This window comes from Orcinus orca, chromosome 19 (genome assembly GCF_937001465.1).
Source record: "Orcinus orca chromosome 19, mOrcOrc1.1, whole genome shotgun sequence".
In the NCBI taxonomy this organism is placed as follows: domain Eukaryota; kingdom Metazoa; phylum Chordata; class Mammalia; order Artiodactyla; family Delphinidae; genus Orcinus; species Orcinus orca.
The window spans coordinates 20,639,141-20,710,025 of record NC_064577.1 but is presented as its reverse complement, the minus strand read 5'-3'; the positions used below and the strand labels follow the sequence as shown (position 1 = coordinate 20,710,025).

General features: G+C 55.5%; 1 protein-coding gene across 2 annotated transcripts; it reads right to left on the bottom strand.

The window, feature by feature from the left end:
• Nucleotides 1-32,517: 32,517 nt before the first annotated feature.
• KCNJ12 (potassium inwardly rectifying channel subfamily J member 12) lies at nt 32,518-69,540 on the bottom strand. Of its 2 annotated transcripts, none has more exons than XM_004266761.3 (3): nt 68,942-69,540; nt 43,906-44,027; nt 32,518-37,429 (listed from the first exon to the last, which is right to left on the bottom strand). In XM_004266761.3, exon 3 carries the CDS (start codon nt 37,365-37,367, stop codon nt 36,084-36,086), a length of 1,284 nt encoding a protein of 427 aa, XP_004266809.1. In that variant the 5' UTR covers nt 37,368-37,429; nt 43,906-44,027; nt 68,942-69,540; the 3' UTR covers nt 32,518-36,083. The 2 variants fall into 2 exon arrangements, with proteins under 2 accessions (XP_004266809.1, XP_049558089.1); XM_049702132.1 differs by lacking the exon at nt 68,942-69,540 and adding an exon at nt 45,087-45,301.
• Between the last annotated feature and the right edge of the window lie 1,345 nt (nt 69,541-70,885).

The following is a 70,885-nucleotide window of genomic DNA, read 5'->3' as shown; positions in this document are numbered from 1 at the left end:
GCCTCAAAGATACCTAAAACATAAATCAAAATGACACATATTTCCATGTATGCTAAGACCTACAATGCCTTACTAGGGCAGTATTTATTTCCTTTGGAGTTATAGACTTTACTAATAGTAACTAAACTACACATTTTATTTTCAATACACACAATGTAGGGTCTTGGAATATCATTCAATAGAACCATCATGTCCCTGATAGGTCCTAGACAGATGTTTGATATTAGAAACATAATGCTCTTCTCAAATAATTCCTTTCCAAATTCAAGTCTGACTCATAATCCCCTGAATGTTTCTCTCCCTTTCCCCATGGCTTGATTTATTTTTTAATATATTTTACTATCTTTCCCCCATATCCTTCCCTAAACTATCATGACACATCCTTTCCCCCATATCCTTCCCCCAAAAGGGTTGGACACCAGATCTAGGGCACATACTCTCCTGGAAGCACTAACCATAACCTCCTACAGGGCAGGTGGCTCATTTGATACAGGACCCTATATGTCCACAAACAACAACAATACCAGAGACTGGTCAAGCACAGCTCACATCATCCTGATGATTGCTGATCTACTTAGTAACGGTCTAGTTGTTTTCAGTAAATTATAATTGGAAGCCCACTCTGCCAGAGACGCTGCTTCAAACAACCATGGCAAATGCTGAGACCCACATCCACTGCAACAGGAACTCACTTGGAGGTTCTCCAGTCCACATCCCGGATGATACCTGTCCAACTCAAGACCTTCCCATTGGTGATGACTTCATCCTGGATGCTAAATCCTGAGCCCCAGTAAAGCCTGTGGACGTTCCCTCTTAAAACACAAATGATGAACACAGAACCTTTACTGCTTTTCTTCTTTTGATATTGGGATTTCTATTATGTGTCTGGGCTCACTCTCTGCTTAGACCACAACCCTGGTATGATCCTTGCTCTCTGACACAATGTACACCCCCATTTTCCCAAGATTAAAGCAAAGTCTGGAAGACGTTACTCCTATCTGTGCCATTCTGAAAATTAATGGGGATTTTTAGCAAATGGAACAACTGGACATCCATATGCAAAAAAGTGAATCTTGGCAAAGACCTTATAGTCTTCACAGAACTTTACTGAAAATGGTTCACAGAGCTGAATGTAAAATGGTTCACAGAGCTGAATGTAAAATTCAAAACTCTAAAACCTCCATGAGATAACACAGGAGAAAAACTAGATGATTTGGGGTAGAATGAATGATGACTTTTTAGGATCCATAAAATACATCTTTGATAAGCTAGATTCTAATAAATTTAAAATCTTCTGCTCTGTGGAAGACAATGTCAAGACAATGAGAATACAAGCCACAGCCTAGGATAAATTATCTGTAACAGATTCATCTGGTAAAGTACTGTTACCCAATTATACAAAGAACGCTTGAAACTCAACAATATGAAAACAGAAAACCTGATTAAAAAGTGGACCAAAGGGACTTCCCGGGTGGCGCAGTGGTTAAGAACCCGCCTGCCAATGCAGGGGACACGGGTTCGAGCCCTGGTGCCACGGAGCAACTAAGCCCATGCGCCACAACTACTAAGCCTGCGCTCTAGAGCTCTCGTGCCACAACTAATGAGCTCGTGTGCCACAACTACTGAAGCCCATACACCTAGAACCTGTGCTCTGCAACGAGAGAAGCCACTGCAGTGAGATGCCTGCGCACCGCAACAAAGAGTAGCCCCACTCACCGCAACCAGAGAAAGCCCGCACACAGCAACAAAGACCCAACGCAGCCAAAAATAAAAAAAAATTAAAAATTTATTTTAAAAAAATGGGCCAAAGACCTGAATAGAAACTTCACTAATGGAGATAAACAGATAGCAAATGAGCATATGAGAAGAAGCTCTGCTTCACATGTGATCAGGGAAATGCAAAGTAAAACCATGATGTGATGACTATACACAATTATTCAAACAGCCAAAATCTGGAACATGGACCACACTACATGCCGGCAGGGCTGATAAACTGTCATGACACATCGCAATTACCTGCCACATGCCGGCAAGGCTGTAGAAGGAAAGGAACTCATTCACCGCTGGTTGTAACGCAAGACGGTGCATCCACTTTGGGAGACGTTTTAGCAGTTTCTATGAAAGGAAACATGCTCTTACCATATGACCAAGCAATCGTACACCTTGGTATTTACCCAAAGACATAGAAAACATAGGTCCACGTGACAACCTGCACACAAATGTTTATATCAGCTTTATTCATGGTTGACAAAACTTGGAAGCAACCAAGATGTCCTACAGTAAGTGAACAGATAAATAAACTGTGGTGCATCCAAACAATAGAATATTACTTGGCAATAAAAGAATGAAAAGACATGGAAGAGGCATGCATACTACTAAGGAAAAGAAGCCAATCCGAAAAGGCTTCATATTGTATGCCTTTAACTTTGTGAGATTCTGGAAAACACAAAACTATGGAGACAGTAAAAAGATCAGTGACTGTGTAGAGTTCGGGAAGAGGAAGATGGATGAACAGGTGAAGTCAGAGGACTTTTAGGGCAGGGAAATACTCCTTATCATTCCTTAATACTGGACACATGTCATACATTTCTAAAGTCACGCGAAATGTACAAGAGTGAACCCTAAGGTAAGCTATTGCCATGTGTCGTGACAGTTTATCGGCTATAACAAATGTGCCATCTGAGGGTAGTGATGATGGTGGAGGTTGTGCATGTGGGGGGTCAGTACGTATATGGGATAGCTCTGTACTGCCCCCCCATTATGCTGTAAACCTAAAACTGCTCTCAAAAAAAATAAAGTCTTTAAAGAAAATAATGGATGAGGCTGCGCTCTAGAGCCCACGAGCCACAAGTACTGAAGCCCGCACACCTAGAGCCCGTGCTCTGCAACAAGAGAAGCCACCGCAATGAGAAGCCTGCACACCACAGCGAAGAGTAGCCCCCGCTCACCGCAACTAGAGAAAGCCCGTGCGCAGCAACGAAGACAAAAAAATAAATAAATAAATAAATGAATGACTGCAGGGAGCAGAAGTTTAAAAAAGAAAGAAAATAATGGACATAAATGTTGCCTCCAGGAAGCACCGGCCTCCTTGCAGTCTACACCTTGACCCCTATGGAGTAGGACCACCTGCTCCTACTACAGCCTTGGCTGTACACAAACACTACTACCTTTGCATAAACTTACTTACAGTTCATACTCTCAAAGGGCATAACTTCTGGACCCGTCTCCTTGACCTGAGCATATTCTAATACTCTTCACAACTCCGCCCAGGTACTGTTAGAGAGCCCCAAAACTTCAAATCTATTTTCCTGGCTAATGCCATACAAATGGGGACTTGGTGATGAGCCAGTTTACAAGGAATCTTTATATTTTTACTTGTGTTTGTTCTTCCTACTCTCATAGTAAAAGGTTTTATTCCATTTAGAGTGACTTCTGCCATATTCTCTGAAAGTCACTCACCCAAAGTTCCCTTAATTTGAAGCCAGAGCACCGCAGGGACAACTGTAGCAACTATATTTTCCTATTTCTGTATTCTCAATGTTCTGATTTGGGGGGCCTTGATCTTGCACAGACTGCCCCTTCCTGGGCTGCAAACTCCTGCAGGTATCAGACACCTTCCTGCAGGTGTACCTCTGATATACAAGCCACCAATCCAGAGCACATCTCTATTTCCTATCTCTCTTACAAGCTCTCACACACCTTTCCACATTCCTCCTGACCTGGATCACCCCAGGGCCAGGTCTCAGACAACCAGGGACCGCACATGCCCAAGAGCCTGACAAAATTATTCAAGCTATCCAGTGCTAATTTTACTCAGCATACCTACCCTGCCTCATCCATTCCAAAACCCCAATCAGGTCTCTGGTGCACGTCCCGCCCCCTCTTCTGTCTCCTGACCAACCTCAGTGCCTCCCTGAGTGGCCCCTGTGTGGTGTGTGCCCCCTGTTTCTAGGGATCTGTGAGTGTAAACTGACAATCACTTCCACGTCCGTGTGTCTCACCATACCTGATGAAAACAAATCTGGCTACATTTTAACACACACACACATACACACACAGGTTTTTACGTATATTTTAGCAGAAAACATACTTTGACAAGTTAAAAAAATAACAGATGAATAATGTTTCATTTTCTTTTTGAAAGAGAATTTCTGATACTGTTTATATTTATTAAATGCCTTTCCTTCGTTTAAGTTTTTTAAGTATTCATGAGTCACATATCTCTATTTTCTTTCTCCCTAAAATTAGGAAACATTTTTGTGCAACTAATAAGGTCAAGCTCCCTGGTCATAATTTTTTGTGAATCAGGTGGGTAATCAGAAGGGAACCAGTCCCACCCTAACACCACCACAGAAACCCTGTGAGAATCACAGATTAGAGGCACGGGATAACTGCCTCACTGAGATTTAATCATAAGAATATATAAGACCCCTCTCCCCCAGATGACTAGCACAGTGCTGAGGCTCCAGGATAACACTAGTGGATGAAAGCTGTAAGTGCTACAAGACACAGACCCTCCAAGGAGGAGAACTTAGGGATGCCCAGAGACCACAGTGAGACAAAGTCCAGAACAGGAGATCAGGTTGAAGCCTCTGACACCTGCAGCTTACAGACCAAACTCAGGATCCTCGCTCGTCAGCCTCAGTCTGTTCTTCTCTCTTTCCTTAGTGTTCTGCGACAAAGTTTCCCTCCTCCTCCAGGAGTTTTTGGTGGACCCAGGTGTAATCACAATCCGGGTTCCACCGGAGATGTAGAAGACGACGCAGGTCTCCCACAGTTGGCGCAGTTGTGGGTGATTAAGCAGTGGGTCTGTGTACCTGTCAGATGCTGGGGTCTTAGATCCACAGGGCAGGCGGTCAAGAGGAAAGATGGCCAGCAGGATTGAGCCCGAGGATGGAGAAACTTCTGGTGATGAGGTGTCCTGCAAAAGCCAGGGCATCCCTCACAGAGCTGACCTAGCTCATCTTCCTGCTACTGTCCCACCCACCTGGTGACCCAGTAGAACAGCATCACGTGAGTCAGCTGACAACAACGCTGCCTCTTCCTCCTCAGACTTCTCAGGGTCCTCCTTCCTGCAGGTAGGGTCTCTGGGGTCCCTCAGGTGCAGCACTATGAGTGAGAAATGTTGTGACTGTGCCCCACTTCTGACAGTGTGGGGCAAGCCTGTACCCTTCCCATGGGGCAACTGCAGTGTCCAGATTCTTCAAGAACAGGCAAACCCAAAGTGCATGCACACTCCAGTCTCCACTTTACTGTGTTTGCTTTTGTTTGTCAAAGCAAGTCACACACTCAAGCCTAGGGTCAGTGTGTGTGAGGGCACGGAGGGCACTGCCCGTGTGCTAGGTATAGAAAAGAAGAAAGTTCAAGTGCATTACTATGATAATTAGCCACTGTGTGTTTTTGTTGTGTGTGCATGTGTGTCTGTATTATTGGAATATTAGATGTTATGTGTGCATTGAGATCCATGGCTTCTATGTGCAGGTGTTCTCTGACATAATATTAAACCAGAGGAGCCCAAAGGCAATGAGAGGAACCCCCAAAGCCCCTGATTGACTCACACGGCTGTCAACTGTATCAATGCATCTGGCACCTCCAGGGAAAGGGCTCCCTTGTGGTTTCATAAAATTCTTGCTTGGGGTCTCCCTGTAAAGTATGTGGGTTTAGTAAGGCCGATTCACTATTTCAAGAGATGATGTAGAAAGAATATGGTGTCACTGTAAAAGGATTCTGAAGGCAGGGCACAGCCATTGAATACTGGACTAGAGATACTGAGGTAAATACAGTGTGAGACCAGGCAGGACCCTTCCCTGCAGGGTGGTACTGGGGGTGCTCAGGACCCACCCAGCACAGGATTGCAGTCCCAGGAGAAGATGCAGAAGGAACTGAGGAGTGGTTTCCTCTCAGGGACTGAGTCTTCTCTTTTCAGCTAAAACAAATCTAAATTAAGAGTTGTTAAGGACTGCTTACTCCTGTGTGATTAATATTGGATTCTATTGGGAACACATACCCAACTCAATAAGGCAATGAGAACTGTGCTTAACAGGTAAATTTGTAGGCCTTCTAGATATCCTAATTCTTAGAGGTGGAAAACAGGATTTTTTTAATCCAATCGTTGCATAGTTTGGGGAGACGGTCTGACCCTAGGAGTAACATTTAGTTATCAAAGCTCAGAACATGTTCAGGTTGTTTCCCTGTCATTCAAAGGTGGGCTCAGAAAGAGAAGCATGGGGCTTCCCTGGTGGCGCAGTGGTTGAGAGTCCTCCTGCCGATGCAGGGGATGCAGGTTCATGCCCCGGTCCGGGAAGATCCCACATGCCGCAGAGCGGCTGGGCCCGTGAGCCATGGCTGCTGAGCCAGCGCGTCCGGAGCCTGTGCTCCGCAACGGGAGAGGCCACAACAGTGAGAGGCCCGCGTACCGCAAAAAAGAAAAAAAAAAAAAGAGAGAGAGAGGCATGTCCTCTGGGGCTTCTTTCTCAGTTTGAAGAACTCTGTCTGCACAGAGGTCAAGGATGTGATGGGGGACACATATTCTCAACGAGGATTAGGACTTGGGCCTTTGGCATCCCACTGAGTATGGCCCATGGGATATCCATCTTTCCTTGGCTAGACAGGCACTGGATATGAAATATTCTGCCTCATCAATGGGCAAATAACTTGAGATATCCTAGGTTAAATATGGGTATGTCTTGCCCTGAGAGCATCATCCAACAACCATGCAGCATCCTCCACAGAAGTCTCTCAGCCCTCACCACAGGCTGGACTGGCAGGGTCCTCTTCTGGCACCAGCGGCTACGTGTAAGGAACTTCCCAGTCCCTGGGCTGAAACCTCCTCCTGAGTATGTCAGAAACCCCGAGGGAGAGGTTGGCTGTGCTGGGGCTGAGGACGTGACAGAGATGTTTAGGGTGAAGGTGCCTCAGAAAATGGGTTTATGTAATTAAAATTACCCAATAGATATGAGTATTCACTAATTATTTTGGAAATTTTCCATAAACCAATCACCATATGAGCAAAACTCAGAGACTGGAAAATGGTTCAAATAAATAAAGCTGATATAAGCATTCCCATGAAGGCATTTGTGTGAACATAAAAATTTTTTTTTTTATTGGCTATGATGGGTCTTCGTTGCTGTGCGTGGGCTTTCTCTAGTTGAGGCGAGTGAGGGCTACTCTTCGTTGTGGTGCATGAGCTCATTGCAGTGGCTTCTCTTGTTGTGGAGCATGGGCTCTAGGCACGCGGGCTTCACTAGTTGTGGCACGCGGGCTCAGCAGTTGTGGCTCGCGGGCTCTAGAGCGCAGGCTCAGTAGTTGTGGTGCATGGGCTTAGTTGCTCCACAGCACGTGGGATCCTCCCGGCCCAGGGCTCAAACCCGTGTCCCCTGCATTGTCAGGCAGATTCTTAACCACTGTGCCACCAGAGAAGTCCAAACATAAAATTTTAACTCAGTTGGGTAGGTACTTTGTAGCCCACTCCTCAGTCGCATGGTAAGTGTATGTTTAACCCCATAAGAAACTGTTAAAATGTCTTCCAAGTTCGTAATGCTCCACTTCCTGCCAGAATCTGATTCTCTGCATGGGTTTATTCAGAATCTACCCTCCTTATAACAGAACATACTTGGAAATAGTGGCCATGTAACCAAGGCTTTGACTGGACTGTCATATTTTAGAGTGATGTGTATAAAATCAGATGTGTCCTGAGAGTTCAAGACACTAAGGTTGATTTTTATTGCCAATGGTTACAAAGACATCTCAGGATAACTGGCCTGCATCCTGGCTCACGTGGTACCCAGCCTTACAAGAAAGTAAGGAAAGGCACTTCTTGATAGGACCAGGAACCTTAGAATATTTTATAGAAGAGATAATGATGACAGAAGAGAGGAATTCACCCAAATCTATAGCTACTGCATATGAGGTCTGGTGGTAAGGTCTTGGCATGTCTTCCTAACCTCAAGAGGCTTTTAAGACTACAACCTGAGATTCCTCAAGAAAAATTCAACCAAAACAAACTAAAATGTTCATGTGGTCAGTAATCATTCTTGCTGAACATGTGTGAATAATCAGGCCAAATCTAATTAGAACAGATGAATTTTGTAAAAAAGGATAACCTTACTTTGTTAAGGTTTGATCACAAGTAGGGTGACTATACGGAGAGATTTTATGTTTCAGTAGGAAACCACAGCCAGTCCTATTGGGTTATCAGATTCCAGCCCAGTTAATTCTCTGAGAAGGTATTTATCTACCTGTAAATTTGTCTTGATCCTGCCATTTCTCATATTTAGTTGGCCCTTAACAAATTCTCACCTCTTGTAGCTGCCTTCACTATCTGGCCACGTCTCTCCAAAGTAATGTTCCGAATTTTATCCCACCCTCCAGAATTCACATCATGAAGAACCAAAACGTGACTACCCAGATCCTCACTGTAACTCTAAGCTGTCTGTAGCTGATCTTCCCCCTGGTACCTAATGAAACCGTGTGAGCTGATGCAGGACAACTTGACAAAAACTTCAAAGAAACTTCAGAAGATGGTATGAGAATAACCTTGGTGCCTGGAGCTGCTGCTGTGTAGGCTCCTCAGGAAGTTCACCTCATTTCTGCACCTTTTAGTCTCTGCTCCAGGAAATACCATGACTGTGGACAATCTTATCAAAATCCCTCTGATGTCTATGCCACCACCTGGAACATTCAGTAAATCCACCCAAGAAATCCATCAGACTGGCACTGATGTTGGCACTCCACCGTCTAAAGATATTTTGTGCCAAATGTCTAGAAATTTTCTTGATTAGCTGCACTCTGGACTAAGAAATTGTCATTTCAGTCTGCCTCAACCATTAATCTTTTTTTTAACATCTTTATTGGAGTATAATTGCTTTACAATGGTGTGTTAGTTTCTGCTTTATAACAAAGTGAATCAGTTATACATATACATATGTTCCCATATCTCTTCCCTCTTGCGTCTCCCTCCCTCCCACATTCCCTATCCCACCCCTCTAGGTGGTCACAAAGCACCCAGCTGATCTCCCTGTGCTATGCGGCTGCTTCCCACTAGCTATCTACCTTACGTTTGGTAGTGTATATATGTCCATGCCACTCTCTCACTTTGTCACAGCTTACCCTTCCCCCTCCCCATATCCTCAAGTCCATTCTCTAGTAGGTCTGTGTCTTTATTCCCGTCTTGCCCCTAAGTTCTTCATGACCTTTTTTTTTTCCTTAGATTCCATATATACGTGTTAGCATACGGTATTTGTTTTTCTCTTTCTGACTTACTTCACTCTGTACGACAGACTCTAGGTCCATCCACCTCACTACAAATAACTCAATTTCATTTCTTTTTATGGCTGAGTAGTATTCCATTGTATACATGTGCCACATCTTCTTTATCCATTCATCTGTTGATGGACACTTAGGTTGCTTCCATGTCCTGGCTATTGTAAACAGAGCTGCAATGAACACTCTGGTACATTACTCTTTTTTTTTTTTTTTGCAGCTCACGGGCCTCTCACTGTTGTGGCGCACAGGCTCCAGACGCACAGGCTCAGCAGCCACGGCTCACAGGCCCAGCCGCTCCGCAGCACGTGGGATCTTCCAGGACCAGGGCACGAACCTGTGTCCCCTGCATCGGCAGGCGGACTCTCAACCACTACGCCACCAGGGAAGCCCCTGAGGGTTGTCTTTTGGTGTTGTTTAGGGTTTCCTTTGCTGTGCAAAAGCTTTTAATGGTGAAAAACTGAAACCATTTCCACTAAGATCAGGAACAAGACAAGGTTGCCCACTCTCACCACTATTATTCAACATAGTTTTGGAAGTTTTAGCCACAGCAATCAGAGAAGAAAAAGAAATAAAAGGAATCCAAACTGGAAAAGAAGAAGTAAAGCTGTCACTGTTTGCAGATGACATGATACTATACATAGAGAATCCTAAAGATGCTACCAGAAAATTACTAGAGCTAATCAATGAATTTGGTAAAGTAGCAGGATACAAAATTAATGCACAGAAATCTTTGGCATTCCTATACACTAATGATGAAAAATCTGAAAGTGAAATTAAGAAAACACTCCCATTTACCATTGCAACAAGAAGAATAAAATATCTAGGAATAAACCTACCTAAGGAGACAAAAGGCCTGTATGCAGAAAATTATAAGACACTGATGAAAGAAATTAAAGATGATACAAATAGATGGAGAGATATACCATGTTCTTGAATTGGAAGAATCAACGTTGTGAAAATGAATCTACTACCCAAAGCAATCTACAGATTCAATGCAATCCCTATCAAACTACCACGGGCATTTTTCACAGAACTAGAACAAAAAAATTTCACAATTTGTATGGAAACACAAAAGACCCCGAATAGCCAAAGCAATCTTGAGAACGAAAAATGGAGCTGGAGTAATCAGGATCCCTGACTTCAGACTATACTACAAAGCTACGGTAATCAAGACAGTATGGTACTGGCACAAAAACAGAAATATAGATCAATGGAACAGGATAGAAAGCCCAGAGATAAACCCACACACATATGGTCACCTTATCTTTGATAACAGAGGCAAGAATATACAGTGGAGAAAAGACAGCCTCTTCAATAAGTGGTGCTGGGAAAACTGGACAGGTACATGTAAAAGTATGAAATTAGAACACTCCCTAACACCACACATGAAAATAAACTCAAAATGGATTAAAGACCTAAATGTAAGGCCAGACACTATCAAACTCTTAGAGGAGAACATAGGCAGAACACTCTATGACATAAATCACAGCAAGATCCTTTTTGACCCACCTCCTAGAGAAATGGAAATAAAAACAAAGCTCAACCATTAATCTTTGCTTTTATTTTACTCTCTTGATAATCCCCCTTATTGCAGGTTTAAAGGCTCACACCATACAAACAATATCCTCTACTATAAACTCTCAACACACAGTACAGGAGGTCCTTAACAATCAAAAACCCACTGAACAAGAAGTGGACTTCTATTGTACAGAGGAAAGAAGAATGCCTCTTCTTACCTTGAGCCAGAAAGGTGGATTGACAAAGACTCCCTCCTTGATCAAACTTTAGTGATGCTCCTCTGAACTCCCTTCTTGAGGAGACCTCAACCTTGGCCTGCCTTTAGTAAGACTCCTGCTAAGTCAATTTACTGAGAATTTCTCCACCCTTGATATGTGATCAAATTCCTGATCTTCCACCTTTGAGATATAAGACCTTGACTGCATTTAGCAAGAACCTCTTAAGCCAGTTTAAGAAGATCCTCTGACCTTTGTTACCTCCTATAAGTGAGTTTCCATCTGATCACTCTGCCAGTTGGTATAAATCCCCACTTGTCCCTGTTGTATTTGGAGTTTAGTCCAGTCTGCCTCATGTTGCAGTAGTATTGAATAAAGTCTCACTTGCTATTTTTATAAGTTTTATAATTTGTTGTTCTTTAACCCAAGTTCTTTGCTTTCAAATTACACTGGTGGGGCAGGCATAGGATAGAGTTTCCCATTCCCAAAGCAAAAAAGGAAAATGATGTAAACAAGGTGTCAAGCAAGTCAGAAAGAAACAGAGCAAATTCTACTGGATTTTAAGATAACAAAAAAAAAATGTATTGGCTCTATCAAGGAGGAAGAAATTTTCCTCTATGTTTCTAGGTCCTTCTGGCTGGTCTAAAAATTAAATTGACATGAAACAGATTAAAAGGAAAATTCCAATAAACACTCAATAATATGTATACATGGAAGAGACCCAGGAAACCTGAGTAACTCACCTTAAATATCATCTTAAGGTAAAGACGAAAGAGCAGGTTGGGGTTAGTGGTTTGGGACTTCAAAGGGGAAGAAGGCAATTCACATGAAAATGGAAAAGTAGATGCTTGATAAATAAATGTTTGCTGGGCCAGTGGAGACAATGGGACACAGAGTGGACTCTGATCTCTAGGCCCTGCTGAGTCTCCTGGCCCCCACACCACCACACCTAGCCCATGTTTTTTGCACGTATTTCTGCTGACAGCTCTATTTTGGTAACAGGTCCTCTATCTAAATTCTATAGGTAGCTAAGGGGGAGGTCAAAATTTCTTCCTGACTCTTCTGTTCTTAAAAATAATAACCTTAATTTAATCCTCAAGACAATGAGACACACTGGGGTGGCAAATTTTGCTCCCTTTCATCTGCATGCTCTGTCCTCTGGGCCCACCTGTCTGTGACCCCGGCACCTCAGCCTGTGCCCTCTGAACACTGGGTGGCAGTAGCAACCAAGCGAGCCACTCCGTCTGTCCCTGTCCTCAAATCAATCTTTCTCTACTTCATCCCATTTGGTTATTTCAGTCCAGAGGAACATTGTGTCTGCTACTGTCAGACTCTCAAAACCCTTCTTGGCCTTCTATGCAGTTCATGAGATTCAGGTCACCAGACAAGAGGATCCTCCACAGGCCTTTCCTGTATGACCACATAGCTATTCCTGGTTCTGCTGAGATGGCTGACTGTATGAATCACATGCGTCAACCCTTTAGCGAAAGTTTTTCCAGGCACACCCTTGGCTCTATTTCAAAAGTAGGTTATCTGGATAGACTGAGATGTTTCCAAAACTTCAGGATTTCTTTCTGCTTTTCTTAATAATTGTCTCTTCAGTTCACTTTCTCTTCTCATAACTGCAAGCATCAAGAAGAAATCAGGCCATACTTTCTTCAATACTTTGCTTTGAAATCTCTTCAGCTAAACATCCAAAATCATCACACTCACGTTCTAATTTGTATATGCAACCTAATACTATTCAGAAAAGTTTTCTGCCACTTTATTACAAGATTCACCTTTCCACATGTTTTCAATGGCATGTTCTCCATTTCCATCTGAGATATCACCAACATTTATTTGTTTATGCTTATATATGTATTTCTAAGATTACAGAAGCTTTCTCTCAGCTTTCCTCTTTCATTTCTGATCCCTCACCATAATCTCCATCAATGTACATTTTCTACCAACAGGTCTTCCAATCCATCTGAGCTTTTCCTATTAAGCACACCAACACCAGCCTCTTTTCATTACCCAAATCTAAAAATATTTCCACATGTGTAGGTAAGTGTTAAGCAGCCTTCCTCTTCCTGATACCAAAATCTTTATTATTTTCTAGGGCTGCCATATGAAATACCACACACTGAGCAGCTAGATGCGATAGAAATTTATTATCTCACAGATCTGGAGGCTTGAAGGAAATGTGACGTGTCGGCCAAGTCGATTTGACATGTTGGCCAAGTCAAACATAATTGTCCCTCACAGCCCTGTCTGTCAAGCCTCTCTCCGTGGCTTGACAGTGACCAGATGCAATCCAGAAAGTGAAAAGACAGCCCACATAATGGAAGAAAATATTTCCACGTTATATATCTGAAGAGTCTTTCTTTATCCAGTGTATATCAAGAACTTTCATAACTCATCAACAAAAACAAACAACCCAATTTTAAATACGGACAGAGGACTTAAATAGACCCTTCTTTGCACAAGACATGAAAATGGTCAACAAGTAGATGACAAGACAGGAGGGAAATGCAAATTAAAACCACAATTTGCCATAACTCCTTCACACACTCTAAAATGGTTATCATCAAGAGAATTAAAAATAACAAATGTTGGCAACAACGCAGAGAAACTGGAACCTTTAAACATGACTTGTGGAAACGGAAAAGGGTGCAACCTATGTTTACAATATGAATGTACAATTACCATATGGTTCAACACCTCCACTCCTAGACAGAGACCCCAAAGAACTGAAAACAGGTGTACATATATATTGATAGCCGCACTGTTCACAAGAGTCAAAAGGAAGAAACAATGCAAACGTCCATCAGTGGGTAAATGGATAAACATAATGGGGTTGACCCAAAAACCGCCACGTTATTCTGCCATGAAAGGAATAAAGTGAAATGGTGCAGCCCCTGTGGAAGACAGTATGGCAGCTCCTCAAAAAGGTAAACAGAATTAACATATGATCCATCAATTCCACATCAGGGTACATACCCAAAAGACTAAAAGCAGGGATTGGAAGAGATAAGGGTACACCCATACTCACAGCAGCATTAATCACAATAGCAAAAGGTGGAAGCGATCCAAGTGTCCATTGAAGGATGAGTGGATAAACTAAATGTGGTAAACACACAAAAGAATGTCATTTGGCCTTAAAAATTAAGGAACTTCTGACACGTGCTACAACATATATGAACCTTGAAGCCATTAAGATAAGTGAAATAGGGCTTCCCTGGTGGCGCAGTGGTTGAGAGTCCGCCTGCCGATGCAGGGGACGCGGGTTCGTGCCCCGGTCCGGGAGGATCGCACATGCCTCGGAGCGGCTGGGCCCGTGAGCCATGGCCGCTGAGCCTGCGCGTCCGGAGCCTGTGCTCCGCGACAGAAGAGGCCACAGCAGTGAGAGGCCCGTGTAACGCAAAAAAAAAAAAAAAAGATAAGTGAAATAACTCCATCACAAAAGGACAAAAATGATATGATTCCACTTATATGAGGGATCCAGAAAAGTCAAATTCAGAGAGAGAAAGTAGAATGTGGTTGCCCTCAGGGGCTGAGGGGAATTCGTGTTTAATGGCTACAGAGTTTCACCAGTGAAAACTGAAAAGATCTGAATGTGGTTGGTGAGGACACTTGTACAACAATGTGAGTGTGGTTAATGCCATAGAATGGTGTACATAAAATAGTTTAAATGGTAAACGATCGGTACATTTAATCACACACACACAAAATAAATGAAGTACTGATACATGTGACAATACAGAAAAGCCACCCAGATCATATTCATCTTGTGTGCTTTAAATCCATCAAGGTTGTGAAAATGAGGGGAAGTACCAGTCATTGTTCCAGAAAAAGAAACCTGGATCAGAATGGGAAAAGACATTTCCCTAGAGCTGGAGCAGCTGGTGAAAGCTGAAGTGGGCCTGTGGATTGGACTGCAATGTGGAAACCATCATAATTTCCTCATTTGGAGGTTACGTGGTGGTTCCCTGGAAGGGGGCCCCGTTTTGGGTAAAATGCACTGGAGTATTTTGTGTTCAGTGGCTAAAGCAGTAAAGCAAGGAAGTCTGGGTAATCTGAGTGTGCAGATACACAGTACCTTGTTCTGCTATCACAAGTTGCTGTAGGTTTGGAGTTACTGCAAAGTCAATAACTTTCCAAAACACCATGTCAAGACCACACCAGAAAGGCAGAGAAAATATTACACTTTCTTACAGAGGCCAAGCCTTAACCCAGACCCACTTCACACAAAGTCATGAACCTAACTGCCCTTATAGGAGCCCACATGGAATTGACAGGCACTGTGGGAAGATTCTAGTAGGAGACACTGTGTCTTTGGTGTTGTGGATGACCTAAATATGACAGAAACAGTGGGATTTTCGAGTTCCAGTTTTCTACATCGCTCTACCAAAAAACTATTAGAACTAATAAATGAACTCAGTGAAGTTACAAAATCAATACCCAGAAAGTCAACTGCGTTTCTAAACACTAATCACGAACCATCAGAAAGAGGGAAAAAACAAACAAAAGCTATTTACAATTCCATCAAAAAGCACAAAATACCTAGAATAAATTTAACGAAGGACGTGAAAGACCCGCACACTGAAAACTTGAAGAAACTGAAGACACAAGTCAATGGAAAGATATCCCGTGCTCACGGAACGCAAGAACTCGTCGTGTTAAAATGTCCATTCTTCCCAAAGCAATGTACACAGCGAGCGTAACTCCCGCCGAAATTCCAATGGTAGTTTTCACGGAAACAGAGCAGATCCTCCTAACATGTGTGGAGCCACAAAGGACCCCGAAGCGACCCTGAGCGAGGAGGACGGGCTGGAGGCATCTCCCTCCTGACTCCACACTCTGCGGAGAAGCTGCAGTCCCCAGACAGTGCGGAACTGGCACAGAGACAGGCGCACGGGCCCGAGGGGCGGGACGCAGAGCCCAGAATCCAGCCCGCACGCGTGGGGCCCGTTAATTTACGACAAAGGGGCCAAGGACACACCGAGGGGAAGGGCAGGCCCCGCAATAAATGGTGCTGGGAAAACTGGACACCCCATGCCACATGCTGGCTACACGGCACGCCGAAGTGACCGAAAACCCGGCTTCGCACACCAAGCCCTTCCTGGGTCGCATGAAGACGGACCCCCGTCGGCCGTCAGTCCCCACAGGAAGCTTCTCCCCACTTCTTCTCACCTTTATCTCCCGGCGTCGCCTGGGTCCTCAGGAAACCCAGCTTCCGTCAGCGTGGGCTCAGCCCTGCGTCGTCCTGAAACCGAAACCCCAGCGAGTCCTAAGGAGACTGAATTGCTGTCAGCAGAGACGCTGAGCCGGGCGTCCCAGCCGAAGCCTCGGCGTTGCCGGAGGAGACAGAACTCCTCTCAGCTGCGGGCAGGGAGGGGGAACACGCATGCGCCCTGGGTCGGAGAGGCCAGCTCAGCGCCACCGTGTGGTCAGTGAAGGAACTGCAGGCCGCGCGTCCCTCACAGTTCACAGGACACAGCGCTCCCTGCAGGCAGAACTGCGGAACCCATTCAACTTTGGGCGTTCACTGACACGGAGACTGTGTCCCATAACTTCTCCAAAAATAGTTAAGGAACCGTTAACTGGAAACCGTATGACATGAAATGGAGGTAGACACGAACTTTACAACTTATGCCAACTCATTCAAAATTATTCTTAGACACATTTAAAAGGCACAACTTCAAAATTATAGAAGAAAACATAGGAGAAAATCTACATGAACTTGTGTTTGATTAGGTAGATCATGATCTTTGGGTTTTAACACACAACACGAAAAGGAAATCCACGAAAAAAGAGCAAGTAATAGCATGGACTTTATAAACTTAAAGATTTCTACTCTGTGAAAGACCGTATTCAGAAAATCAAAAGACAAGCCAGAAGTTGGGAGAAAAATATTTGAAAACACATATCTAATAAAGGATTTGTCTCAAATATACAAAGACCTCTAACACAAGCAACCCCACTAAAAACAGATAAAGATATGAACAGACACCTGGACAAAGAAGATATACAGACAGTATAAAAAGTGCTCAGTATCATACACCATTAGGGAATTACGAAGTAATACAACAATGAGATATCACTGTACATCTATTAGAACTGCTGAACCCCAAGAAAATGACAATGCCAGTTACTAGAAGGTGAGGAACAACAGGAACTCTCCCTGCTTACCGGTGGAATGCACGTGCAGCTAATTTGTAAGACAGCTTGGCAGGTTTTTCCCTCCTCTTTGCCTTGTAGCTGTTCTTCCCTTTCTCAGACATGACTTGGAGTCTTGGAAAGAAATGCTGATTCTGTGAGGTTGGCTTTTTCAAGTGGTTTCCTTCCCTCTGGTCCTGAAGCAGAAGGTTGGGGCCAAAGATGACTTGATGTTGCCAGGGATGGGCCAGAGTGGGGAGAAGTCGGACCTGGGGCAGTTTGCTGCCGTCCACCTCCCGGGCTTAATACCCCCTCACTCACCTAGAACTGGAATTCCTAGTCATCCGTTTATGACAGGAGGAGGTGGGGTAGCGGGAGACCAAGGGGGTCATTTCAGCACCACGGATGTCTCCTTGTGTCAGAGCCACACACCCAGGTAGCTCTGCTCTGCGGGCTGGATCCCCTTAGAAATTACATCTGGGCTCAGAGATTGTTAGTTCTCCATTCCAGCTTCCATGCCAGCGACCCATCTGGTTGTGCTCAGGCCGTGTACGTGCCATGGACGGAGGCCAGCCCTAGGAGTTGATCGCCACCCGGCAGCAGCAGCAGGAAGTGTGACTCGAGCCATGGAGGGGAGTTTATAGGAGGTTCTCAGCTACAAGCCAAGTCACTGGGCTGTGAGTTGCTGCTCCATAAGTCGTGGCTTTATCTTCTGGAAAACTTACTTGTGGGGGCAGCCTTCTCTGTCAACTCAGATTTTCAAAAATATCTACTTTGATTTGCTGCCAACTAATGTAATATGATAGAACCCAATTTGATCTTATTAACGTTGATGAGGTTGCATTAGCTAACGTCAGGCCCATTTCCAAAGTGCACACAGGTTGCCGAGGAGGGGACCCTGTGAGAGCGCTGCACTGGGGGCCTCGTCTCTGTTGCAGCCCCCGGAGGCCTGGAGGCCTGGGTGCAGTTTGCAGAGACCACTGGTGCTCTTGTCCCTCGGACAGTGACAAGGGCACGAGCTGAGTCACGGCTGCCAGGTACCTGGCACAGGGCCTGGAAAATCCCTTGCCCACCGGGGGCCATGACACGCATGTTTGCAAGATCAGGCCACAGCTCACTGAACAATAGTGCAAGGACGGCTCTTGGACCCAAGGAAGCAGCCCTGACACCACCTGCCCTGTGTGCTGGGCTTTTTGATTTCTCAGATCCCCTGCTCAGTCTCCCGGTCTCTTCCTCTGGTCACTGCTGCCAGCATGCCTCTCCTACAGCAGCAGATGCCTCCTGCCTTGCCTCCTCTGTGCTCCAGCCGTGCTGCAGCTGAACGTTTTATAACAGAGCACAGAGAACAAGTGCCTTGCGAGCACACCGTGAGCGAAGCGGTGGCCTTACTGTGACCGTCGAGAGGTGGTGTGGCTCCTTAGGGCTTCCTGGACGTCTGGGTCAGCTGCACACGTGTGTCACCTGGTCACGTGCACGTACCCGAGTGCCTGCTGTTCCTTGCCCTTGTTTGTCTCATTAGACAAAACGTCTGATCTCAGGGAGGCTGCACACCTGTACGCCAGGTGACCATCTCCTGAGGTCCACAACCGTGAGGGACAGATGCCATTGGGGTCTTGTGTCTGAGTCAGAGAGGGAGCCCAGGGCTTCCCTGGTGGTGCAGTGGTTGAGAGTCCGCCTGCCGATGCAGGGGACACGGGTTCGTGCCCTGGTCCGGGAGGATCCCACATGCCACAGAGCGGCTGGGCCCGTGGACCATGGCCACTGAGCCTGCGCGTCTGGAGCCTGTGCTCCGCAACGGGAGAGGCCACAACAGTGAGAGGCCCGTGTACCGCAAAATAAAAAAATAAAAAAGAGAGGAGGGCAGGGCATCCCGCCTCCCTGCCTGGACTGGGCGTGTGCTCTTCCACAAGGAGAGGAGCCCACACCACGGACCCTTTAGTTGGAAAAGATAAGCAAAATCAGGTGAAGCAATTGGATACCTATTGAGATGATATCTTCATCCCGAATACTACTCGAATGTATTTTTTAGAAGGTTAATGTTATTTATTATAGCTTAAAAAATGGAATACCCAGCAGCATGGCACTAATAAAGGAACACTCTGGAACCTTTGCACACCAAGAGAAGATGCTCACGTAATGGTGCTCCTGAGATGAGAAGAACACAAAGACTGTAGAATAGATGTGAACAGGTGCCTGGTTCTGCACATGCAAGACAAGTTACGTGACAACTGTGGACCAAGCCTGGGGACAGGCCAGGGGTTCTGATGTCAGGCAACAGTGACCTCAAGTAGGGGCCAGGTTTCCATGGGGAACGCCCATCTCCCCCCAAACCTAGATGTGCTTCCTGAAAGCAGTGAACACGGGAAGGTAGTGTAGGAGAAAAAAGAACTCATTCATGGGCTCAACATCCCCAAGACCACTTGGCCTTTGTCCTCCAGCCGCAGATCTAAGCATCTATTAAACAAGAGCTAACCAGGGCCAGCGACAAACACAGAAGCTGCCACACAGTAGGTGCGCAATGAAGAACCGTTGAATTAATGGAGCTGCTCCTAAGTGGGGTCCGAGTAAGGGATCTGACACATCTCACCAGTCTTTTTTTTTTTTTTTTTGGCGGTACGCGGGCCTCTCACTGTTGCGGCCTCTCCCGTTGCGGAGCACAGGCTCCGGACACGCAGGCTCAGCGGCCATGGCTCACGGGCCCAGCCGCTCCGCGGCATATGGGATCTTCCCGGACCGGGGCACGAACCCGTGTCCCCTGCATCGGCAGGCGGACTCTCAACCACTGTGCCACCAGGGAAGACCTTACTGCTCTTTATTGACTGAAAATGTCAGCCCGCTAACGAGGTCTAGGTAAATTAATTATAGAATTTAACACATTTATTTTAAAAGGCATTGCAAAGTGTCTTGATAAAGAACATACAATACCTGTCACATTCATTATCCTAAAGATCGACTTACGTGCATTGTAGCCACTGAATAAAAAGCTAGCATTTACTAGATGTCTATTATTAGCAGGTGACAGCCGGAAGCAATGTTCTACGCGTGCGTATCTACTCACATGCTAGAGCATGGATACAACCATCTCTCTGGATGCAGCAAAAGACACACATGAGTTGCCAACTTATTTCTACAAGTTCATGATCACATGGTAGGGGCACGGGAAGAAGAGGAAAAACCTTTCAACTAGGTCCTTTATTCTTAGAGACCTCAGTCCCCCAGCCACAAGGGACATGCTTCGTTGAAATAATGGCTAACATAGGTAAAAATGAAAGAGGAACTTTGACTTACCCAGGAAAGTCCAAATCAGATGTTTTCCAGTCTGAAAGCATGTGAAGCAGGTGTTTTCAGGGTAGGTGTGCATCTGGGACCAGGGTGGGTGTCCACCAGCATGGAGGAGACAGGTCCAGGGCAGGGGGGACATGGGGCTGCTCTCCCAGCGGCCTGCAATGGACTCCAGTGCCCCCAAGACTTCACTAAGACCCCAGCCACCCACATGGAGTAAACCCCTCAAGATAGCACCAGGCCATGTCTGCACCCTCCAGGGCCCTTCAACGAGCTGCAGCTGAAGGCGGTGGTGATGCCTCCCTGCCCCTCCCCACACAGGTCCTGCATCTCATCCCCACAGCCTTTGCTTCTCTCTGCAGAACAAGCTCCCTCTGGCCCACAGGTCTCTTCCAAGGCAGCGATGCTGGGAAGTCTGGTGCTCAGACCCAGAAGGAACCAGCAGGGAGGTTCTGTGGAGGCATCACTGACGATCTCCCCAGATTGAAAACGCTCACTTGGGAGAATAGGAAACTCCTGTGCACCCGCTGGTGGAAGTGTAAATTGGTGAAGCCACTGTGGAAAACAGTAGGAAGCTACCTTAAAAAATTAGAAAAGACCTACCATATGACCCAGCAATCCCACTTCCGGGTATATATCCAAAGGAAATGAAATCAGTATCTCAAAGAGATATCTGTGCCCCACGTTCACGGCCACGTTACTCGCAAAAGCCAAGATATGGAAACAACCTGTGTCCGTCGATGGATGAGTGGATAAAGAAAATGTGAGACACGTATATATACATATATATATATATATATATATATATATATATATATATATAATGAAATAGCTGTCCGGGAGGAAGATTTTCCTTTACGCTTCTAGATTCTTCTGGTTGGTATAAGAATTAAATTGACATGAGGCAGATTAACAAGAGAAAATCAAATGAAGTTTAATAACATGTATATATGGGAGAGACCCAGGGAAACTGAGTAACTCGCCAATGGCCAAACCTTCCCCTTAAATACCATCTTCAGCTAAAGACCATAGAAGATGTCGGGTAGGGATTTGGGGCTTCAAAGGGAATGCAGTCAGTTCACCTGGTGACAGAAAAGCAGATGTTTGGTAAATCACCGTTTCCTGGGCCCTGCTGAGGCAGCGGGACGCAGACTGGACTCTGGTCTCCAGGCTCTGCTGAGTTTCCCCACCACACATAACCCACGTTCTTTGCAGATTTCTCTGGTGACAGCTCTGTTCCAGGAACAGACCCTTTATCTAAATTCAACAGGCAGCTAAGAGGGAGGTAAAAAAAAAAAAAAAAAAACACTTCCTGAGTCTTCTGTTTCTTAAAATAATCAGCCTAAATGAATCCTCATGCCAGAGAGATACATTTTGGGATGACAGACTTTGCTCCCCTACACAGTCAAGGACTCAGGCCCCCTGGCTGGCACTGCTCTTCACAGATGTACATTTCTAGCCCCAGCACTTCCGTTCCCAGGTCCCTTTATCTGACGCCTTGAACAGGGGTCTTCTCCAGGCGCCTCTATGAGGCCTCTTTGGGGAGGAGGGGAAACCTTGAAGGCACTTTCCCCACTCTGACTTGGCACCCAGAACGTTTCCACTCCGAGCCCACCCCCTCACACCCACCCTCATCCTTGGGTCCATAGAACCGACAGAGCCTTTTGCTGGGCCTCCCCCTGCAGTAAGACGGCCCCTACGAGGCTCTGCTCTGCATAGCCCTCAACAGGCGCACCATTTCCTGGGGGGAAACGGAACAGCTGTAGATGCGTGCATCGTTCATCACAGTAAGTGATTAAAGCTTTAGCGCTTCCATTTGCGGCTTGTGGCTTTAATCGCTTACACCTAACAGCTCAGCTCCCTCTCCGCTGAGCTCCTGGCGCTCCGGACTTGCCCTTGTGCCTGTAGCCAGAGACAGCAGTCAGTTTGCAAGGGCTCGTGTGATTAGATTAGGCCCACCAGGGTCTTATCCCTCCGAAGGTCATTGATGAGGAACTTTAGTTACATCCGCAAAATCCCTTTGCTCTGTGAAATGACATAATCACAGGAGCAGCAGCAGAGGCAGCCACCCTGGGAGGCAAACTTCTCCGTGTCGCCAGCTGTCCACGGACGCCGCTGTGCGTTGCCTGCTGGGCCTTCAGCAGGCTCCTTATATCCTGTGTCCCAGCCCTCAGACTACCCGGGGACATACTTGCTCACGGCATGATCAGGGTGACCAGAACAACCAAGTAAAGATTTTGAGCAGTGTTGAATTTATGGGCTTGGCCAGCGGCCGTGCTGCAGGGGTCACACAGCTGGGTGGTCCCCTGGTCCAGCAGCATCCCCACGAGAGCCCCGGTCCCCTACAAACATCAGATGACCTAGGGCACCACTCATCTACTGAACTGAGTGGTTAGTGCCTGGAACTCTCAGCAGGACAAGATAATGTGTGGGCCATCATTTTAGACAATTATACCAGATGCTTCTCTGTACAGATCAACACTTTCATACCCTATCTGTCCTGTTCGGTCCGTACAGATTCACCTCATGTTGTACATCGGAGGTACCAGTTTGACAACTGTCCCGTTATGACGATTTACATCCAAACCACGTGTAGGTGATCATGCCAGTAAGAGTCTTCCTACTCAGGTGAGCGTCTTTCTCTAGAGGCAGGGGTGGCATGAAGGAAAAGTTACTGGTCAAATCCATACACATTGTAATATGACCATGTACCGCCGAATGGCTCCTCAAAAACTAGCACTCATATGTACTCAAAATAGTGTAGAAGTATATATATTTACCCATGGTTTGACCACCCCTAGATATTGCTGATCTTCTCAGTTGTTACCCATCAGACAGGTAACAAGAACTGCAAGTAGCTTCAGTTTACATTTTCCAGGTTAGTAATGGTTTCTTCATTGTCCAGTGCACGTAGGGAGCTGGAGAAGCTCGCAGGGGGGACCAGAGACAAGAAACACCCCACTCGGGGAGCTGGCGCCGCCCGCGAGGTCGCAGGAACAAAGGACAGGGCTCGGGCTCCAGAGCCCATGCCCTTGGGGAAGGGCCGTCACCTGGCTGCGCTGAGACCTCTGTGGCTGGGCAGGCAGAGGGCTACTCAGAGCCGGGACGCAGACCTTGGAGAAGGTCCTGCCCAGGCGAAAGGTGGGATTACAGAGGTTCTCGAAGAAAACACAGGAGTGTGTTTTCTTTCTGTTACAGCATCTGTGAATTTGGTGTCAGAAAAGCGTTCTCAAATGGGACCCAAAACATGCAATAACCATAAAGTAAAAGATTGCTAAATTGGACTTAGTTAAGATTAAGAACTTTAGGTAAAAACAATAGACACAAACGGGAACGATGTATTTGCAATGCATTTATCCCATAGAGGATTCATACCCAGAACGTCTAAAGAACTGCTACAAATCAATTTTCTTTTTAAAGAGAGCCCAACTAAAAATAATCAAAAGTTTGAACAAGCCCTTCAGAAAAGATGATATCCAAATGGCTAAGAAGCCTCGGACAGCCAATTCTACAGCATTGCTGTTCAGGAAATTCAAATGAATATGTCATATACAGCACACACATCAGAATGACTAAAATTAAACAGACTAAATAAAATATTTTAAAACTGGCAAGATAAGCATTGCTGATGGGAGTGTAAATTAGTACAACAACTTTGGAAAACTGCTTGGCAGTATCTATACAGCTGAGCATACATACATACCCCCTCTGACACAGCCTAACAGAGATTATGGCTTATGTCCACAAAAAGACGTTCAAGTACGCAAAAGCTAGAAAAATTAGACAATTAAAAATTTTACGCCAGTAATCGAACAGATACATATATTTTGATATATTCAAACAATAGTGCATAGCAATGATGAAATGAATGATTGCTGCATGAAATAATACGGATGAGTTTCACAGACGTAAACTTGAGTGGAAAAGCTAGATATGAAAAAGTACCTGGGGGGCTTCCCTGGTGGCGCAGTGGTTGAGAGTCCGCCTGCCGATGCAGGGGACACGGGTTCGTGCCCCGGTCCGGGAAGATCCCACATGCTGCGGAGCGGCTGGGCCCGTGAGCCATGGCCGCTGAGCCTGCGCGTCCGGAGCCTGTGCTCCACAGCGGGATAGGCCGCAGCAGTGAGAGGCCCGCCTACCGCAAAAAAAGAAAAAAAAAAAAAAATCACACTAATAAATGTATACTTTAAAAAAAAAAAAAAAAAAAAAAAGTACCTGGGGCTTCCCTGGTGGCGCAGTGGTTGAGAGTCCGCCTGCCGATGCAGGGGACACGGGTTCGTGCCCCGGTCCGGGAGGATCCCACATGCCGCGGAGCAGCTGGGCCCGTGAGCCATGGCCGCTGAGCCTGCGCGTCTGGAGCCTGTGCTCCGTAACGGGAGAGGCCACAATAGTGAGAGGCCCGCGTACCGCAAAAAAAAAAAAAAAAAAAAAAACAGGTACATAATATGTGTTTGCATTGCTTGGAGGTCCAGAAACTGGCAAAGCCCAATAGAGAATACAAGCGTGTCTAGCTTTGGGACAGGGTGAGGTTCATTAAGAGGGCACAGAGGGCCTTCCTTTACCTGAAGCACCGTATGGTCTGCTCGGTGTTCTAGCCTGAGTCCTCCTGTTTGTTTCTTAACTCTTCACATTCATAAGTATTCCAGCAGACTTTATTGACTCTAAGCTAATTTTAATGGGAATACTTCTGTTTCGTAATTTCCGTGTTCAAAGAGAAACATGCTTGATCTTATTCGTATGATAAGATCAGCCTATCCCTACTTATTCCAAAGTCGTAAAAACTTAAGGATGCACTTATAATTGCAAATTACATTAGAGGTGACGGGGGGTGGGGGGGTGGGGGGGGTGGAGGTGTGAGGGGTCACCCGTAAATACTGATGGGTACATGTCTAATTGTTGCCAGCAATTGGATGAAGAGACCACATTGCTGGGGGGTCGTCGATTGTAACGAGCTCAGATACACTTTGATTCCTTATCTTCCAAAAGTCGTTCTTTCTGAACAGCCAACTTATTTCTGTGAATGCAGAATTTAGTAAATGATGCAATATAAAGGAAAAAGAATAAGCTTAAAGTTGGTAATCTCAGTAGGATATTCATTCTGGGTTGTTATTTATTCTATCCAATATAACCCCATTGGACCATCCATAAAGTTAATACTGAGTGGATATTGGTTGATTTTCCACCCTGCTTTGAAGAACAGCTGTGTCCTCTGATATCTCATTGCTAAGAAGGAGCACAGACTCTGAGTGCTATAAATACTGACGACTCGGCACGTTCATTAAGGGTGGATGGGTGTGCGCAGGTCCTGGAGTTAACTAACCAAATGCTCAAGAAGCAAAGACACAAGAAAACCTTGAGTTTACTATCCACAGGCCAAGCAACACCATCTAGTGACTAATGATTTCCTGCCCTCTGCTGGTTCCAGTAGATATATTCCAGGAAAAAGGCTGCAGGATGTTTCCTCTTAAACACACAACAAGCACAAATAAAAATATGACAATCCTTGATGTATATCCTTAATCAAATATTCAAAGGGCAGAACGCGCTCTGATCCCACACGAGATGTCAGAGCTACATCGTTTTGCCCTTCACATCATTCGAAGTCATCAAAACGTTTCACCCAGAATCCAAGGCTCCCAGTCAACAGTGAGCTCATAATGGCGCCGCCTCTTGTGGGCGTGGCTTTCTCGGCCCCGTGCCCCACACAGCGCCTCGTCCCCGGAGGCCCCAGTAGAGGAGCTCTGTTCAAAGGCAGAAAAAACTAAAAAAAAGAGAGAAAAAAATGCCGTCTGCCCCTCCGTTCCACTGGCTGTGCATCTCTCTCTGTATCTACGTCTGTGTGTGTATGACTCTGTGTACAGATGTGTGTGTACATGTCTACCTGTCCTGCCCGTCTTTCTCTGTGTTGTCCATCTGTCTTTCTGTCTTTTTGTTAATATATCTGTTTATTGTCCGTCCTCCTGATTCTCTCTCTTTGTCCATCTATCAGGCTGTATGTTTTTTGTTCTGTCACTTTATCTGTCTCTGTGTCTGCTTTTTCTATCTATCTATATACATATATATCTATCTTTTCTCCTCACCGAGTTGTCCCGTGTGTGTGTGCGATGCACATATTGATAAAAACCTGCTCTTTGCTGGGCAGGACACAAGGACCCAAAACCTCTCCTTGTCGGGCCGTCCCTCCAGATCCAGGTGCTGCCTGTTCTCTGAGCCCAAATCCGCCAAGTTCTACCCCCAGCACTCAGCTACTGGCCCACCTGCTCCCACAGGCAACCTCCCACAGACTCATGTCTATCCTAGAACTCGAGCAAGTCTCCGTCTGTGACCGTGAGGCCCCTTCACGTTGGTGCACGCATCAGGGGCTGCTCCTCTGCACTACTGTGTAATACGACGTACACTGTTGTGTGTGTTTAGTGCGTGTATGTGTTTGTGTACATTTTAGGTGTGTGTGCATGTGTATGTGTGGGTCTGTATGTGGTTATGTGTGCGTGTTGGAATGAGGCCGCACCACCCTTTCACTTTCCAGCTAGCCAGTAGGTTCACAAAGAAACATTGTCGGTGTCTGCAGTAGCAGCTCCCATCTGGGCCCCGGGCATCGCAAACCACACTTTCCACACATGCTGTGCTCCCTCCCCACGGAGCCCGCAGGCAGCAAGGAGAGGCAAGAGGCCTCAGCGGTTGCCATTGCTGTGCACGGTTGAGTAGGTTGTGAGTGGCACCCTGGGGTTGTACACTACACAACCTCGGGCCCTGCCCTGGCCCAGGGCTGCGGTCTCCAAGCTCCAGCTCACTTTCTGCACTGGGCCTCACTAGGGAATAAGGACAGTCCCAGGCCTCAGCACTGAAGGGGCATTGATCCAGGAAGGGGAAGGAAGAGCCCTTCAGCATGCGAGCCTGACTCAGGGCCTCAGAGAGCATCATTCCTCATGTGTCAGAAACTGAGGTTTCCAGGAGGGTCTGGGGCTGGCAGGTCACTCAGAGAGGATGGTGCCAGGATCCAGGCAACTCGTGTGCTCCTTTTGGCCCAGCCAAGCTCTCTGCCTGCTGGTGGAGCCTTCGTGCAGTACCCCAGTGGACCCATCAGGGTCAGGGAGCCCAGGTCACCCAGAACCAAAACCCAGGGGACTCTAATAGTTTTGTGCAGGTAGAGAAGGGCGAGGGGGCCCAGGGGACCAGAGAGGAGATAACTGAAGTCATCCAAGTCAGTGATGACAGTGGCCTGGACCGGGTGGTGGCAGCGGGATGGAGAAACGTATTGGGGCTGAAAACAAATTCTAAAAATGTAAAAGGTCAGGGTATTGCACTAGAGTGGGAGGTGAGGGAGAGAAAGGGTGCATCAAAAACGAGGTGCAGAGATCTGGCTTGAGCACTGAGAGACCGGCCCACTCCTTCTTTTCCCTGAACCTCAGTTTCCTCATCTGCAAAGCACTGTTGAGATTCTAAGTTCTAACCATCCTTGTCCGCCACTCATCACTGAGTTCTCCCGTGTGTATGTGCTATGGATATGTTGATAAACTCCTGCTTGTTTTTTCCTTGTTCATCTGTCTTTTGTCAGTCCACTTTGCAGGGTACCAGCTGAAGGACCCAGGAGGATAGACGGGAAAACAATCTTTTTCCTCTCCTCCATCAGAGAGGGGCTACCTCAGCTCGACACCTCTGTAGGGAACACCGGCCACCTACCCGGAATGGGTTATAACCGTGTGAGGGAGCCAGGGCAGGGGGTCAACACGCAAACCTCCGGGGCTCCATCCCCCAGGCAGAATTAACAGCAGTTCTCAAGGTGAGGGAACTTGTTAGAAATGCACATCTGGGGACTGCCACCGGCCAGATGAATCAGAACTCGCAGCGCTGTGAGTTTAAAGAAGCCCTCGGGGAGGTTCTGGTGTAGCCCACAGCCTGCTTCTGTATGGCCCTTTAGCTAAGAATGGTTTTTGCATTTTTTTAATGATTGTGGGGTGGGGGCAGAATCAAAGGAAGAGTCATAGTTTGCGCCATGTGAAAAATATATGAAATTCGGATGTCAGCGTCCATAAATGAGGTTTTATTTGAACACAGTAACTAATAACTAACGGGTTTGCTTTCATGCCACCACAGAGCCACGCCGCTTCCAGAGACCTCACGGCCACAAAGCCTACGGTATTTATTCTCGGGCCTCTGCCGGCAAAGTTCCCCTGTCCTGCCTGACAGCAGTAAGCCTGTCTCCAAACCACTGGGCCTGCAGGGCCTGAACCCGGGCCCGCACGCCCACCGGGGCTCAGGGGAAAACCCGGGGGCATGTGTACCGGGACGAGAAACATGCCTGTCTCCGTGCTGCTCACCTCAGATGGAAATTAGCCATCCTCTTCGTCTATGGGCGGAGGCGATTCTGCTGCCTGCAGAAGGAGGCGGGGGGGGGGGGGGGGGCGTTCTTCGTCAGTGACTTTCTGGGACCCCCGACAGTGAGGCTGTGCTCACCACCAGGAAGCTGGCATCAGCGGTTAGTGAGGAAATGTGGTTATTAATATCCCACAAATTTTTTCGTTTGTCTTTTGGTAACTGCTTTGCACGAGGATGGGTTTCCTCTGCAACCACAGGTATTTCATTTTGTGCATTTCAAAATGTTATTCTGAGAAGAAGACCACGGCACAGGAAAATTTAAAAGTCTGCAGGCAGTGGCTCCCCGGCACCCCACAGCCTGGGCTGACACGGACGAGGCCTCCTGGACCCTCCCACCCCGGCCAGCCCTGCGGCAAGGCCCCAGGCCCCTCGCAGGACAGGCCAAGAACAGCTACTGACATCTTACCTCCCGCACTTCTTCCACATCTCGCGGGAGTAGCCAAAGCTGAGCCCCTACAGGGTGCCGGGCACCGGTGTTCTGGGTGCTGGGTCTCCGTCGCGAACAAGATGGAACCGAAGTTCCTGCTCCGGAGAGGCTGCCTTTGCAGGAGGAGGAGGGCGAGGCAGCAAGGCTGCCAGGGAGGCCCGAGGAAAGCTGAGTGCTGGGGAAGGAGGCCGGGCCCTGCGTGGGGCCCACGGGCCCTGGGTGGTCTTCCCTGCCCCAGCCAAGCTGCTCCTTTTGCTTCCCCCTGTGCTCTCCTACCCCAGGGCCTTTGCTGGTGCCGGTCTCTCTCTCTCTCTCTCTCTCTCTCTGGGAAGCTCCTCCCCACATACCTGGCAAACCTCTACCCACCCTTCAGATCTCAGAGGAAACGTCACTTCCTTGGAGGACCCCCCGCCTCGGTCCCTGCCACAAGGCCTCCCCTTGCCTTACCCACGGCACCCTCTCGTGTCCCTCACTCGGGGACCACGCTGCATCGCTACCGCTGCAGCAGGCGTGGCTTGTGCGCCACCTGGACCCCTTTACCGCGATGAGCCCGGCGCCCGGGTGCTGTGTCATTTGCTAATGGCGCTCAGCTGCCCCCTCCCTGGAGAACCACTCTGGGCCAACAGGAGCCACCCTGGCCCGAAACGGCTGAGAGGCTGCACCTCCCCGCTCGGCAGGGTGGCAGTAGCCACAGGCTGGCTGCTGAGGGTACAAAAGCCCAGCCCCCGCCGGCAGGTGGGGCAGCTCACATTCCCGAGCCCAGGGTCAGGCCAGCTGGCCGTCGGCTGGACCCACCTCGGCCCTTCAGCTCCTCCCCGGCCTCTGCTGCTTCCCTGCCCCCAACCCCCCAGTGAATCATGCGCACACGAATCCCTGTTGCAGGCTCTGCTTCTGGGGACTCACACTGTTGAACGCCTGTCCCCTGAGCCCCTAGACGGACATCAGGGGCTGGGCCTGTCCTGCCTCCTCCCAGAGGGCCAATGCCTGCCTGGCACACAGTGGCAATTCGTAAACACTTGTTGCAGGAATGGGTGGAGCTCCCATTTCTCACGTAGGGAAACTGAGGCCCAGAGCTGGCCGGTCATGAGCACTTAGGAGGCAGAAGGCCTTCGAGGCCCCAGTCCAGGCTTCTGTGCTTTCTCGGCAGCACTGAGAGGGAAGAAAGTAGGGCCCGGAGCCCTCGGTGGGCTCAAATCCCCCGTAGCACCAAGCTCTCCACCCTTCCTGCCCCAGGCCGAGCTGCTCGCTCCTCAGCGTGGCTGGTGGCCGGGCTATGCCCAGCTGGGTCAGTGGGAAGGTGAAGGGGGGGCTGCAGGTTGGTGAGGCCTGAAGACACTTCTCTGGGTGGTGAAGCCCACGGGGCCTGCCCTCCATCCACCCACCATCCGTCAGACGAATACACAGGGCCTAGCCCTGCTCTTGGCACTGGGCACCCAGGAGTGGACGAGAGACACGGCCATCCCTGCCCTTGGGGAGTCTCTGCACGGGGGCCGGGAAGGGTGGGAGGCAGGTCTGGGGGAAGAGGGATCCAGGCAGAGGGACCAGCCCTTGCATAGGTCCTGGGGTAGGGGCAAAAACGTGCTCTCAAGGAGCTAGAGCGAGGCAGGGTGTCTGGAGCAGAGGAGGGGGCAGGATGGGCAGGATTCCAGGGCTGGAGAAACAGTGGGGACTTTAGTTCCAGTGTTCAAGGAAGACAGGGGGGGTTGCAGGCAGCAGGGTCAAGAGGCCTGATTGTGGTTTTGAGACCCCTCTGGTCCTGGGTGGAGGGTGGGCCGTGGGGGGATGGGGGTGCCCTTTGAGGCCCCACCGCTCTGACCTTGGCCCCTTGACACTGAAGAGAAGCCCACTTCCGACTTCCTCCCAAGTCACAGGAGGTGGACCCGGGGAGGATAAACCGGGGCAGACCCTCTGGCCGGGCTATCCCTGAGGCATCTGGGTCAAAGGAGCGGACGTGAAGTCTGCAGTGGGGGCTGGGGGCTTGAGGCCTAGCTCCGACCCCAGCTCAGATAACTACCCTCCCGTTGCCCTTGGGCAAGTCCCTCGCTGACCCTGAACTGACTTCCTCAGGCCCTGGTCCTGATTCCCTGCCCACCCCATGTACCGGTTTTCATGCGGATTCTCTCATCCTCAGGGAGGCAGGAAAGTGCAGAGGGAGCCAGTGGTGACGGCCACGCACGGAGGGGACCTGGCTGCGTCGCCCCTACCCGAAGACCTGTGTCCACACGGGAGGGCAGGGGTCCAAAGCACTCGCTGCACAAAGGGCTTCTCTCCTCCATTCTTTTCAACAAGTCTGCAGGCTGGCCGTTGCTGGGAACACCCTTTTCCACCGACGGAGAGACTGGGGCCGGGGCGGGGCGGGGACCCACTTCTCAAGATCACTGAGCAAGTGTGCGGCCTGGCGTCTGACCCGGAGTCCCAGCCAGGACGGGCCCCAAGGGACTCCTGAGCTCCCGCCGGGGCCAGGTCTTCCTGCCCAGAGGCCGGACCTGTCAGTGCTGTGGAAATAGCTCTCCGGGCAGCAGGGGAGGCCACAACTGGCTTAGACTCTGGTATTGGGGTCGCGGGGGAAGCTTCAGGGCCAGGCAGGGAAAGCCCCGCCCACATAAGGCCGAGCATCTCCAGGTCCGACTCACAGGACATCCGCCAAGAAGTCTTCGCAAACACCCCAGCTCCTCCCGTCACCCGGCTTCTTATCCTGTGGTCTGGGATGTCACCTGGACCCCACGGCGTGAGGGCCCCGGTCCTTCACTGACACAGAGGAGGTCTCCACTCAGGGAACGTTTGGGCAAAGGGAAGGACTCTCTCCCTGGGGGCTACTCCCAGAAGCCACCGAAGCCCTCGGGGCGATGACGTTCTCCTTTGCCCGGAACGGGCTGTGCACGTGCACGCTGCTCTCCCCGACGGCGGCACCTGCCTGCCCTCCGGCGCCATCGCCCCAGCGCCCGCACGCCACCCGGCTTCCTGTCCGCTGGTGAGAAGCAGGGCTGCCTCGAGCTGGGGGCCCAGACCGCGCCTGCCCTGCCCTCATCAAACCCAAACCCTTGCAGAAGAAAGGAAAGGGGAGGCACGGGCCCGGGGAGGGCAAGGCAGGGGCGCAAGTCCAGGCAAGGCGGGCGGTCTGGCACACCCGGGCCGTGTGGAGAGGACGATGGTGGCGGGGGGCGGGAGGGTGAGGGCGTGTGCGACGGCCTGAAAAGCACGCGGGGGTCCTCGAGGAGGCCAGTTCTGTCCTCTCTCCCCTCCCCCGCCGGGCCAGGCGGGGCCTTTCAAACACACGTCTGCACGCAGTGGCACTCCGAGAGATCAAAATGGTTTAATGCGGTCTAGTCTTGTGGCCTACGTCTTTAGATACTGCTGTGTATTGAAAATAACATGAAAATTCTCCAGTTTCACCATTTAAAATAGATTTGACATCGATTTGACCTGTGCAGGGGCCTCCTTCCCACCAGGCCCCCTGCCCCCACCAGGACCCTAGGGCGGCAGGGACTGGGTGGCACAGCACCCGCAGGTACGGGGCGGGGTGGGGTGGGGGGCAGGGGGCGCCGTGCTCTGAGACACTCGCCCATCTGGACGCACAACCTCCGGGACCCGGGCGGGTCCGCGAACGCACACACGCCACCCCCAGCAGGCAGGCAGCAGCCCTGCTGACGGAGCCCGGCACACACACGCACGTGCGTTCGTGGACAAGTGCACACAGGCCTCCTACGTGCAACTGCGTGCAAACGCTCGCCTTTGGAGGCCATGTCCTCACACACACGTGTACCTTGTGCCCAGGTACACAGAAGCGTCATCCTGTCACACGTGCTCCACGCCTGCCCACGTGGACAGAATCGGGGCAGAGGGCTGGTGGGACCACGGCCGGTGTCCGTCCTGAGTACTGTGTGCCCAGCCCCACAGCCTGGTAAACATTTAAACCAACGCCTGCATACACAACGAGCACACAAACAGACCTATGGGTAGATATACACATAACCGTGTGAGCCTGTGTGCAGTTACACACATGTATACATCGTGTATAGACACCATCAGCCCAGGTTCACACATGCACGGAGATCGTCGTGGGCACACATCTGCACAGCACTCCCACGTACACTCGTGCACTTACAGGAAAAGCCACAATTGGACACGTTTCACTGGCACACGGATGAGATGATTCCACACAGGAATTCACGCCTCGGTGCTCACACACGTATGTTATCCCCAGCCCCCTCCCCACGTAAGCAGCTCAGTGTCTCAGGGCAGAGGGCGCCTCAGCCAGCTCCAGCCTCTGCACCACTGGGTCCAGGCTATCGAGAAACTTCCTGCAAATACCACTGCCGGGGCTGGGTGACACAGCACCAGTAGGTACGGGGGTGGGGGGGGCAGGGGGCGCCGGCGGGGTCAGAAGCAGGTTTGTACACCCACCCGCTCAGCACACAGGCCACACGTAACATACACACGTGCTCAGCGCACACACAACACACGGCACACCGCACACTCGCTGGGTTCACATGTTCCACGCCCCACACACAGGCACACGCGCCCCAGGGGCCATGTGATCCTGCCTCTGCACACACAGCTCCTCCCATCCGCCCTCCCGCTTCAAGGGCACTAAGGAGGGAGGCTATTTTGGTCTTTAGCACAAGCAATAAATAAATAAATAAATAAATAAATAAATACACACAGAGGAGGCAAAAAGAGGGCAGCGGAGTTTGAAAACGCAGCATCTGCCTTTGGTGAGAGATGAAAGGCAGCTCGGGAAGGCCCTCCTGCAGGGTCTGCGGCCTGAGCCGTCCGGCGTGGGCCTGGGAGGGGGACAGGCCTGAGAGGAAGCGCCCCCGGCCACCCGAGACAGCTCGGGCCTTGGGGGACCCAGGGCCCCGGGGCTCTGCCCTGGTGGGGTGAGTGGAGGGCTGGCCCAACGGGACCACGTGCCAGCCCCGAGCGACCAGGGCCACCTGCCACCCCCCCGGCAACCACAGAGACTCCGCATCACCGCCCAGGACTAACGCTGAGGCAGCAGGGGCTCAGGCCAGGAAGGAGCAGAGGCCTGTCCAGCGGATCCTGAGAGGAACGAGGCCTCTACCTGCCTCGGGCTGACCCTTCTGACTCCTCCTGACCGGAAGTTAGGGTGGCGTCTGAGGCCAGGGCAGGGCTTTCTGGGTGGGAATACACAGCCGGTGCCCGGACCCTGCACGGCCCCTGACTTTAGGGCCAGGCCTCCTGCTGTTGCAGGCGTTGGAGGAGGGGAGAGGCAGAAGCCCCCAGTGCAGCCCCTGGCCTCTCCTTGCCCCTCGCCCATCTGCACTCGGCCTCTGTCTCCTAACTTGGGCCGGAGCCCTGGCGTCTCCTGGTGGTGAGCTGTCCCGCGCCAGCCTGGACAGGCAGGCTGGGGCTCTCTAATGACTGACCGGCTTGGTCATTTGTGAGGAAAACACTCTCAGCAGCCCTGGGAAGGGCCCAGGCGCCGCCCTGACGGCTGTTCCCTTCGCCAGGAACGAGCTGCGTTGGGCAGCTCTTGGGCTGGCGGAGGCAAGAGCCAGTGACAAATCAGGGGGCCCGAGCCGCCACCTGACCGAGGTGCCCAGACGTGTGCGCTGACCAGCCCACGGCTCTCCTAGGACGTTCCTGTGCGTTCGGCACCAGGGCACAGCCTGGCTGAGCCCCACCCAGGCTCACCTCTGCTGCCCACCTGGGGGGGATGGGGTGCCGGCCCGGCCTGGCCTCCGCAGACAGAGGGCCATGGTGGAGTCGGGGGCAGCAGGGAGGACGGGTGAGTCCCATAAAAACAGTGACAACTGGAGCCAGACCCCCCCCCCCAGGGTCTCTAAGGCACGACTCATGCTGGGCCCCGTGGAGACTGGGCTGAAACACTTCCTTGGAGTCGGGGAAGCTGACCCCCTTCCCATGGAGCCACCCCTACGTTCCCCAGCTGCCCCTCTCTGGGGAAGGGGATGGAGGCCACAGGGCAGAAAAGGAGGGAGAATCCGGCGGGCTGGGGTCGTGGAGGGGGGGTGGGGCTGGGGGGAGGGGGGGAGCAGACCTTCCACCGCAGGCAGGTCCCATCCCGGCCCTGAGATGCACCTCAAAGGAGGTACAGAGTCAAACTTAAAAAGCTCAGACTGGATTCTTCCCGGCCCTGACTCCCACCCCAGTGACACTGAAAAGCTCTTGTTATGATCATTAACAAGGTCTTGGTTTTGCCATTCCAAAGGAAATCCAGTTCACCCCGTGCGCGTAAAGCACAGAGGGGTGGGGAGGTGGGGGTGACCTCCATGCCTGCCCTCAGGCCGCGGCGTCGGGCACGTGCCCGGCCTTCATGGAAGAGAGGCCAGCCCAGCCTCGGGGACCTTCTGGAAACCCCCCCAGCTACTTGCATCCTGGCAGACTAATGGAATTCTAATTGTCCTTTCCCACCCCCCCTCAAATTATAAAACTTCTTTTCAATCACATGTTAATTTTTTTTTTGTAAACAGTCTTAAACTAAGGTCGAGAAAGCCCAAACCAGGTGTTTCTCCCCAAGTTAAAAACCAGCGAGGTGCACTGCAGCCCGCCGGCCTTTGCCCACAGAGGCCGGGCAGCTGGTGAGCCGCTTCTGGACAGGCTGTGGCTCCCCCCTGAGGCAGAAGCCCCCAGCTCCTGTGGCCCGGCCCCCCGGGGGGCCACCTCCCCGCCCCCAGGCCTGCTCTGGCCTCAGAGGCCACTCAGGCCACCCACTCTTCCACCAACATTCCCAGGCCGCTGTGAAGAAACGTAAAACATCTAAAACGCTACTGAGTCTGCAACCAGGGCCCAAGCCCATTCCGCTCTGGCCCGGGGCCCTCGCGGGACTCGGGGCCTTTCCCCGGCGGGGCGGATGCTGCACCTTGGCCGCTGGCGGCTCAGATCTCGGACTCCCGTCTGTAGGGCCGCTGATCGAGGGCGGTGCCGGCCTGGGGTCTGTCAAAGTCGCGCCTGGCCTGGGGGCCGTGGCCGTCCTGCTCTCTGTCTGCCTCGTCCTCGTCGTCGCGGCTCAGGAAGGCCAGCTCGTTCTCGTAGCAGAAGGAGTTGGCGCTGGGCAGCAGGAACTTGTTCTCCACCAGGTCCTTGGCGCTGCAGCGGGGCGTGGACGGCACCTCGTACGTCTTGTGGAAGTGCGAGTAGTCGATCTTGTACTGGTTCTTCTCCTCGAAGAGGACCGGCTCGAAGCGGTGGCCCCACAGGATCTCGTTGGCCAGGTAGGAGCTGCGGGCCTGTGTGGTCATGGCCGTAGCCTCCACCATGCCCTCCAGGATGACCACGATCTCAAAGTCGTCCGTCTCCAGGTCCTGCCGGCTGATGCCAAACAGCGGGCTGGCCTCGTCGATCTCGTGCAGGATGGTGATGGGCGACACCAGGAAGATGCGGTCCAGGCCCTTGTCGAAGCCAACGTCGATGTCGATCTGGTCCAGCGGGATGTACTCGCCCTCCTCCGTGACCCGGGGCTTGATGAGCTGGGCCCGCACGTGGGCCTCCACGATGTGGCTCTTGCGCAGGTTGCCCACGCGCCACATGAGGCACAGCTTGCCGTCGCGCAGCGCCACCACCGCGTTGTGGCTGAACAGCAGCGTCTGCGCGCGCTTCTTGGGCCGCGCCATCTTGGCCATGATGGCGCCGATCATGAAGGAGTCGATGATGCAGCCCACGATGGACTGCGCCACCACCATGAACACGGCCACCGGGCACTCCTCGGTCACGCAGCGCAGCCCGTAGCCAATGGTGGTCTGCGTCTCAATGGAGAAGAGGAAGGCCGCCATGAAGCCGTGCACCTGCAGCACGCAGGGCGTGCGGCCGCGGCCCTCGGCCGGCTCCAGGTCCCCGTGGGCCACGGCGATGACCCAGAAGATGACACCGAACAGCAGCCAGGAGGCGAGGAAGGCCAGCGAGAAGATGAGCAGCATGTAGCGCCAGCGGATGTCCACGCAAGTGGTGAACATGTCGGCCAGGTAGCGCTGCGACTTCTCGTCCATGTTGGCGAACTCGATGTTGCACTGGCCATTCTTCTTGACGAAGCGGTTCCGGCACCTGCGCCGAGTGTGCACCTTGCCGTTGCCGAAGCCATTGGCGCCCGACATGGTGACCAGGTGCAGCCCGTCCTCCTCGGACGACACGATGCTGTAGGGGTTGGCACGGCCAGATGCGGTCATCCCGGGGGCGGGGGCGGTGGGACCCCAGCTTGCCCCCGGGCCAGCTCCAGGCGGGGCAGCTCCTGCAACAGAGGGGACAGCAGGCTGGCAGTGAGGCCGGCAGAGCAGCCACCCGACCTGCGCCTCCGCCCCGACCCGGCCTCACCCCAGCCAGCTCCTCGGCCACCTCCCCTCTCCCGGCTGCTCCAGACGGGAAGCCTGGCTTCTTCCTCAGTTTCCCTTTCCCCCACCAAGGGCTCTGCCTGCAAAGATATTCAGGGTCCAGCCCCTCCTCCCACCTCCCGGCCTGAGTCCCTGGCATCACCCGCCGAGAGCAGCATGACGGCCACGTCGCCAGCCTCCCCACTCCCACGCCGGTGCCAGTGCCCACGGCAGCCGCCAGGAGTCAGTGCGCCCTCTGCTGGGACCCCTCAGACCTCACCTCCAGTCTCGCCCTTGCTCGCCCCCAGGCCCACCCGGACACCGTCCTCCCAGGCCCTGGCTTCTAGGCCACAAGGGTGTCTCAGGGCCCCCCTGCACCTGGGCAAACGGTGCACCCCACCCGGGACCCCACGGTAATCCCGCTGCACCGGCCTCTGACCTCGTAACGATAGTAGTAACGACAGCAATGGCTCGCTGGGGCTGCACCCACCGTCCCACCACGAGACCGCGAGTCCCTGAGCGCGGGGGGTTTGCTGTTTGCTCACTGCTGTCTCACCCCCAGGGCCTAGACCTGGGCATGACAGACGCCTCAAGCCGGGCCCCACCCGCCCTCCTGAGGCTCACGCTGTCCCCGCAGGCGCCCACTCTCGCTGCCCACATGCTGTGCTCGTGGCCACCCCATCACCAGGGGGCTCGCTGACCCCGGACCTCAGCCCGGGGGCCTCCGCCACCCCGCCTTCCTCAGTGCTGAACAAGAGCAGGTGGGGAGCCTCAGCCCCCTCGGCGGAGCACCGGGCCGGCGCACGTCCTCACACACGGGGCACACTCCACAGCGCCGCTCCCCGTTCTCACGGCTGGGGGCAGGCACCCCAGCCCCAGATGCGCGGGCCGGTGGCCACCCCTTCCCCGGTGCCCCGCCCGCTCTGGGCTGGGGCATCCGCAGACCGGAGACCCCGACACCACTTGGCCCCGCGGGCACTGAGGCCGTCCGGCCGTCCGCGCCGGGTGCCCCGCGGGAATGGCATGGCAGGGCGCTGAAGAGGTGGGCCTGCGCCCCCTACGGATGGACCCCACGCCCCCAGACCCCCACCAGTCGCCCGACGAGGTCAGAGCTAGCTGAGCCTCGGGGTGCTCACATGTGATGAGACACTGAGGCCCCAGAGAAGGTCCAGGGCGGCCAGGCCAGGAGAGAGGAGGCGGCAGCACTGTGACCCAGCCCTGGTCTGTGGGACGGGGTAACCTCTGACCTCTGTTCCAAACCCACAGGGCCAGCCAGGCTGCAGACCCCGCCCAGGGCCTGCCCGGTCGCCAGAGCCACTGGATCCCCAGGTCTGGCAGGTGCAGGGCGCTCCCTGCTGCCCGGACCAGCTCATCCATCCACAGGGACAGCAGGCCAGACCTGTCAGCAAACGCTCGTGTGTCACCCGCTCGGAAGCCCAAGGAGGTAGCTACCGTGGCTACTTCTACGCTCTGGATGGCGGCTCAGAGAGGTCAAGTGACTTCCTCAAAGCCACACAACCACTAGGCAGGAGAGCTGGGCCTCTCCTGGCCTAACACAAGGCCTCCCACCGTGGGGACCCCAGGCTCTGCGGCGGCCTCTGCTCAGGCTGCCATCCTTCCCCCACGGCTGCTGCAGCTGACAGCCTCACGCTGGGTCTGAGGAGCTGAGGCCTCAGGCCATAGTGGTGGACACGGCTCCCGCCTGGTCCAGGAGCCGGTGGTGGTGGGAACCCCGTGGACTGTGCCAGGAAGACAGCTCAGCCCTGGACTCCTGGGCCTTCCAGGGGGAGGTGGCCAGGTCTGGGGCACACCGATGCCAGCAGCAGGCCACCGGATCACCAGGGGCAGGTCTGTGTGGCCAGGAGGCCTTGAGGGACGTCCAGTGGGTCATGGCTGCCCCAGGTGGGGCTCTGAGCAGCTCGAGGCCTGCAGGGGACAGAATCACAAGACTCGAAGGCCAGAGGAGCCCAGCCTGGCACACTGCTTCCAGCAGCTGGGCAGCCTCCCACCTGGCCAGCTCGCAGTGACCACTGGCATCTCTGCCTGGGCTGGGCGTCTGGGCCGCACCCAGACTGTGCTGCACAGTCCTGGGAACCCCTCTTCTACTGGTCTTCCTCCTAAAGCCACAGCGAAAATCAACAGGTCACATTCGCAGCCACTCCCCCACTTCTCAGAGCTGGAAACTGGTACTCGGAGCAAAGTCACCTGTGCAAAGTCCCCCGAAGCCAAGGAGCAGAGACACAGCGGGCGGCTCTGTGTGCACGCGTGTGTGCATACGTATGCGTGCATGAGTTGCCAAGGGTGGGGGCAGTACCTCGCGGGCGCTTGGCGAACACACCACCAGAGAGAAAGGCCGAGAAGAGGATCCACGGTAGCGGCCCCGGCACCACAAACTTGCCAAACGTCCAGCGACCCTCTGCACACCCAAGGCAAGAAGGTTACGGGGCTCTGTGGTCTTTAAGGACTCGGTTTAAGAAATGTGGGGGACTTCCCCGGTGGCGCAGCGGTTAGGGCTCTGCGCTTCCACTGCAGGGGGCCCGGGTGTGATCCCTGGTCAGGGAACTAAGATCCCGCAAGCCGTGTAGCATGACCAAAAAAAAAAGAAAGAAAGAAAAAGAAATGAGGGACAAGATTCTCAACCAGCCACGTGCGGCCCGGTGTGGCTCCTGTCCAACGGGTGCACACGGATCAGACAGAAAGGAAATTAGATTTGCTCTGCTGAAGAGGCTGTAGCAAGCAAGGAGGCCGGCTCCCCATTTTATAGATGAGAAAACCGAGGCTGAGACTTGTCCCAGGTCACAAAACACCTTGTGGGCCAGGATGAGATAGATGGTAAAGACAATAATTAAGACTACGTTGGTCGGACGCCCAGGTTGGCCAGTGGGGGTCCCAGGCGTCGCTGGAAGGGAAAGGGGAGAGAGGCACTAGGGTCCCCTACCTGAGCCAGCCTAGGCGACTTCGGCACTGGAGACTGGGAGTGAGGCAGGCCCAGCAGGCTGGACCCAGAGACCCCGAAGGGAGGGGGAGCTGTCCCGAGCCCGGCGTCTCCAGGGCCCGGCACCCGGCAGGCTTGGCGCACCAGCAGGGCCTGGGCTGGGAGCTTTTAGGGAGGCAGCTAACACATGACCCGAGGGCCAAGAGTCATCGCAAAGTGCCCCCCGGATGGAGCGGGACACCCCATGTCAGGTCCCCCGAGGCTCTGGGCCTCAGGTTTCAGCAACGTCCGGAGGAGACCAGGCCAAGGCCAAGAAAGCGCGGACTAGTCAGATCAATGGAGGGGGCACCGAGGAGAAGCTCAGTGACCCCCTCCCTCGGGAGGCCTCCCAGGCGGCAGGACCCCCTCACAGGGATGAGCAGAGTAACCAAGTGCTTACTACCTGCCAGGCGCTAAGAGCTCCAGTAGCTCACGTAATCCCTTAGTGTGACTTTCTGGATGAGGAAACTGAAGCTCAGAAAGCCTGAGTCACTTACCCAGGGTCACACAGCCTTTCAGGAGTGAGCTCCTGGTCTGAGGGGGTAGGAGAGAACTCAACCCCCCCATTCCCCTAGGCCAGACTGTGGACATGACACTGTGTTCCAAGCCTCGGTCCTCAGGGTCCCTGCAACGCCACATGGCGATGAGACACAAATAACCCCAATCTGAGCCCGTGAAAGCAGAGGTAAGACCCTCACCAGCACTCCTGACCTGTGGCCATTCAGGCCCTGCTTGGAACATCCAGGGACAGGGCACTCACTACCTCATGGTCAAGTCCTTCCAAGTCCATGGTCTCTCCTTAAAAATCACTTGCTTCAGGGAAAGCCAGCCTGCAGCCACATACACCTCCCTGCAGCCCGTGCCCGAGGCAGACATACTAATCCGTCACAGAGCGCTTTCGCACTGCGCCCTGTGGTGGCCACAGGATCCTTATCCAGTTACTGCCCATCAGACTCAGCCCGAGAGCTTGCAAAACCCAATCCTTCATCTGCAGGCGGGAAGACGGAGGCTCCAAGAAGGGCGCCCTTGCTCAGCCACGCAGGAAGTGAGAGGCGTGGGCCAGGCCTGGAGGCTGCACTGCGTGAGACGGGGCAGCTCAGGGGCGGCAGGCTCCAAGGGCTGGGGCGCAGAGTGGGGGCGGGGGGCACGCCTGGGGGGAGGGGAGAACAGGCTGGCACCTCAGGGTCCAGTGAAGAGGTTGAGGCTGGCTGAGGAGAGCCAAGAGCTGGCCTGGACAGGAGGTGGCGGGTTAGGGGGCCGACACTTCTGTTCTCACACTCTGGGGAGACATCTCCTGTGCCCACCCACCTTTCCCAGGCACATTCCCTCCCCTCCCCAAAACATTCAGCCGGCCTCGGTCACCCATGGCCTGCAAACGTTTGGGGTCAACACCGTGCAGGCCTCCTGGGCCAGGCCCCTGCAAGGCCCCTGTGAGGCCGGAGGAGAGACGTGTCGCCTTGTGCTGGGCATGGGAATGGCCGGTGCTTGGCTGTCCCCGGGCCCTCACCACTTCGAGGCCCACCTGCCCAGCTTCCAACCACCAACACCAGTCTTTCCACCCAAAAGACCAACACCAGTCTTTCCACTCTGCCCGTGCACTGGCATGCCAGGGAGTTAATGCCCCAGGAGCAGCTGCCTGCCACGACGGGCATACTCGGGGCACCTGCTCTACTCGGCCTCCCAAGGCCCCTCAGCCCCTGGGCCCCCCCCCAGGCCACGTGGCCAACATGCTCCCCCTCTCCTCCAAAGCTTCCTCCCCTCTTCCCTCCACTCGTCCCCCCTGTGGGGTCACTGGGCAGTCCAACCACTCCCCTAGTTAGCCCAGCCACAAGCCTGGCCTCCTCCCTCTCCTTTAGCCCCCAGATCCACTCCCTTCCCAGGGCCTGTGTATTTTAGCTCCTGAATGACGGAAGCTGTCCGCCCACTCCTTGCCCACAGACACCTCCTGTCCAGGCCGTTCCTACCTACACAGCAACAGGTTCCTGAGGGTTTACCTGTGGCGAGCCTTGCCCGCTGTGGTCCAACCCCCCAATCACAGCCAATGGGAATGCTGGAAATCCCCCTATCGGTCGGGAGTCAGCAGAAGCCCACCGCTTTCACGAAGCCCTTTTACACTCTCTGGCCCTGGGCTTCTCCTGTTAGGACCAGAAGCTACTTTCCGCCTTGTGTGAGAGTTGGCCTTGCCTGGGCCCCACCTCGGGCCAACCTCAGAGGTCCAGAGAGGCTGGTGCAGGCCTGGCACGGCGGGGGCACCCAGGAAATGCTCAGTGTTCAGACAAAGACGAGGGAATGAGCTGCTGAACAGAGGGATGGCTGAGGAGACAGTTACACGTACAGGTGGGGGGTCAAGCGTGCGGATGGAGTACAGGTGGGGGGTCAAGCGTGCGGATGGAGTACAGGTGGGGGGTCAAGCGTGCGGATGGATGAACAGGGCCGACGGACGGGGATGGACGGATGCGGGTGACCAGAGGCATGGTTCGTTTAGGTGCGTGAAAACTGCTTAGATGAGTTGGGCGAATGGATTAGTGAATGGATGAACAGATGGATGGACAAGTGGATGGATGGATGGGTGGGTGGATAGACGGACGGACAGACGGGTGAGTGAATGGACGGATGAGTGGATGGATGGATGGATGGATGGATGGGTGGATGGACGGACGGACGGACGGGTGAGTGAATGGACGGATGAATAGATGAATGGACAAGTGGATGGATGGATGGGTGGGTGGATGGATGGATGGGTGGGTGGATGGATGGATGGGTGGATGGATGGGTGGGTGGATAGACGGACGGACAGACGGGTGAGTGAATGGATGGATGAGTGGATGGATGGATGGATGAGTGGATGGATGGATGGATGGATGGATGGGTGGATAGACGGACGGACAGACGGGTGAGTGAATGGACGGATGAGTGGATGGATGGATGGATGGATGGATGGATGGGTGGATGGATGGACGGACGGACGGGTGAGTGAATGGACGGATGAATAGATGGATGGACAAGTGGATGGATGGATGGATGGGTGGGTGGATGGATGGGTGGGTGGGTGGGTGGATGGATGGATGGATGGGTGGGTGGATGGATGGACGGACGGACGGGTGAGTGAATGGACGGACGAGTGGATGGATGGATAGATTGGGTGGGTGGATGGACACATGAATAGATGGATGGGTAGGTGGGTGGCTGCATGGCTGGGGGGATGAATGGATGGAAAGATGGCTGGCTGGGTTGGGTGCGTGGGTGGACAGTTAGATGGATGGGGGGATGTGTGGAACTAATGGATGGAAAATGGGTGAATGAGAGGTCGAACAGGCGGGTGGATGGGTGCGCGGGTAGGTGGACACAGAGATGAGTGGGGGGGTGGAGGCACAGATGAGCGTGACTGCGTGGACAGGTGCATATCCGTGACCTTAATCTTACCTCTGGAATCCTATCTTCTAAGTAACGGTGCTCACCAGGCAAGTGACTGTCTTCAAGGCTGCACTAGCAGAGGCCGCCATTTCCCAGGCACCAGCTGGAGCGGACTCAGCGGCTGGAAGACCCTGAAGGTAACAGAGCACAGTCACCACTCTCCTTGGGGGAGCTCCACCGTCATCAACCTCCACACAAACCCCCATTTCTGCTTGCTCTGTCCCCCGGACCCTCCCAGGACCCCAGGGGAGGTAGAGGGGGCCTCCAGCCCACCCCAGTGCCCCAAAGCTTCACAGCCCGCGAGCCTGTCCATAACAGCCCTTCAGAACCAGAGGAGGGCAGAACAAGGCGTGCCCCCAGAGAAAATGACCGCTGCCAGCTACTGAGTGCCCACTGCATGCCAGACACTTGGTAGCTGCTTCACGGACGCCAACTCAGGCAAGCCTCATGACAGCCCCAAGAAGTTGGACCCGCTGCTGTTCCCGTTCCAGAGAACGGGCACTGTGGGAACTCTCCTCAGGCCACAGAGGACCTCGGGGCCCAGCCTGTGCGCCTGGCCACCTGCAGAGCCTTCCCCACGCCCCCCACGGGCCCCGCTGTGGGCGGACGGCCCCCGCCTTCCACGGCAGTGCGCTGTGAGGTCAGGGCAGAGAGCAGCGAGAAGGGGCTCGGGAGCCTCGGAGGCGAGCCAGCCCAAGATGCCCCGTCACCTCTGCCCTCCCGGCCACGGCGTCCATGCGGGTCACCCTCTTGCAGCCGACGCCGGCGGGAGTCCACAGTGGCACTGGATTTTCCAGCTGGGATTAAGGGCACTGCTGTGAGTCGGCCCACATCACAAGTCTCCTGGGGCAGCGCCAGCAGTGGGTTTAGAAGCACACGGACCTGGGCTCCAGTCGCAGCTCCGCCCCTCACGAGCTGTGTGACCTTGGGTGCGTCACTTCCCGGCTCAGGGCTTCTGCTCGCTCTGGTAGCGGTGGCCTGGCTGGTCCCTCTTCACTCCAGGCTCCCATCGCAAGATGCCCAGTCCTCAGGCCCTGCTTCCCCACCCTCGTTGCTCCTAGAGCAGCAGCCAGCGGCCCTGCCGTTGGCCGCTCTCAGCCGTTTCCTTCTAAAGCCAATGGAGACTCCATCCCAGACCCCGTCGCGCAGCTGGACTCCCCACGGCGAGGACCCGTTCCCGGGTCACTGACCTTGTCCTTGCCCTGGAGTGGACACCCGCTGTGCCCGGCCCTGTGTGCTGGGTCTCGGCTTCAGTCATTCCAACCTGCGCAGCCCACCCTGAGGGACAGACGGGGAAACTGAGGCCGGGGGAGGTGAGGTCCCTCGTGCCGGGTCTCCGAGAGCAGAGGAGGTGTCACAGGGCCGTGGGGAGGGAAGGGGGCGGTAAGCAGGGGAGCACCTGCCCTCCCCGCTTCCCGTGGTCACTCAGCCTCTGACTCCCTGCTTCCTGGAAGGGGCGTTCTTCTAGGAGGGAAGCAACACCAGCTCCACTCTACACAGCAGGAGACGGAGGCTCAGATCAGAGAAGGGCCTCGCCCAAGGCCACAAAGCCACAGAGTGAATGGCAGCTTGGAGACAGAGCCCAGGATCTGACACCCCATCCAGCGCTCCCCCTGCCCCTGCAGTGGCCATGGCCCACGAGACGTGACCCCCAACCCTCTGAAGTTCACCAAACACTTTCCTGGGTGGCGGTCACAGTCCTGGACAGGGGGGGCCGGAGCAGGGGCAACGCCTGCAGGTGACAGGGGTGACGGGTTGTGACAGTGAGGCTGTCCCTCAGCCTCCCAGCAAGGGCCGTCCTGTCAGCCTGGGGCGAGGCGCTTCCGTTTCCTGCCCGGCCTCCCCAAGGATGTGCCTGTGAAATTCAACCTGGGGGGAGGTGTGCGCTGAGCACGGGCCTGGCACCAGGTGGCTCGGTCGCCACCATCACAGCCTCCCCCAGGAGCGGCGGGGCCCAGGCTCCAGTGAGCTCCCAGCCCTGCATTCGAGGCCTGATCGCTCCCCAGCTCCCAGTGGGAACTTCCCTGGGCCTCAGGCTTCTCATCTGCAAAATGGGTAGATCCCACCTGCCTGGGGAGGCTGTGAAGAAGGTAGACCGAGGCCCTGCCGCAGCGTCCGGTGAGCAGCAGACACGCGGTAAGCACCGGTCCTCCCAGCGTTGTCTGAGGGGTCTTCCTGCTCTGACAACCATCGGGGTGCCCGACACGATGGGAAGCTGGGGCACCCCGGACCCTCCCGTGCGGCCTGGTGTGATGCTCTCAGGACGCACCCAACAGGCTGAGCTCTGCGGGTGCAGGGGCCTGGCCGCCCCGCTCCTCTGTGCCAGGGGTGTCATCGCTGGCAGGGGCGCCCAGTAAACGCTGGCCACAGCAACCACAGTGACCACGGCCCCTCAGATTCCACGGCCTGGAGACAGGCTGCACGCACCGACACAAGGTTAGGCTGCGCCAAGCGGCCGGGAGGGACAGGTGTCCACTCTCCGAGCCCCGAGGTGAAGCCAGGGCAGGAAGTTCTGGCCCCCACGGCGGATGACAGGTCACGCCAGGCACCAGGGAATGTTTCCGAGGGTATTTTTATCTTGAGAACATCCTTCCCTGGGGGGTAGGGGCAGGAGAGAGACAGGGTGTCCTTGGCCCCAGGCCCTTGGAAGCAGCAGAGGACAGAGACCCCTGGTGCCCTCTGCCAGAGTGGCCATTACATCACTGCCCCATCCCTGGGCTTCCTTGGGTCCCAGGAGCAAGTGGGACCTGGAGGGTCTTGGGGTTTTCTTGGGGCTCCCAGCTCTGCTCAAACTCACTGTGCGACCTAGGGTAGGCCCCTGTCCCTCTCTGGGCCTCCCTCTGGCAGGCAAACTTTCCTGAGGGCACCACAGACTTGGCGATGGACCAGGAGTGCCCACCTGCCAGGGGCGTCCCCACCGGGCAGGAAGACAGCGAGTTAAGCAGCACACCCAACGGGCAGGATCGGGGCCGCGGTCAGAGCCCTCGGAGCCCAGGGGAGGTGTCTGACCCAGTCGCGGGCAGGGCCTCCCCGGAGAGAGCCCGGCTGAGACCGACCACAGCACAGCGCAGGGCACTCAGGGTCCCCCAGGTCAGGGTGCACATCGGCTCTGCCCTTCACACACTGGGCCTCGGGCAAGTCCCGCCCACCTCGGAGCCTCCCTATTCCTATCTGCAAACGAGGGGGCTGGCCCTTCCGGTCCCAACATTCAGGACCCTACGGATTTGGGGCTGAGGCGGGTATAGAGAGACAGGCAGGGGCACCCCTGTCACCCTAGTAACAGTGAGGGCGGAGGTGTGCTGAGTGCTTGTGTGCACAGGCGTTGCACTGATGTCTGCAGAAATGGAGGCCCGGAGAGGCCCTGTGAGTCATTTCAATGAGCTCGGACTTGACCCCAAGGGCACTGGGGTGCCAGAGAAAGTATACATTCTGAGGCAATACGGCTTGCGTTCAAATCTTGTCTCTGTCCCTTCCTGGGTGACCCTGGGCAAGTCATATAGCCTCTCTGAGCCCAGTTTTCTCACCTGTGAGATGGGATTAATAATGTTATCTGTCGATGGGTTCATGATGGGGTTTCATCAAGTTAGTACAAGGAGCTGGAAATTTCCTGGTCCCCCACGCCCTGCCCTCATCACATCTCTGAGCCCCTGACTCACTCTGAAGAGGGGCCACAGGTCCCTGGAGGGCCTGGACTAGACCTTACCTCCAAGCAGGAAGGAGAGACCAGATGGACAGGATGGGAGGGACCCAGTGCACAAAGGCACCATGGTGTCTATTTTTCTTACGGCTATAATTTTTCAAGCTTCAACTTAATTCAAGCCTCAGACATTTTCTAAGTGCGCAGAGGAGAGCATGGACCTGAGATAGTGACAGGAAACAGCCTGGGACAAGAAAGACCATGAAAGAAAAGGCTGGAAAATTTGCCAACATAAAAATATTTATGATATTGCTTATCAAAACCCACTATAAGCTAAATAAAAGGGAAATGATAACATGTCTGTTATGAAAAGGATTGATGTACTTAATATATAAAGGGTTCTTATAAATCAACAAGAGAAAAGCACACAGTAGGAATGATCGTGCGATCCTGCGATCCTCAGTGGGTGACGTCTCAGGAATGTCCACACCTCAAGCCTCAGCCTGAGCTAGCCCCTCACCATGGAAAGCCCCTCTCTGCCTTTCATCTTTCAAGCTCAAAGGATGCCTCCTCCAGGAAGCCTTCCGAGGTTTCCCTGGAACTGCTGCTACTCCTTGCCAGGTCCCCACAACATCTTTCTTGGACCCCTGGAACCAAATGCTTAGCTTCTGTGAGTGCCTGGCATTGCACCCGAGAATGTTCCGGGTGAGATGGCCCAAGCGTCTCTGACCAAGGAAGAAGTAAGTCACGGAAAAGAGCACGTGTGTCCACAATCACCAGGCTATGAGCCACGGCTCCAAGCCCAGCACCCAGGGGTCTGGCCTCTGTCCCTCTGCATCCAGCCGCCTCCTTCCTAAGGAGCCCTCTCAGCCAGGGGCTGCCTAGCTTCACAGCAGGCTGGGGCCAGCACGAGGCCTGACAGGCAAAGGCCAGGCAGAACATGGCCTGACCCCCGGCCGCTTGCTGGGGGAGCACAGGGACAGTTGCTTTCTCAGCTTCCCTCCTCTTCCCCTCCTCACTGTGTAAATCTGGCTTTATTTGGGGAACAGAAGATTCACTGGGAGGGCCTGACAGACCTCTGAGGGCTGGGGTTCACCCTGGCACGGGCTGGAGGCCGTGCTCTGAGATCAGGAGTCTGGGAAAACAGGGTGGGCTTCCGGACGACCCACCACTCCACCCAGGGTCCCCTTGCCAGCTCGGCTCCGGCAGCACTGCCAAGGCCTGGGGCCTCCACCCGCACTCGGCGTTCACTCACTCAGCGGACACCTACTGGGCCTCCACTATGTGCAGACACGGTGCTCAGGGCCGAGATCCAAGTGGGACAAGACAGACAAAAAACATGCCGGGGAAAAAGGAACCCGCGTCATTCCAGAGGCAGGGTGGGCATAGGAAGACCTCTCCGAGGAGGTGACATTTGACTCGAGGCCTCTGGAGGAGAGAACGTGGGAACAGTGTTCCCAGAAGTGGGAACAGCACGGACAAAGGCCCTGAGGCCGGAATGTTGCTCCATGTGTTCAAGGGACTCAAGGGAGGGCAGTGGGGCTGCAGCCGAGTGTGCCAGAAGGGAGAGAAGGTGACGGGGGAGGGAGCGCTCAGAGGGAGAGCCGTCCTGCCTAGGACACACGGCCTGACGCCTGACGGCCAATGGGGGCACGCGAGCCTCCTCTTTCCCATCTGCCAGAGGCAATAACAATCCACATTGCAGAAATGGCTTTCAGAGGAAACGCTTCCACCTCCTGCCTTGCACGAGACCGGGACCGGGGCTCAGTGTGGGAAAGCGCCAAGCCGGAGGGCGCCTGACCTTCTGACCCACCGCAGCCTCCCACGCTTGTGGCCTCAATGCCACACACGCTTTTCCAACCCCACAACTTGAACTGTACACGTGAACACCGTGACACGTGCTACCTCAGCTCACACAGTCGCAACAGACTGGGGCTCAGAGAGGGTGAGCGCCATGCCCAGGGCCACACAGCTGGCCCACCCAGAGCTGGGTGGGATTCATCTGAACCCAGATTCAGGGCCATGGGAACAGAGGCCCGGGAACTGACCACACATATCTGGCCCTGATGTCTCCAGGAGAAACCACAGTCTCTCCAAGGGGCTCAGGACCACCTCCTACAGGAAGCCTTCTGCCTGGCTGCCTCTCCCTCATGGCTAACTGGTGCTGTGGGAAGGCAGGGGCTGCTGAGAGCCCAAGACTGGTGGGGCAGGGGCCTGGTGTCTGGATCCTATGAGGCCCTGCTGTGCTGTGTGACCTTGGCTTGAGCCACCAGCCCTCTCTGAGCCCGCGCCCAGGAAGAGAAGGTATATTTGCGGGGGCATGGTTCCTGGTGCAGGGGGTGTGAGCCGCAGGTCTCTGCCCCAAGCGCAGGAAGGGTGGCCACTAAGAGCCCCAGGAAAAGCTTTCTCACACCTGGAGCCTTTATTTAGCACGAACTGTGTGCGCCCCTCAACAATCCTGTGAGACACTGCCCAAAGAGAAAGCAACAGGGTCAGAGAGAGAATGCAGTGCCCCAAGGCCACAGGCCAGTCGGTGCCTGGGGCTGTGCCGTCCTCAGGCAGGGAGTCCTGGGGAGGCTGGGGGCCCGTGGGACACCCCCACACCTGGTCCCGACCTCTGCCAGCTCCAGCTTGCCCTCCTCCACCTCTAAGGCACGTGTTTACATGACTAATGCCTGCCTCAGTTTCCACATCTGTAAAAGGGGCCCGATTCTACTGCCTGCCTAGTACAGCTGTTAGTCTACGCACAGGGTGCAGAGCCGGGACCAGCACACCAACGTGCTCATGGGTGCACACATCCTGCAGGGACACACGGCCTGGGGTGCGGGTACGTGTTATTCCAGGAGCGTCGTGGTACGTACACACCTGGTCTCACTTTGTTTCCCCAGAAACAGGTTCTGAGTCAAGGATTTGGGGGCAGGTAGTTTACCTGGGAGGTGGACCCAGAGAGGTGACCAGGGAGGGGCAGCAGCGGGAAGGCAGTGCCAGGGGAGGCGGGGCTGCAGTGGCCTGGAGTCTGGATATGCTGTGTTTCACTCCACAGCTGTGCAGCCACTCACACAGAGACCAGGGCGCAAGGGACGAAGCTGGCAGCCCGCTGCTCACACCGGGCAGCGCATGTCTGTGCGTCCCTGCTCCCCCGCGGGAACACACCAAAGGCACGTGGGCTGTGTCCTCACGAGAATGCATCTGTGCCTACGTCACGCCAAGGCTGGACACAGGGGGTGAGTCTCCGTGCGCCTGCTCTTGCACATGTGTATGCGTATGTGCGAGCTGTGTGTGCGCACACGTGTGCACAAGGTATGGCACAGGCACGCACACACGTTCAGGCTACGTGCGTGTGCACGCACCGAAGCCCCTCACCCAACCCTGGCCGTGGCTGTGTGGTGGTGGAGATGGTCTGGTCACCTTGGTAACTGGCTGAGCTGGGGCAGCCTTGCTTCAAAAGAAAAAAAAAAAAAAAATCAAACCACTGAACACAAAGAAGAGAAGGAGCTGGAGGGCTGTGAGGGTGAGGCGCAGCCCCAGGCTCCGCTCACGGCTCCCGCCGCAACCCGGCCCACCTGTCCCAACCCAGCGAGCGCTGCCACAGGTCCCGGGACCCAGCGGGCGGACAGCCCCTGGTGTGGGGGGTCCCTTCAGAGTCCCGGGGAGCCCACCAGGGATGGCAGCAGTCAGGGACTGGGTGGGCCCCCCACTCTACAGACTCCCCAAGCCCCGGAAGAGGGCACCCTAGACACCAGGCACTTTGCAGACCAGGGGACGCTGGGCCGAGCCGCACACAGCCACCCTCTCTGGACAGTTAACGCACTAACGGCACGCGCTGCCTCGTGGCCAGTGCATTAGCCCAGATCGTGTGATGATTTATTCACGAGCTCCTATCCCCTTCCCATCCCCGCGGCCAGCTCGCCAGCCTCGCTGCCTCTGCTGGGTGGGGAGGGAGGGCCCGGCCAGACGCTTCCCTATCTCGCTCGCAAACATTGCACACTATTTATATCTCATCAGACAGCGTGCACGGGGATGAAACCGCCGGTGCTCTGCACCCCGCGAGCAGCCAGGAGCTGAGACCCCGACACGGGCTGCGTCAGGCAGAAGTGCGAGGTGCTCACACCGGCCTGCGCTCACATCTACAGGGGCTTTGCCCTACCTGCCTCCCTGTGCCCTGAGAAAGCCCTGTAAGGAAGAGTCTGCTGTTGTCCCCATCTGACAGATGAGGAAACTGAGGTTTGGCGAGCCGAAGTGACTCACCCGAGGCCACACAGCCTGTAGGAGGCAGAGCTGGGCACTAAACGCAGCCAAGCCGCCCCAAAGCCTGGGCCTTTACTGCACAGCATTTGACCTCCCTAACTGAGTCCCAGAGCAGCCCTATGATTCCCGTTTTACAGAAGAGGAAACTGAGGCTCAGAGAGGTGAAGTGACTTGCCCAGGGTCACACAGCCAGGAACGGAAGCCAGATGTGTGACCCTGATAATGTGCCCCAATCCATGCCCTGTGCGAACCCCCTGACGCGTGCAGGGAACAGCCCCAGGGGGATGAGAATGGCTCAGGGTAGTCAGTCCCCACTGCTACCTGAAGCAGAAGCCATGTGGGGCCCCTTCACGTTGTGAGGCGACCCTGCCTCAAAGCCCAGCCCACCTTCCAGACACCAGGGGAGGGCAGCTTGCCTGGTTCTGGTACCTCCAAGGACCCAGCTACCAGCACAGTGTGAAGGGCCCTCGAACCCTAGCGCTGACCTCCGGTCGTCACCCTCACGGAGAAGGTGCCTCTCGCCTGGCCCTCGAACCCTAGCGCTGACCTCCGGTCATCACCCTCACGGAGAAGGTGCCCCTCGCCTGGCCACATCGGCATTAGAGCAGGGAACTCTGGAAAGCCCCTGCCGACCTCCACCCCCTGGGCAACCCCTGACCTTGGCTTCTCCTGAGACCCTGGGAACGGAGCCAGCTAGAGGTCCGGAGGGCAGTGCGGCCGCCTCGCAGCTCCTGTGTCCTCATGCGTACGACAGGCACCAGCAGGCCCTCTGAGGGTGGGGTGGGCACGCAAGACGTGGCACCCAGCACAAGGCCTTCACACAAGGACCCCTCAGCAAGCGGTCATGGCGCTGGCTTTCACGTCGTCTGCAAAGCACGAAGCGGCCCGCCTGACTCCGACTCCTTGGTTGTGTGCCTCACGCACCTGGCAGCCCCCCTCTGAGCCCTGGTGTCCCTGCCTTGCCCACGGGCCTGTCCAGGTGTGCTCCGGCCTCAGCGAGCCCTTGAGAACCAGACAGCCCCTCACCCCACCCGACTCCAAGCCAGGGCAGCTGGGACCTCTGAGTGACACCTCGGCCCGGGCCTGGCCACGGGGGCCCAAAGAGCGACCACGCTACGTATCCCCTCACCCCCAGCCTGGAGCCCTGAGCCTCTAGATCTGACTGTCACCCAGCCCAGGGCCGGGCACAAGCAAGGGCAGATGGCGGTAAGGAGTGCCCATGCTCTCTGGGCATCTGCCACACGCCTACCTGGAACCCGGCGACTTTACCTGGATGTCCTCATTTAAGCCTCACGAGAGTCCTGCTTTGACATCGGAGGAAACCGAGGCACAGGAAGATGGCCTCTGAACATTGGAGACCATGTGGGCTACAGCCCAGACCCCACCCCCTTCTCTGTTCCGCCTGTGGGGTGGCAGGAGAGGCCAGCACTAGTGACCGGCAATGCCCTGCAGTGGGGACGGCTCCCTTGACTCTCAGTGGCACCCCCGGCCCCGAGCTTTGGGAAGCCACGTCCTGGCCCAAACGCAGGGCCCTCAGTGCTCGGCGTGGCAGCTGGAAGGTGGAGCAGTAGGTGCATGGGGGCTGCACTCCCGGCCTCTGAAGTCTCATCTGTATAATGGATGGTAGGGACCAGCCCGGCACCTGGCCAAGTGGGCACTCAGCCGTCAGCTATGGAAGGGAGGGCTGGAGGGGCCCTAACGGCCCAGGGTCCACCAGTCTCCCGCCACTCAAGCCTCCACCTCCTACTGGCAGGTCAACCCAGACAGGGGTCTGGGGCCCCCAGAGGGGCACTCAAGGTCCCAGCACCAGATTGATGGCCATCGGACGGTGATGGCCCCATAAGCAAGGAAGAAAAGGCACCCCAGGCCTTGCACAAAGGCAGGGAGTCGCAGAGACTCTGTGCCCACGAGGAAGGGCGGCACAGGGGCGGGGGTGAGCAGCGACGCGGGGGCAGACCGCGTGGGGCCCTGAAGCTGGCCTTCTGACGGCTTCCCCATCAGCCACAGCCACACTCCCAGACAGGCTCAGAGGAGCACCTCGGGCCCCAGAAAATCCCTTAACCTTTCTGAGCCTCATGCTTTCCTCTGTAAACGGGGGTAAAGAGAGTACCGGCGCCTTCCGGGGTCACCGCAGCAAAGCAACGTGTCGACATCCACCGAAGTCCGAAGCAGCGCGAGCTTCCAGGAACGTCCTTTCCTGAGACCCCGGAGCCCACACCCTCCCTCCAGCCAGGGGTGTGGGGGGATCCTGAGGCGGGGTGACGGGAGCCACAGAACCCACGAGCCAGGGAGACGCTGGGAGCACAGTGATGGGACAGGAGACCACGAAAGACACGGGGACCTAAAAGTTACCGAGGGTCAAAACACAGAGCACGGGGCGGCACGGCCCTTCCCCACCTGTGCCATCGGTCATACCCGCCTCACTGGTCACAGCGCACGCACTCCTCATGCCCGCTTACACACTCAGACACGCGCCCGCCACACAGTCAGGGGCCTGCACGGCCGCAGCACACCCAGCGAAGCACCCCGCACTGTCTACACAGCCTGCCATTCAGATGGCCCGACCCCGCCTACACGGCTGGTCCCAGGCCCACCCTCTGAACCCACGAGCTTGGGCTCCACCCCCTGAGGATGCTGTGCTGTAAGGAGGGGCACAGAAAGGAGGGTGGGGGTCCATGAGACCCTCCACTCCTGCAGCTCCAGCCCCCAGACCAAGGGGAACCAGGTGGCTGGGACTCCCTCCGAATCCAGCCACCGGCACAGCCCTGATGGGAGCTCCTGCAGCCTCCTCGGCACTGACAGGCTGATTAGGGGGCGGGGGATCAGCTGTGCCCCCGCCTCCCACCCGGAGCAGCTGCAGCCTTTGTGGGGTGCAGAGGGAGGGGCTCCTGTCCCCTGCCAGCCTTTCTGTCCTCCCAGCAGCAGGCAGACCCCCCCTTCCCTGGGGAGCCCATCCATGCCTGCTGGGCACACACACGTCCACATCTGTGCCCCTCAACTGAGCACACACTGAGCACCTACTGTGTGCCAGGCCTGCGGGACCCCGGGGTCCCACGGCTCCACTGGGACCCCGAGTGGGTGGTGTGACTCCCACCGCACGCCCACGGGCTCAGGGGGCTCAGCCCCTCGACACAGATCACCTTGGTTCACTGCGATCCACTTTTATGAGGAGACACGTGAAAGAGACATGAGCCCAGCTGCAGCCTGCCAGACCCCGGCCAGCCCCTCCCCAATTCCATGAGGGTCTCTGCTCAGACGGCCCTACCCTCTCACATGTTCCCTGATCACTAATTCAGGAGTCTATGCTCAGTTGCCCATGGACATATGAGGGCAGGGATTCTCCTTTTTTCTCAAGATGGTTTTTAGAGCAGTTTTATGTTTACAACAAAACTGAGGGGAGGGCACAGAGATTTCCCACACACCCCGACCCCGCACACGCACAGCCTCCCCACCGGCAACACCCGTCCATACAGCGGGACCTTCGCTGCCATCAGTGAACCTGCGCTGACAGGTCAGCATCGCCCGAAGGCCACAGTTTACCTCGGGGCTCACCCTTGGTGCTGTACTTTCTGTGGGTCTGGACAAATGTACAAAGCCTTGTATCCACCATGACAGTGTCACACAGAACAGCTCACTGCCCTCAATATCCCGTGCTCTGCCTGTCCGTCTCCCCTTCTCCACCCCGGCAACCACTGAGCTGCCTGCTGTCTCCATCGTTCTGCCTTTGCCGGAACATCATATAGCTGGACTCACACAGCATGTAGCCCTCTAGGACCGGCTTCTTTCGCTGAGTCATACGCATTTAGGGTTCTTCCATGCGTTCCATGGCCTGACAGCTCATTTCTTTTTAGTGCTAAAAGATACTGCACTGTCAGGATGGACCACGGTTTATTTATCCATCACCTACTGAGGGACATCTTGGTTGCTTCCAAGTTTTGACAATAACCAATAAAGCTGCTGTAAACCCCTGCCTGCGGCGTTTGGTGTGGATGTAAGTTTCAGCTTCCTTGGGTAAATACCAAGGGTTAGAGTTAGGGTTGCTGGGTCACCCGGTAAAGTGTGCTTAGTCTTGTAAGAAACTGCTGAACTCTTCCGAAGTGACTGCGGCGTTTTGCATTGCCATCAGCAGTGATGAGGGTTCCACGTCTTCACCAGCCATTCTGAAGGTATGTGGTGGTATCTTACTGTTGTTTTAACTTACATTTCCCTGCTGACAAATGATGTGGGGCATCTCTCCTTTTTTTTTTAAATATTTATTTATTTGGCCACATGGGGTCTTAGTTGAGGCACGCGGGATCTCTCTTTGTGGCACGTGGGCTTCTCTCTAGTTGTGACGTGCAGGTTTTTCTCTCTCCAGTTGTGGCACGCGGGCTCCAGAGCGCGTAGGCTCTGTAGTTTGAGGTACGCGGGCTCTCTCGTTGATGTGCACAAGCTCGGTAGTTGTGGCATGTGGGATCTTAGTTCCCTGACCAGGGATCAAACCCACGTTCCCTGCACTGGAAGGCGGATTCTTTACCACTGGCCCACCAGGGAAGTCTCTAGAGCATCTTTTCATATGTTTACTTGCCATCTGTATATCTTCTTTGCCGAGGTGTCTGTTCACATCTTCGGCCCATTTTTTCCTATTGTCTGTTTGTCGTTTGTTCTCTATTGTTGAGTTTCAAGAGTTCTTTATTTTGGATAACAGCCCTTCATCAGATGTGTCTTTTGCAAATATTTTCTCCCTGTCTGTAGCTTGTCTTCTAATTCTCTCAACGTTGTCTTTCCCAGAGCAGACGTTTTTAATTTTCATGAAGTCCAGCTTGTCAATTATTTCTCTCATAGATCATGCCTTTGATATTGTATCTAAAAAGGTATATCGATACCCAAGGTCATCGAGGTTTTCTCCTTCTCTATCTTCTAGGAATTTCATAGCTTTGTGCTTTACGTACATTTATGATCCATTTTGAGTTAATTCATGTGAAGGGTGTGTGGTCCATGTTTAGATTAACTTCTTTGCGTGTGGACATCCAGTTCTTCCAGCACCATTTGTTGAAAGACTATCCTTGCTCCACCGTGTTGCCTTTGCTTCTTTGTCAGCGATCTGTTGACTATATTTGTGTGTGTCTATTTCTGGGCTCTCTACTCTGCTCCATTGATCTGTCTGTCCTGTTGCCAACCCCAAACGTCTTGATCACTGTAGCTTTATAGTTAAGTCTTTTTTAAAAAATAAATTTATTATTTTAAAAATGTATTTATTTTTGGCTGTGTTGGGTCTTCGTTGCAGTATGCACGCTTCTCATTGCGGTGGCTTCTCTTGTTGCGGAGCACAGGCTCTAGGCGCACGGGCTTCAGTAGTTGTGGCATGCGGGCTCAGTAGTTGTGGCTCACAGGCTCAGTAGTTGTGGCGCATGGGCTTATTTGCTCCGTGGCATGTGGGATCCTCCCGGACCAGGGCTCGAACCCGTGTCCCCTGTATCGGCAGGCGGTTTCTGAACCACTGCACCACCAGGGAAGTCCCTATAGTAAGTCTTTAAGTCAGTTAGTGTCAGTTCTACAATTTTGTTCTTCTCCTTCAGTACTGTGTTGGCTGTTTTGGGTCCTTTGCCTCGCCATATAAACTTTAGAATTAGTTTGTCGATATCCATAAAATAACTTTCTGGGATTCTGATTGGGAATGCATTGAATCTATAGATCAAGTTGGGAATAACTGATGTCTAACAATATTGAGTCTTCCTATCCATGTACATGGAATATCTCTCCATTTATTTAGTTTTTCTTTGATTTCATTCATCAGGGTTTTGTTGGATTTATACCTCGGTGGTTTATTTGGGGGGGTGCTAATAGAAATGGTATTGTGATTTTAATTTTAGATTTCACTTTTCACTTGTTTACTGCTGGTGTATAGGAAACTGATTGACTTTTGTACATTAACCTTGTATCCTGCAACCTTGCTATAACTGCTTATTAGTTCCTGGAGTTTTCTTGTCGATTTTTTCATATTTTCTACATAGATGATCCTGTCATTCGTGAATAGAGACAGTTTTGTGTCTTCCTCCCCGATGTGTATACCTTTTATTTCCTTTTCCTGTCTTATCTCATCAGCCAGGATTTCCAGTACGATGTTGAAAAGCACTGGTGAGAGAGGACTTCCTTGCCTTGTTCCTAGTGGGAAAGCCAAGCTTCTCACCATTAAGTATGATGTCAGCTCCAGGACTTTTGTAGGTGCCTTTACCAAGTTGAGAAAGTTTCCCTCTGTTCCTAGTTTACTGAGAGTTTTTACTGCAGATGGATGCCGGCAGGGCTTTGTTTCGTCCCCTGGCGTGTCCTGGTGCTTGGAGGCAGTGCCAGCCCATGGCAGGCCCTCCGTGATCTCCTTTGGAAGGAACAGGTGCAGGGTGTAGGGAAGGGGCTAGCAGGGAGAGGGAGACACCACAGCAATGGCCTTGGGTAGGTGAAGGCAGAGGGGCCAAGTGGCCGTGGGGGACAACAATCCAACCACAGGAAAGGGATGGAGGCACGGTGAGGGGATGCAGGTGGCGGGAGGTGGGAGCTGCAAGGTTCTCCTCTGACTTTCTCAGGAATGAGGAGGCCACACTGTCGGCGGAGACTCCAGGACCCCGGAGAGCCTCAGGAGGCAGGGCCCCCGGACCAAGAGGCCAGGTTCTGGGTGGAAAGGGGGCAGGTCTGGGGCCAGAGCCCCAAGCTTGGAAGCAAGAGAGGGGTCCATGAGGCCCCAGGGCAGTGCAGGCTGCAACTGGACTCAGGGGCTCACGTCCTTTAAGTCTGGTTTCCTGCATGTCCAGGAGGGATAAGGTGGGCTCAGGAGGCAGATGGCAGGGGACCAGGGCACCAGGGGTGGTTCTGAAGGGCTCTCTAAGGTCCACTGGCTGGACACTCACCCTGGGAGGCCTCCTGCTGGGCCAGGCCAGAGCCCCTCCCCTGGGGCACCTTCTCTGCTCCACAAGCCCCAGCATCCCCACTTCTGCAGAGACTTCACTCAGGCCACGCGGATGCATTTCCCCCAGGTCCAAAGTCGAGCGGTGAGTGAATTGGCCACCCTGCTGTCTCCCCAAGCAGCAAAGGTTCGCGTGCAGGTCTGTGGAAAGCCCAGCATGCCCACGACGCAGCCACGGGAGTGGGGGGCTCTCCCGGGACATGGGGCTCTCGGACAGATGTGAGCCCCACCGCTGCCTAAGAAATGGACAGAGAGGGCACGACCCGCACGCCGAGAACTTAAATCTTTCCCTTGCACGAGCCTCCCAGTACAGAGCAGGCACTCAAATAATGGTCTGTCTTTCTATCCTAGTCCGGTGAGGGTAAAAACGAGGGAGACTGGACCAGCCCCATGTCCTGTGGCTGAGGTCACAGGGGATGGAGGGTGGCAGGTCATTCAGTCCCTCCCCCCTTGGGGCCTCAGTCTCTCCACCTGTAAAGTGGACAGGACTCTGAGAACCCTCCTCCATCATCTAGACTTCTGAAACAGTTCTAACACCGGGCACACACAATCACAGTTTGAACGGGGCAAACTTGGCCCCATTTCTCAGAGTAGGGAAGTGAGGCTCAGAGAGGTGAAGCTGCTTGCCTGGAGTCACACAGCAGGGGGGCGTGGGGGGCTGCCCCATTTAAATCCAGGCTAACCTGGCTCATGCCCAACACTGCACCTCCCAGATCCTCAGCCCAGGTCTCGGCCTGCCCTCAAGGGAGAGCCCTTCTCAAAGGCCCCTGTGCCTTTGGAGGCGCCGGGGGCCCAGCCGTGGGGCTCCCCGGTCTGGCCACCTGCCTCCCTCAGCACCCCATCTCTCAATCCCTGCTCCACTCCTGGCCAGTACATTTTGAGAATTAAATGAGATGATGTTCGGGAAAGCACTGAGCGCAGCACCTGGCACCAGAAGACACCAAGTAAACAGTCATTTTCATTGTTTTGGGCGCCAAGCCTCAGTGAAACATCGCGGCACTCCCTGAGAAATAAAGGCGCCCAGTGACACCACAGGCTGCTGAATCCACCACCAAGGCGGGCATTTTGCTGGAGCCCCCAAAATATCCTGACGGTTGCCAGGAGCCGAGGGAGGGGGCCGAGGACACCCAGGCCCCCGGGGCACAAGGCCTCAGTCCAGGGTATCACAGTGGTCTGTCAGCTCACCAGCCATCTCCAGAGGGACTCTGCCTGGTGGCCCAGGGATGGGGCCAGCAGGAGTGAAAGCCAGCCCTCTCCCTCCAGTGAGGAGAGTGCTGGGGGGGTTTTAATCAATTTATTTATTTAATTTTGGCTGCACTGGGTCTTCGTTCCTGTGTGCAGGCTTTCTCTAGTTGTGGTGAGCAGGGGCTACTCTCTGTTGCGGTGCACGGGCTTCTCACTGCGGTGGCTTCTCTTGTTGCCGAGCACCAGCTCTAGGCGCACGGGCTTCAGTAGTTGTGGCACGTGGGCTCAGTAGCTGTGGCTCGCAGGCTCTAGAGCGCAGGCTCAGTAGTTGTGGCGCACGGGCTTAGTTGCTCCGCGGCATGTGGGATCTTCCCGGACCAGGGGTCGAACCAGTGTCCCCTGCCTTGACAGGCAGATTCTTAACCACTGTGCCACCAGGGAAGCTTGCAGGGAAACCAAGACACCTGAGGAGGCCCCTCGGGCTCCAGGCGCAGACAGACCGCTAGAGATGGGATGGGCTGCTACGCGATCTCTCTGAGGCCCAGTGTTGGCATCTGGAAATAGGGCAGCTGCTTCCCACCCCTGGGGCTAGCCATGAGGACCCAACGGGATGAGAAAGGGCCTCAGGGGCACCCACCCAACTCTCAAAGACCTCAACCTGGGGGAGGGCAAAGGTCAGGGAAATGACCACTCTGCCAGGAAGGGAACGACAGGAAGGGGTTTCAACAGGAAGAAACGCTGCACTGGCTCTAAAACAGACGCGGTGGAGGCCACAGTGGGACCCAGGCACGCTCAACTCTCCAAGGGGCGGCGACCACCCCTGGAGGGCGCAGCGGTGGTAGCTCTAAAAGCTACAAAGGCACAAGCCCTCCGACCCAGCAGGGCCGCTTCTGGACTTCTTGCTTGGACAGCGCTGGCACGAGGACCTCAGTACCCAGGTGATCATGGCAGCATTACACGTGATAACAGCCGAGGGCTGGAGGGGCCCCGGAACGAAGCAGGCTCACGAAACAGAAATCCAGCCCAGCGCAGGGAATACTGGGCAGACCTTAAAACCGTTCTGCTGGTTGATGTACTAATCAAAGGGTCATCTACTATACCTCTCCTGTGCACACCCTTTCATCGCCCCCAGCAGCCCGATGGGGGGAAGAACCGTTAATGCCTCCATTTTGCAGATGAGCAAACTGAGACACAGAACAGTCAAGCAATCTGCCCAAGGACACACAGCTGGTAAGCGGCACAGACCAAGCATACCGTATCTGCTTGTGTCTCCAAGATACGTTGCTTAAAAATATGTTTTTCTTAAAAAAGAAAAAGTCGAGACACAGGGCAGCATATCCAGGTTGACCACGTGTAACGGGTTGAGTGACGGCTCCCCCAAAATATATGTCCACCCAGCCCAGTACCTCTGAATGTGAGTTTGTTTAGACAAAGGGTCTTTGCAGGTATAACTAAGGATGTGGAGATGAGACCAGCCTGGATAAGGATGCCCTGAGTCCAATGACAAGCGTCCTCATGAGAGGAGAGAAGACACAGGGAGCAGAAGGCCACGTGAAGACAGAGGTGCAGACTGGAGGGACGCCAAGGAGCCCCGAGGGCCGCAGCAGCCCCGGGAGCCGGGAGAGAGGCCCGGGGTGGATCCTCGGAGGAAGCAACCCTGCCGACATCTCGATTTCGGACTCTGGCCCCCAGAACGGAGAGACGATCATCTGTTTTGTTTTAAGCCCCCCAGTTTGTGGTGACTTGGTATGAAAGTAGTACAGACCCCACCCGCTCCCCCCGTCATCCCACTTCTGTCTTCTCCTCTGGACCTGGCTGATGGACCACCCCATAGGACGGCTGCCCCTCGCAGGGCAGGGCAGACACGTCGGGTGTGTGGGTTTGCTCAACCACCTCACCTCGTGTCCCCAGTTCCCAGAGGAGGAGACTGAGACCAAGGGCTCAGGTCACAGCCCCCAGGGGCGCTGCTCCCCCTTCACTCCCCATCCACCAGTGCTCGATCTGTGGCAGGGTGACTGGGGGACCCCTGAGGCCCACCAGGAGGGCAGCTGGGTCGGGACAGGACCCAGAGCCTGGTCACCTGGCTCTGGAGCCTCAGGGCTGGGGCATCTGCTGTAGGATCGGGGCCAGAGCCCACAGGTGCCGCCAGGCTCTGGCTGGCAGGGCCGGCAGAGGAAAGGAAGAGGGTGGCTCGGGTCTCCTCTGCTGTGAAGCCCCGAGGGAGGGGCTGGGCCGTTCCGGGGCTGTCCGGGGACTTTCGGAGGCACTGCCTCCAGTGGTTCTGAAGGCTCCTGGGGCCTGGGGTGGGGGTGGGGGCAACTTGGCTGCCCCAGCCGGGCAGGTGCTTCTGACAGCTTGAGGCGCAGCAGGCCGAGGTGACGGGCACGGTGAGCCTCCGGCCTGTGTGGCAGAGGGGCCGGGGGCAGGGAGAGCGGAGGCTGCCCTGACCGCAGAGCTGAAGTGGCAAAGGGATGAGAAAGCAGATGCCCAGGCGGGGCACGATGCCCACGTCCACTTCACACGCGGGGTCACTGAGGCCCGGGGCCAGCACAGGGGTGACCAACACCCCCTCGAACTTAGCCTCTCAGACCCTTTCCACAGGGGCCCTCAGTGGAGCCAGGCGGGGCGGCCCTTCCAGGTGACAGGAGTGACGGTGCTGGCACCCGACAGGAAGCTCAGAGGTGGGGGGGGACCGAGTCCCCAGCAGAGGCCTGCCCCTGCCGAGGACCTCGGACGCGCAGCCTGGACCGTGCCTTCCCTGCGGGACTCGAGCACAGCCTCAAATTTGTCCACGCTGGGCCGGGTGGGCCCTGAGGCCAGAGGGGACGGGGCCAGCCCAGGGTCAAGGACTGGGCTGCAGCAGGGTGACCTCCCCGTGGTGGCTGCACTGCTGGGGAGACCGAAAAGGGCAGGTTCCCAGGCTCCACCCCAGCCCTCGGAACCAGAATTTCTGGGGACGGAGCCAGGAGATCTGCATTCTCCAACCGCTTCCCGAGGGGTCTGAGGAAGGAGGGACCCCAGCAAAGATTCAGCACCTCTCCCGGGAGTAAGACACGCCAATTCTGCAATTCCAGGTTCTCTGTCCCAAAGAGGCCACAACTCCACGACTCAGCCCATCGCCCAGGAACTCGGGTGGCTGAGTGCTTTCCTAGACTCCACAGCTAAGATTCTGTGGTCCCAAGACTCTGAGACTCAGCCCTCGGGTCAATCAAAGGAGAGAGGATGAAGCCCCCGAGTATGGGGCCTGGGGCAGCAGCAGGGACAGCAGGGACGGGAAGATGAGAAAACACGGAAACAGGGAGGGGGAGACAGACAGAGAGAGGGCGCTGCAGCTGCTAGCAGGTGTGCACAACTACATCCACATGTTTGTTAAACACTCAGACAATCTAAAAGGTTCTCTAATGAGTCCCCTCAAAAGCCTAACGCTTTGGGGTGGGGGTGAGGGGGAGACAAGGTTTGAGAAAAAGAAATTCATTTTCTGTCCTCACGATCGTGCGATGCTTTACCGTGAGCATGTTAACACGCTTGTCATTAAAAACTGTGATAATTAGCAAGAGAATATGACAAACTCTGTGCTTCCTTAAGTGTCTGTTTACTGGTTTCTTTACCCTCCCCCAATCCAGACATCAGTTCCCAGCCCCCAGCCCCAGGCACAGGGTAAAAGCAAAGATACCAGCTCCAGACTCAATAGTCAAAAGCATGAATAACGCTGAATTCTGACCTCCTCAGGGCCTGTGTCACTAAGATTCACCAGGCAGAGACCTCTAGGGCTCTCTGAGAAGGAAAGGGAGAGGCCAGCAGGGAAAGACATGTCCAGGGGCTGGTCCCCAGGGCGTTGTGCGAGGGGGTCCAGGGCCCTGCCCACACCCTGCTTCCACAAGGCCACGGGCCAGGCCCCTGCGAAGCCCCACCTTTGAGCCCCCTCACCTGCCCCGGATCCCGGTCCCCTCGGGAGTCGCCGGCTTCCATCCACCTCTGCGCGTCGCGCGACCCAGCCAGGCCCCGCGCTCTCTGGGCCTTGCCAACCTCTCCTCCTGAGAAGGGGCTGGACGGAGCCAGCTCCCCGCGGGGCCCCCAGTCCTCCTAGCCCCCCCTGGCCCGGCTTGGCCTGGAACCAAGAGCCCACAGGCACAGGGTCGGGGGCAGGGGGGTGGCGCGGCTGCTACCTCCCAGAACGCCAGCTGCCAGCAGCGATTTATTTTTGCCTTAAGTGCCGGAGAATTGCAGGGCTGGAGCCGCCAGCTCAGGGGGCTTGGGCTGCAGCTGGAAGGAGAGGGAGGTGGGCAGGGTGGGGGGCGCACAGCCCCTCCGTGACCTCGGCCGTTCACGCACACGCACACACACGCGTGCGTGCACACACACAGAGCTCGGTACCTCGCTATCTCCACATGCCCCCCCGCCCCCCCGCACCAGCCCAGCTCTGCTGGCGAAGCCACCAAGCAGCTGTGAGGAGGCTTCGGGGGCAGAGGGTCCCAAGCGCTGTCCCCCACTTGCTGCCACCTCTGGCTGGGGCTGCCCTCTTGGGCCGCAGGCTGCCCACTCCCACCGCGGGGACGTCCTCACAACGTGGGGCCACAGCCCCAGGCGAGCTGCAGGGGGCCCGGCTCCGCCCCAGAGGGGAGCTCAGGAGACAGGGCCTGCCCTGCACCCAAGGGAGACCGACAACAAACAAGAGGAAACATAGCGTGGCAGACTGCGCTAAGTTCCACGGAGAAGAAAGCCGAGAAGGCGCGGGGAAGGGAGGCTGCCGTGTTGCCCAGGGAGCCAGGAGAGGCGCGGGGAGTAGGCGGCGTCTGGGCAGGAGCTGAGAGCAGTGAGGGAGGGCCCCGTGGAGCTCCGGCGAGGGCAGCTGGGGGCACGGGGCAAGGGCCCAGGCCGAGGAGGCACCGCGGGCGGGAGGCCGGCGGCCTGGCAGAAGAGGGGAGTGCAGGCGGCAACAGGGCCAAACTGTGGGCCCGGCGGACCAGGGTGAGGAGGGTCCAGACCCCAAGACCCTAGAGGCCACGCCAAGGGAAACGTGGCTGGCGCTGCAGGGCTGAAGGCTAGTCAGGGGCTGGACCAGGGTCCCCAGGGCGCCCACAGCCTCACGCGGCCTTTGCAGCTGCTACTTCAGCAGCTGGGCAGGAAGCCTCGAGATGCAGAACATCGGTGGGGTGAGAGGAGGAAGTGGGTTGGGGAGGGGGTAGAGCTGACACACTAGGAGGGGGAGGCCCTCTTCTCCCATAGAACCCTCGCCTACCCTCTCTGGGCCTCAGTTTCCCCCCTGTCCAAGGGAAGGCTGGACTGGATGGCGGATACCAAGGCTCTGGCGTCGCAGAGGCTCACATGCCCTCCTCCATGGAGCCCCGCCTTTCCGCACCCCATTTCTGTTGAGACTCCCCCAAAGGCACACGCAGAGGTTCACATTTCCACTCTCCCATCCTGGGTGCTCTCAGAAGCCTCCCCACCTGGCGCTCTGATCCCACTTCACAGACGATAAACTGAGACCCAAGAGAAGTGACCGGGCCACAGTCAGACCCCCGGCCTCGCTCACCCTAGCCGTCTGCCCTAAAGTCTCCCCCGAAAGAATGAGACAAGCGGCCAGGTCAAGGGCCAGGTCTCCATTTACTCAACACCCATTTATTAGGCACCTTCTGTACGCCAGACACTGCACTGGGGCCACAGCTGAGCAGCGGGCCACAGGGCCTCCACCCCAGGAGCTCACAGCCCCACCACAGCCCCCAGTGAGGCCTCAGCCGCAGAGAAAACAGCCCAGACACAGACCCACCAATTATTTACTGAGCACCTACTACACGCCAGGCCTTAACCAGGTCCCGAGGACACAGCAACCTGGAATCTGGGATGGCAGGCAGGCACCAGGGCCCGTAGGGGACCAGCCCTGGGCGGGTAGGGGGGCAGCCCCCACAGACAGTGGGGCACACGGATGCATTCTGCGCAGGCTGTCTGTGGGATGCAGGAAGGCGGGCTCTGGGTCCGAGCCGCGTTCCAGTCTCTCCCAGAGCCTCCCTGGCCTCACGGAGCTACTGCCATCCTCTGCACTAGCAGACCATTAGGAAATTAAATCAGCCGGCAGAGTGCTGGGCCCTCAGCCAGTGCCCAGCGAGGGCTCCAGTTCTGCCCTCGGCCCCAGATCCTCTGGAAAACCCTCCTGCCTGGCCAGCCCCACCCCCAGCCCCAGCCCCACGGCTCCTCTGAAGCCTCCGGGCCTCCTGCCCTGCCTGCGGCCCAGTTTCAGCCTGGCTTTCTTTCATCTCTGGCCTTCCCCTGGCTGCCTCCCTGCCACACTGCCAACTCCCCTGGAGCAGCCATCCCGTGGACCGAGCCCACATGTCGCACACCTTCCGAGTGGCCAGCCAGCCTCTACCCCTCTTGCTGCCCACGAGCTGCCTCTCTCCCAGCCTCTCCTCCATGCCAGCCCGAGACAGGGCTCCAGCTGCAGCCCCAGGGCAGGGGCAGGTGTGCCCAGGCGTCACTCACAGCAAGAGCCCCGGCAGGGACCCAGCAACAGGCACCAGTTGCACCTGTCGGAGGGACGGCCCAGCCCGAGCTGGGAGCAGTGAGCCCGAGAGTGGACACCAGGTGGGCCCCGAGGGGGCTCCAGCAGCCTCCGGCCTGGAGCCAGACAAGGGCCACAGAGGTTGCTGGGAGTGACGATGCAGTTGCTTCCACCCTAGACGCTGTGCCAAGGCCTCCTGGTGCCGGGCCCGGTGCTGCCAGCCGTGGCCCAGGGCACCGGAGGCCTCGCCAGGCCAGAGGCCTGCCCGCAGGCAGAGCCGGTCCCAGTGCTGCATAACTGCAGGGTGCTGCTGTCACCGTTCGTGTCGTTACTGTTACCACCGCTGTCACTATTACTTCACTGCCTCGGGGCCACCAGTGCTACCTTGTCCTGCTCTGGGCAGACTTGAGAGGAGGGACACCACGGCCCTGGGGCAGGAAGCCTGGCAGGGCGGCCCTCTGGCCTGGAGAGAGCTAGGTGGAGGCTTCCGCTCAAAGCCCTGGCTTGCTATGTGGCTTTGGGCAAGATCCTGCCCCTCTCTGGGCACCTTTTCCTCACAGCACAGCACAGTTCACTGAACATCCTTCCACCAGGCACACACCTCGAGGAGGGGTCGCCTCCTAAGCAACCTGAAGCCTGACAGGGTCTGACATGGCAACTGGGCTTGGGAGGGGCGTCCAGGGATAGGCCGACAAACTTAGGCTCTGCCCCTTTGCCCGAGGGAAGGTCCATCCCCTTCAGGGCTGGGAGGGGGCTCTGCTGTGCCCTCATCTGGAGAGGGGGGCACAAGGAGGGAGTCCGGGACTGGAAATTCAGGTCTGCCAGGTGAGTGCCAACACCCAGCATCTATAGAGTGCCCAGTACACGCGCTCAGCGGCACACCCGTAGAGAGGAGGGCCCTCCCCTGTTGTCCAGCACGCTGGAGGCCCCTTCTTGTCCCCAGGGGTGCCCAAGCGCCCTGCTCTCCCTCAGGGGTCTGGGGCCCACATGCTGGAGCCCTTCCGAGGCCCCCTCCTGGAGCTGCCGACACCCGGCCCCCTACCTGGAGGGGAGGGGCCGCCAGAAGGCTGAGGGGCGGATCACGCTGAGGAGTTTCTCTGGGGGTCCCAGCGCGCGCTAAGGGCGCTCTTCTCACAACGGGGGGAGGAGCTGGCCGCAAAGAGACCACACGCCCCCACCGCTCCTCGGGCTCTCCCCTCCCTGGCGCTCTCCAGCCACGCGGTGGCGGTCCAGGGCGGAGACCTGCGATGAGGGGCTGCAGAGGAGCACAGGCAGAGGCTGAGGTCCGAATGGGGCGGCAGCCGGGGCCTGGCCGTCCTCGGCACCTAGGGAGCGGGCGAGGGGTAGGCTGGAGGCTACCGCCTTCTGGGTTCGCACCTTCGAGGAGGCGGCTGCTGATTTCAGCGGCGTGTGGGCGCCTCTGCGCTCCCCGGAGACGGAGCCTGCGAACCCGGGCTCCGCGACGCGGATATGGGGGGCTGGAGGTCCCCAGCACTTTATTCCAGGGTCCGTCCTGGGCACGGGGAGCAGAGAAGGACGGAGCAAAGGTCCCAGGCAGTGCAGGGCTCCCGGATGAAGAGCTGCTGGGGAAACGGGGAGCAGGGTGGCCCCGGTCTCAGCAGATCCAGGCCGCGGGGAGGCAGGAGAACCTCCCAGAACCAAAGACCACCTCCAAAGAGACACTTTCCTGTGACCTCCAGTCCTGAACACAGGTTTTAAAAATGTTCACATGACATGTGCACACTCCACCGGAACAGGCAGCACAGACACCCACTGGGGCCTCAAATCCCATGCGAAGCCCCGCAGGAACTCCCCACCCAGTTGCCGCTGGTGCCCCCGCCCCGCGCCCCTCCCCGCGCCCCAGGACAACCAGAGCAGACGTCAGCACTGTGAGGGGACCCCGGCCCTGAAACCCGCGGGGCCTCTCAGCCGAGCGACCACCCCTGAGCGATCAAGGCCGACTTGTACAAGCGAAAAAAGGTGCGGCTGGACTCCTCGGCTGGCGCCCTCGAGTGCCAGAGGACCACACCGTTTCCAGAATATCTTTACTCCAACAGAGCGCAGGAGGTGGGAAAGACCGACGACTCCAAGGACCCGCAGCCCTTGGGCCTGGGGGCATTTGCCGGGCCGCCCGTAGTCCGCGCCCCGGTCGGGGGGTCTCCGGGGAAGGTCACTCGTAAGACTGACACCGCCTGCGGAAGCGCCTCCCCACGCTCCCTCCCGAGCCCCCTCGTGCGAGGCGTTCAGAGGGGGGCCGAGGGCGCCTCAAAGTTTCCCGGAGCGCCCCCAAGACGAAGGTTAGCAAGGAGCAAAGTTCCCTGGCGGCGGTGGCTGGAGACATGGCAGAGGAGAAAAGCTCGCAGTCAGCATTTCCTGCTAACGCTCACCAGGGAGGGGGAAGAAAAAAAAAAAAAAAAAAAGCAGAAAACGAGAGGTCGAACAGACCCCGCCGCCCCACCTTCCCAATTGCTGCACCTCCTCGTGCTCGCTCGGCCGGGAAGGGGGCCCGCGAGGAGCTGGAGCCGGGTCCCCCGGCGCTTACCTCGGTCAGTGCCCCGGGCGCGGCGCGCTCCGCGTCCTCCGAGCTCCGGGCGGCCGTTCCTGGCCCCGGCAGCCGCCGCGCTGCCTGCATCGCCGCCGCCGCCTCAGGGCAGCCCCCGGGGGCGCTCCATGCTGAGGGGAGCGTCTGTGCGGGGCGCCAATCGCCCCGGTCCGGTCGCGGGGCGGGGGCGCGCGCCTGGACGGCGCCCCCAGTCGCGGGGCGCACGCTCCGGTCGGCGCGGCTGGCGTCCGTCCCTCCGTCCCGCGGCGCGTGCGGCCGACCCACCCCCTCCCCCGCCGGCTGTTATCTGATCCCGGGCTGGGCCGGGCGCGCTCCCCCACGCCCAGGCGCCCCGCGTCTCCACGCCCGCTCCGGCCCCTCCGGCTACTCGCCCTCGCCCTCGGCTGCCGTTCCCGGGAAGGCGGTGGCAGCGGCAAGGCCCGGAGAAGGCGGGGAGAGCGCAATGGAGGGCGAGGAGGCGGCGGGAAGCTGAGGCTCGGCGCGCACCCAGCTCCGCGCCCGGCTGTCACCAGAACCCAGCTCGGCAACAACTCTAACTCTCCGCGGAGAGAACGCCCGCCCCGCGCCGTGCCGCCGCTGCCCCCGCCCACCCAGCCCAGGCCTGGCCCGGCGTCCCCGGCCCCGGCCCCCCTCCACACACAGACACACGGCCAGCCACTTGCGCACTGGAGCGCGCGCGCGCGTGCACACACACACACGGAGGCATGTCCGCCCAGAGACCCACACAGGTGCATGGCGAGCGCACACACAGGAAAGGAAATCTTGCACACACACGTGTGCACACAGCCGAGTACACAAGCTCAGGCATCTGGATCCACACATGCAAAATGCATGCCGTGACATGCATGATGGTTGCAGGTGCAATACACACTCATACATGCACGTGCAAGGGTGACAGCTGCAGGAGGGCACATGTGCACACAGGTCCCAGCTTGTACATTCCCATGGACTCCTTTCCCGTTGCACCCCAGGCATGCACACTCGGACACAAGCGTTTCCCCCTCTTTAATAGCATCTCTCTCCTCATCTGGCGCTCTGCTTGGCTTTTTCCTCTCCTGCTTTCTCTGTGCTCCTCCCCCTGCCCGCTTTCTCTGCAGACCTGACCCCCATGTGACCCTCTTCTCTTGCCACCCCTGCCTCTGCCTCTTCCCAGCCTGTCCCCACAAGCCCTGCCCTCCAAGCCTCCTGGGGCCTATTGTCTGGGCCTCAGATCTCTCAGCCTTGGGCAGGGCCCAGGCCTTTCATCCCGGCAGACAGACCTGCCCAGCTGGGCCTTGGCCTAGGGAGACCCCATTTTATCACCAGGCCGACCCCTTGCTCAGCTCTGGGGCCACAGATTTCGGCCAAGGAGGCAGGTTTGTGCTCAGCACACAAGCCTCAAAGGGCTCTCTGGCCCCCTCAGCCTCCAGCTTCCCCTTTAATGTGAAATATAATTATGTGTCTGCACAGCAGGGAGACTGGCTGCAGGATTCTAACCGAGGAGGATGGCTTTCTGGCCGCCGCCCAGATCGCTGACGGCTCAGACAGAGTGGTCTGCAGTCCCCACCAGCCCCAGGCTCCCGGCCCCAGGCAGCTGGTGGGTTCGGCCTGGCCGAGGCCACCCGGAAAACTCACCCCAGGCTGTCCAGACTTGGAGCCACACCATGTCCTCTGTCCAGCTGCAGAGGCAGATCCCCTCGCCTCTCCGTGCCTCACTTTCCTCGCCTTCGTCCTGCAGCTGCAGTGAGAACTGAGGACAGAGCACACCTGACGGCCTTGGCAGGCTCACGGCTGGGTAGATGCCGGCCGCTGACCAAGCGCTCGCTCTCGAAGACACTTCATCGTCACCACGACAGTGGCCCTATTTCACAAGTTCGGGAGCATATCTGTCCCCAGTATGAGAGCCCCTGCCCCTTGCCTTGACGGCTGCGAGGGGCTACAGCA

Bases quoted from the DNA above. Each gene is read 5' to 3' on its own strand.
- KCNJ12 (XM_004266761.3), bottom strand. From the start codon at position 37,367: ATGACCGCATCTGGCCGTGCCAACCCCTACAGCATCGTGTCGTCCGAG.